This window comes from Lolium perenne, chromosome 6 (assembly GCF_019359855.2).
Source record: "Lolium perenne isolate Kyuss_39 chromosome 6, Kyuss_2.0, whole genome shotgun sequence".
NCBI classification, from domain to species: Eukaryota; Viridiplantae; Streptophyta; class Magnoliopsida; order Poales; family Poaceae; genus Lolium; species Lolium perenne.
Window position 1 is genome coordinate 273,656,182 of NC_067249.2, and position 72,089 is coordinate 273,728,270.

A 72,089-nucleotide genomic window follows, 5' to 3' on the forward strand; every position below is an offset into this window, starting at 1 on the left:
GTGTATGGAGCCAGTTCAATTGCCCACTTGGCGATTCTACCACTGGCATCTTTGTTGCCGATGATCTCCGAGACTGGAGCTTCACACACCACTTTCATTGGATGTTCCTCAAAGTAATGCTTGAGCTTCTTGGCGGCCATGTACACGCCATATGTCATCTTCTGGTAGTGTGGATAATTTTGTTTCGAGGTTGAGAGCACCTCACTCAAATAGTATATCGGTCTCTGCACCGATTTGCCTTCTTCTTCTCTTTCCACCACCACAACTGCACTTACAACCCGGTTTGTGGCTGCAATATAGAGCAACATCGGCTCCTTGGGCATCGGTGATGCCAATACCAGTGCAGTGGCTAACATCTTTTTTAGCTCACGAAAAGCCAAATCAGCTTGTGGGGTCTAGACAAACTTGACAGCTTTCTTCATCAGCTGGTACAGGGGCAGAGCTTTGTCTCCCAACCGGCTTACAAACCGGCATAGCGATGCCAAGCACCCGGTAAACTCTTGCACATCATTAAAAGTTTGTGGTGCCTCCATTTTTTCTATGGCCCGTATTTTTACCGGGTTAGCCTCTATGCCGCAGCTGGAAACCAGGAATCCGAGTAACTTCCCTGCCGGCACAACGAATGTAAATTTTGCCGGATTAAGTTTCATCCAGAATTTTCTCAAGTTTTCAAATGTTTCTCTTAAGTCATCAAGCAATGTATGTTTCTCTTTGGTTTTTATGATGACATCGTCGACATACACTTGCACATTTTTACCGATTTGAGTGTGTAAGCATTTTTGCATATAACGTTGGTACGTTGCACCGGCATTTCTCAGACCAAAGGGCATGGTGACATAGCAATAAGCCCCGTACGGGATGATAAATGATGTCTTTATTTGATCCTCCTTATTCAGGGGTATTTGGTGGATGCTAGAATATGAAGGGTTCGTTGCATGGAAAACAAAAATTTTCCTACCGCAAAGACGAATAAATCCAAGATCTAATCTATGGAAAAGCCAAGATCTAATCTACAAGATCGGAGCAACGAGATGGAGATGAGACTAACCCTCGAAGATTCCAAAGCCTACGAGATTAATCTCGTTGTTGGTGTAGATGATCGTCCCGGTGCTGCAATCCGGCAGCACTTCCGTACTCGGTCGCACGTACGGTGTCGATGAAGCCCGTCCTCTCCCCGTTCCAGCGGGCAGCGGAGGTGTGGTAGATCTCCTCCAAGTTCCAACAGCACGACGGCGTGGTGGTGGTGGTGGAGGAAGAAAAGCTGCACGGCTTCGCCTAAGCCGGAGCAACGTATGGTGGAGGAGAGAGGCGGCCAGAGGAGGGGACAATGGATGGGGGGCTGGCCGGCCACCCCCTCCCCTCTTTATATAGGGGGCCAGGTCGGTGGGGTACCCCCCTTTCCCATCTAGGGTTAGGGGGGGCGGCGGCCAAGGGGGGGAAGAGGGATTTCTTCCCCCCCAAGTTGATCCCCCCTAGGGAAACCCTAGGGGTTGGCCAGCTGGGCCTTGAGGGGCATGTGCCCCTGGCCCATTAGGCTAGGGAGCACCCCCTCGGCCCATGCTAGGCCTCCTAGGGTCGTGGGCCCACTGGTGGGACCCCCGGAACCTTCTAGAACCTTCCCGGTCATCCACCGGAAAAATCCCGAACTTTTCCGAAACCTAGAAATCAACTTCCCTTATATGAATCTTATTCTCCGGACTATTCCGGACCTCCTCGTGACGTCCTGGATCCCATCCGAGACTCCGAACAAACTTCGTCTCCATACCATATTCAAATCTACTTATGCGACATTGAACCTTAAGCGCGTCACCCTACGGTTCGCGAACTATGCAGACATGGTCGAGACTCCTCTCCGAGCAATAACCAATAGCGGGATCTGGAGATCCATAATGGCTCCCACATATTCAACGATGACTTAATGATCGATTGAACCATTTACATACGATACCGATTCCCTTTGTCACGAGATACTTTACTTGTCCGAGGTTCGATCATAGGTATCTCCATACCTTGTTCAACCTCGTTACCGACAAGTACTCTTTACTCGTACCGTGGTATGTCATCTCTTGTGATCTTAATCACATGCTTGCAAGCTATTCAGACGACGTGCCACCGAGAGGGCCCAGAGTGTATCTATCCGTCATCAGGATGGACAAATCCCACTATTGATCCATATGCCTCAACTCACACTTTCCGAATACTTAATCCCATCTTTATAACCACCCATTTACGCAGTGGTGTTTGATGTAATCAAAGCACCCTTCCGGTGTAAGTGATTTATATGATCTCATGGTCGAAGGACTAGGTAACTATGTATCGAAAGCTTATAGCAAACTGAACTTAATGACTTGATCTTATGCTACGCTCATTTGGGTGTGTGTCCATTATATCATTCAACTAATGACATAACCTTGTTATTAATAACATCCAATGTTCATGATCACGAAACCATAATCATCTATTAATCAACAAGCTAGTTATACAAGAGGCTTACTAGGGACTCCTTGTTGTTTACATAACACACATGTATCAATGTTTCGGTTAATACAATTATAGCATGATATGCAAACATTTATCATAAACACAAAGATATATAATAACCACTTTATTATTGCCTCTTGGGCATATCTCCAACAGTCTCCCACTTGCACTAGAGTCAATAATCTAGATTACATTGTAAGGTACCTAACACCCATGGCATTCTGGTGTTGGTCATGCTTTGCCCTAGGGAGAGCTTTAGTCAACGGATCTGCCACATTCAGATCTGTGTGTACTTTGCAAATCTTTACTTCACCATCTTCGATGTACTCGCGAATCGAATGAAAACGCAGCTTGATATGCTTTAGCTTCTTGTGTGACCTTGGTTCTTGTGCATTGGCGATGGCACCCATGTTGTCACAATAGATGACTAATGGGTCCAATGCACTAGGAACCACACCAAGCTCAACAATGAACCTCTTCATCCATACCGCTTCCGATGAAGCCTCCGAAGCCGCGATGTATTCAGATTCAGTTGAAGACTTCGCCACCGTGCATTGCTTGGAACTCATCCAGCTTACTGCAGCACCATTCAATATAAACACGTACCCAGACTGAGACTTAGAGTCATCAGGATCAGTGTTCCAACTTGCATCGGTGTAACTGGTTACAACGAGCTCTTGGTCACCGCCATAACAAAGAAACATATCCTTAGTCCTTTTCAAGTACTTCAGGATATTCTTGACCGCTGTCCAGTGTTCCATTCCTGGATCACTTTGATATCTGCTGGTCAAACTAACAGCATGTGCGATATCCGGTCTAGTACACAGCATGGCATACATGATAGAGCCTCACCGAGGCATAGGGGATCTTGTTCATCCTCTCTCTTTCTTCTGCCGTAGCCGGACCTTGAGTTTTACTCAAGACCTTACCTGGCAACATAGGCAAGAACCCTTTCTTGCTTTCATCCATTCTAAACTTCTTTAGAATCTTGTCCAGGTATGTACTCTGTGAAAGCCCTATTAGGCGTCTTGATCTATCTCTATAAATCTTGATGCCTAAAATGTACGCTGCTTCACCAAGGTCTTTCATTGAAAAACACTTATTCAAATAACCTTTAACGCTGCTCAATAGTTCTATATCATTTCCAATCAATAATATGTCATCTACATATAATATCAGGAACGCTACAGAGCTCCCACTCACTTTCTTGTAAATACAGGCCTCACCATGAGTCTGTATAAACCCGAAGTCTTTGATCACCTTATCAAAGCGTCGGTTCCAACTCCGGGATGCTTGCTTCAGTCCATAAATGGAACGCTGAAGTTTGCATACCTTGTTAGCATTTTTAGGATCGACAAAACCTTTGGGTTGTATCATATACAACTCTTCCTCAATGTCACCATTAAGGAACGCTGTTTTGACATCCATCTGCCAAATCTCATAATCGAAAAATGCAGCTATTGCTAACAAAATCCTCACAGACTTTAGCTTCGCTACAGGTGAGAAAGTCTCATCGTAGTCAACTCCTTGAATTTGTCGGAACCCCTTTGCGACAAGTCGAGCTTTATAGACAGTAATATTACCATCAGCATCTGTTTTCCTCTTGAAGATCCATTTATTCTCGACAGCCTTGCGGCTATCAGGTAAGTCTACCAAAGTCCATACTTGGTTATCATACATGGATCCCATTTCGGATTTCATGGCTTCTTGCCATTTGTTGGAATCTGGGCTCATCATTGCTTCTTCATACGTCGCAGGGTCTTCATCATTGTTATCCACAATCATGACATTTAGACAGGGATCATACCAATCAGGAGTGGTACGCTCCCTCGTCGATCTGCGAGGTTCAGTAGTTTCCTCGTTCGAAGTTTCATGATCATCATCATTTGCTTCCTCTCCTATCAGTGCAGGCTGTACAGGAACATCTTCCGGCACTGCGCTACTCTGATCTATGAGAGAAGGTTCAGTAACCTCGTCGAGTTCTACTTTCCTTCCAGTCACTTCTTTAGTTAGAAACTCCTTCTCAAAAAAGGACCCGTTCTTGGCAACAAAGATTTTGCCTTCGGATCTGTGATAGAAAGTGTACCCAATTGTTTCTTTAGGGTATCCTATGAAGACGCACTTCTCCGCTTTGGGTTCTAGCTTGTCAGGTTGTAACTTCTTTACATAAGCTTCGCAACCCCAAACTTTAAGGAACGACAGCTTAGGTTTCTTTCCAAACCATAATTCATACGGTGTCGTTTCAACGGATTTAGATGGTGCCCTATTTAAAGTGAATGCGGCTGTCTCTAATGCATAACCCCAAAACGATAATGCCAAATCGGTAAGAGACATCATAGAACGAACCATATCTAAGAGAGTTCGATTACGACGTTCGGACACACCATTGCGCTGTGGTGTTCCCGGCGGTGTCAACTGTGAAAGTATTCCGCATTTCTTTAAATGCATGCCAAACTCATAACTCAGATATTCGCCTCATGATCGTAACACGTAAACTTAATCTTCTTGTTACGTTGATTTTCTACTTCACTTTGGAATTCCTTAAACTTCTCGAAAGTTTCGGACTTATGTTTCATAAAGTAAATATACCCATATCTACTCAGATCATCCGTGAAGGTTAGAACATAACGATAACCACCGCGCGATGCCACACTCATTGGTCCGCACACATCGGTATGTATGATTTCCAACAAGTCTGTAGCTCGCTCCATTGTACCAGAAAATGGAGTCTTAGTCATTTTTCCCATTAGACATGCTTCGCATCTATCAAGTGACTCAAAGTCAAGTGACTCAAGAAGTCCATCGGAATGGAGTTTCTTCATGCGCTTCACTCCAATATGACCAAGACGACAGTGCCACATATAAGTAGAATTATCATTCAATTTAATTCGCTTAGCATCAACGTTATGAACATGTGTATCACTACTATCGAGATTTAACAAGAATAAACCATTCATCTCAGGTGCATGGCCATAAAAGACATTACTCATATAAATCGAACAACCATTATTCTCTGACTTAAACGAATAACCGTCTTGCATTAAACAAGATCCAGATATAATGTTCATGCTCAACGCAGGTACCAAATAACAATTATTGAGGTTTAAAACTAATCCCGAAGGTAGATGTAGAGGGAGCGTGCCGACGGCGATCACATCGACCTTGGATCCATTTCCAACGCGCATCGTCACCTCGTCCCTCGCCAGGCTTCGTTTATTCCGTAGTTCCTGTTTCGAGTTACAAATGTGAGCAACCGAACCAGTATCAAATACCCAGGCACTACTACGAGAACCAGTAAGATAGACATCAATAACATGTATATCAAATATACCTTTCTTCTTGATAAGGCCGCTCTTCAGATCAGCCAAGTATTTGGAGCAATTACGCTTCCAGTGCCCCTTCTCCTTGCAGTAATAGCACACAGTATCAGGCTTAGGGCCAGCCTTCGGCTTCTCAGGAGGCGCGACAGCTTTCTTGCCGCCCTTCTTGAAGTTGCCCTTGTTGTTAGGCTTGCCCTGTTTCTTGAAACTGGTGGTCTTGTTGACCATCAACACTTGGTGCTCTTTCTGTATCTCAATCTCAGCAGATTTCAGCATGGAGAAGAGTTCAGGTAACTCTTTGTTCATGTTCTGCATATTGTAGTTCATCACAAAGTTCTTGTAACTAGGTGGCAGTGATTGGAGGACACGATTAATCCCCAGCTTGTTAGGAATCACTATCCCCAAGTCACTGAGTTTCTTCGCATGCCCGGACATAGCGAGCATGTGCTCACCAACGGAGCTGCCCTCTTCCATCATGCAACTAAAGAAGTGTTTCGAGGCTTCATAGCATTCCACGGCCGCATGAGTTTCAAAGATAGTTCTCAACTCATTGATCAGCTCATAAGGATCGTGGTGCTCAAAACGTTTTTGAAGCTCTGCTTCCAGGCTGCATAGGATGGCACACTGAACTTGAGAGTACTGAGTAACCCGAGACTCATAAACATTTCTTATGTCCTCGGATACCACAGGTAGAGGTGGGGGACCGAGCGGTGCTTCGAGCACAAATTGCAGATTTCCACCATTGAGGAAGATCCTCACATGACGGAACCAATCAGTGAAGTTGCTACCATTGCTTTTACGCTTTTCTTTCTCTAGGAACTGGTTAAAACTGATGGAGGTGGGCGCCATGATCTACAACATATTTGCAAAGAGTTTAGACTAAGTTTATGATAAATTGAGTTCAAATTTTAATTCTTAAATTAACTAGGTGAACTCCCACTCAAAACAACATCCCTCGCATTGTCTTAGTGATCACACGAACCAAATCCACTACACCAAGTCCGATCTTCACGAGAAAAGATGTAGCTTCAAAGGCGAACACTCAAAGTGTTCATCATATCATTCATATGACTCATGCTCTACCTTTCGGTATCCTGTGTTCCGAGACCATGTCTGCACATGCTAGGCTCGTCAAGGCAACCTTAGTATCCGCGTGTGCAAATCTGGCTTGCACCCGTTGTATGCACATGTAGAGTCTATCACACCCGATCATCACGAGATGCTTCGAAACGACAAGTCTTAGCAACGGTGCATACTAAGGATGAACACTTAATTATCTTGATATTTAGTGAGAGGGATCATCTTATAATGCTACCGTCGCGATCTAAGCAACATAAGATGCATGAAAAGGATTAACATCACATGCAATTCATAATGCGTGATATGATATGGCCTTTCTTCTTGTGCTTTTGATCTCCATCTCCAAAGCACGGACATGATCTCCATCATCACCAGCATGGCGTCAAGGTCAGTGGCGCCGCTTCATGGTTGTCCATCACTTATAGCTACTATAATAACTACTTGAAATAAAGCTATTACATGATGAATAGACACGCAGGTCTTTAACAAAAATTAAAGACAACCATTAGGCTCCTGCCGGTTGCCATAATACAATAATGAACATCTCATACATCAAATATAATCATCATCACATTATGGCCATATCACATCACCAAACCCTGCAAAAACAAGTTAGACGTCTCTAATTTGGTTTGCATATTTTACGTGGTTTAGGGTTTTCGAGTAAGATCCAATCTACCTACGAACATGAACCACAACAGTGTTGCTAGTGATGCTAATTGAAAGAGCAAATTGCATCTAAACTATGGAGGGAGAGACAGACACCCGCAAAGCCACTTATGCAATACAAGTTGCATGTCAAGCGTGGAGCAAATCTCATGAACGCGGTCATGTAAAGTTAGCCCGGGCAGCTTCATCCCACCATCCCGCAAGATGCAAAGTACACATATCAAAAAGCAACAAAAGCAACACCGCCCACAAAACCATTGTGTTCTACTCGTGCAACAGATCTATGCATAGACACGGCTCTGATACCACTGAAGGGTTCGTTGCATGGAAAACAAAAATTTTCCTACCGCAAAGACGAATAAATCCAAGATCTAATCTATGGAAAAGCCAAGATCTAATCTACAAGATCGGAGCAACGAGATGGAGATGAGACTAACCCTCGAAGATTCCAAAGCCTACGAGATTAATCTCGTTGTTGGTGTAGATGATCGTCCCGGTGCTGCAATCCGGCAGCACTTCCGTACTCGGTCGCACGTACGGTGTCGATGAAGCCCGTCCTCTCCCCGTTCCAGCGGGCAGCGGAGGTGTGGTAGATCTCCTCCAAGTTCCAACAGCACGACGGCGTGGTGGTGGTGGTGGAGGAAGAAAAGCTGCAGGGCTTCGCCTAAGCCGGAGCAGCGTATGGTGGAGGAGAGAGGCGGCCAGAGGAGGGGACAATGGATGGGGGGCTGGCCGGCCACCCCCTCCCCTCTTTATATAGGGGGCCAGGTCGGTGGGGTGGCCCCCTTTCCCATCTAGGGTTAGGGAGGGGGGCGGCGGCCAAGGGGGGGAAGAGGGATTTCTTCCCCCCCAAGTTGATCCCCCCTAGGGAAACCCTAGGGGTTGGCCGGCTGGGCCTTGAGGGGCATGTGCCCCTGGCCCATTAGGCTAGGGAGCACCCCCTCGGCCCATGCTAGGCCTCCTAGGGTCGTGGGCCCACTGGTGGGACCCCCGGAACCTTCTAGAACCTTCCCGGTCATCCACCGGAAAAATCCCGAACTTTTCCGAAACCTAGAAATCAACTTCCCTTATATGAATCTTATTCTCCGGACTATTCCGGACCTCCTCGTGACGTCCTGGATCCCATCCGAGACTCCGAACAAACTTCGTCTCCATACCATATTCAAATCTACTTATGCGACATTGAACCTTAAGCGCGTCACCCTACGGTTCGCGAACTATGCAGACATGGTCGAGACTCCTCTCCGAGCAATAACCAATAGCGGGATCTGGAGATCCATAATGGCTCCCACATATTCAACGATGACTTAATGATCGATTGAACCATTTACATACGATACCGATTCCCTTTGTCACGCGATACTTTACTTGTCCGAGGTTCGATCATAGGTATCTCCATACCTTGTTCAACCTCGTTACCGACAAGTACTCTTTACTCGTACCGTGGTATGTCATCTCTTGTGATCTTAATCACATGCTTGCAAGCTATTCAGACGACGTGCCACCGAGAGGGCCCAGAGTGTATCTATCCGTCATCAGGATGGACAAATCCCACTATTGATCCATATGCCTCAACTCACACTTTCCGAATACTTAATCCCATCTTTATAACCACCCATTTACGCAGTGGTGTTTGATGTAATCAAAGCACCCTTCCGGTGTAAGTGATTTATATGATCTCATGGTCGAAGGACTAGGTAACTATGTATCGAAAGCTTATAGCAAACTGAACTTAATGACTTGATCTTATGCTACGCTCATTTGGGTGTGTGTCCATTATATCATTCAACTAATGACATAACCTTGTTATTAATAACATCCAATGTTCATGATCACGAAACCATAATCATCTATTAATCAACAAGCTAGTTATACAAGAGGCTTACTAGGGACTCCTTGTTGTTTACATAACACACATGTATCAATGTTTCGGTTAATACAATTATAGCATGATATGCAAACATTTATCATAAACACAAAGATATATAATAACCACTTTATTATTGCCTCTTGGGCATATCTCCAACAGAATATGCATCAAGGAAAGACAACAATTCACAGCCGGCAGTAGAATCGATCACTTGATCAATCCTAGGTAAAGGAAATGGATCCTTAGGACACGCTTTGTTCAGATGCGTGTAATCGATGCACATACGCCAAACTTTAGCAATGTTTGGGTTCTCTTCTTTTTTCTTCTCCACCAGGACCGGGTTTGCCAACCAGTCCGGGTGCAACACTTCCATGATGAAGCCGGCAGCCATCAGCTTGGCTACCTCTTCACCAATGATCTTCCTTCTATCTTCAGCAAAGCGGCGCAAGGGCTGCTTCACCGGCTTAGCGTCTTTCCGAACATGAAGTGAGTGCTCAGCCAACTCCCTCGGCACACCTGGTAGGTCTTGAGCAGACAATGCAAAGATGTTCCGATTCTCACGGAGGAAGTCGACGAGCACGCTTTCCTGTTTGTCGCTCAGCCCGACACCGATGAGGATGGTGCGCTCTGGGTATTCCAGACCAAGCACGATCGATTTTGTTTCATTTGACGGCTTGAAAGCCGTCCCACCAAGCGGTTACTCATTCCCGGCATGCCGAGATGGGCTGACTATGCCTGCGCAACAGCAGTTTGCATTCTTTTCTTCTCCTCAGCAATGACAAGAGATTCGGCCAAGGGGGATCCGGCAGAGGCACTGTCCATGGAGGTCATGTAGTTGCCTGTCACGGTGATGACCCCATTTGGGCCCGGCATCTTCATCTTCAGATATGCAATATGAGTGGAGGCCATGAACTTGGCTAATGCCGGCCTTCCCAACAATGCATGGTATGGGCTGGCGAGGTCGACCACCTCAAACAAAATGTTTTCAACCCGGCAGTTATCCCGGGCGCCGAACAGCACGTCAACCCGGACTTTGCCCATTGGGGCACATGAGAGCCCCGGCACAATGCCATGAAAAGTCGTCCGGCTTGGGTCCAGCATATTCTCGGTGACGCCGAGTTTGTGCATTGTGTCCCGGTACATGATGTTGATGCTGCTGCCGTTGTGAATCAAGACCTTGCTGAACTTTACCTTAATATTTGGCCCGAAGAGAATCGGGTCCAAAACCAAAGCATAGCCGCCCGGATTCGGCATCACTTTTGGGTGGTTCCTCTGAGACCAACCGAGGTCCTGTTCTGACCAGGGCATGAACCGGGGTACTGCCGGCATAACAGCATTTACTTCCATGGACCGCCGTTATTGACTTTGCCGGTCGGTTGGTTCGGTCACAAAGACCACATACATTTGATCCGGATCTTCATAATGATTATGGCCTATGCCGGCATGGGCATTGTTGTTGTTGTTGTTGTTGTTGTTGTTGTAGACTTGATTGACTGCTTCTGGCTGACCCCGGTTAACGGGATAAGCCGGCTGAGCTGGCAAGCTCTGGGTGTTCGCTCCAGTGAGCGGAGGTGGAGGAGGTAACTTGGTAACATCTTCTTTGCCGACCCGCGACATCCACAAGCACTGCCGGGTTGTGTGGTTCGCCGGCTTGCTCGGGTTCGGAGTGTGAAAACTGCAGGGCTGATCGAGCATCATATCGAAAGTGTACTTTGGCATGTCCTGCCACTGCTTCTTGCCTCCCCACTGCTTCTTCGAGCCATTCCACTGTTGGCCACCAGTTTTCTGTCGCTGGCTGCTGCCGGCTTTAGGCTGGTCTTGAGTTACTGCAGCCACATGCTGCGGGCCATATCTTCTATCCGGGAAATCTTCCATTCTCTTGTTGTTGTTGTTGTTGTTGTTCCGGAATTCTTGACGAGGGGGATATCTTGGCATTGGATCGGTCATGAATGCCGGCTGAGTGGGATCACCCAGTGCATAGCTATCTGCCACCCGGATCATATCCGCCAGAGTGAGCGGCATGTTCCTTTGCAGCCTGCGCCATAACGTGGATCCACGTCGGTAGCCATTGCAAAACTAACTGATGGCCTAGGCTTCTATCACTCCTACGCAGGAGTTCCTCGTTGCACTCCACCGGGTTAAGTACTCCCAGTCAGTTTCATTCTCCCGCTGCTGGCACATGGCAAGCTGCTACCAGAGATTCGTGTCCACGAAGGAACACGGGTATCGCCGAACCCGAGAGGTTCGAACACTGGGGACTCAGGATCACGTCGACGCCTTCCCGATGATGGCACTACAGATTGTGACATAGCAGTTACCCAGGTTCAGGGCCCTCGAAGAGGTAAAACCCCTACTTCCTGCTTTGGTGGTTGTATTGCCGATCTTTGTGGAGAAGATGACCGTACAGAGGTTCTAGGGTTTTAGATCCCTCAGATCGTCCCCCTCTACGCTAGCAAGGCTAGTCCTTATATAGGGGAGCTGGTCCTCTTCCCCTGAAATATCTTGAGGGGGAAGGGTTTCCACATCTGCAAACTGAGGGCAGGAAATGCCCCCTCCCTTTAAAGGATAGACCTAGTCCATGGTCGATTAAAGTGTCGGTCCATGGCAGGTGCTGAGGTTGGCGGTGACGCCTTCTATGGCAACTTGTGCCATCCATCCCGTCTTTACAGCAAAGTGGCAAAGACATGGCCTTGGTGGCTTGGTCCTCGACGAGCCGGTCGTTGCACCAAAGTGGTAAGGGAGGACCATCTCCTCGGGACGGAGCTTTGGGCTCAGCCTCGGCGTCAACAGCATCCGGCCGGTTTGTCCCATAGCTTCAGCAGCACGTTCTCCTCGTCCTTGCGGGCGGGGCCTGCGAGGGAGGCATCCGATGCTCCCTTGGTTGAAATTATTGTCTCCGAAGGGGATCTCCGATGTGGAGAGGCTGGTGGCTCGGGGACCTCCGCGAGGGAGTTCCTCCCCGAGCCTGTCTTCCGCTCCTGCCGTACGTCTCCATGAGGGTTTTACACCTCGTGGAGCCTCACTCGGGAGTAGCCTCCTCGAGTGATTGTTTCTGAGTAGCCGCTATGGGCCCAGCAACTGTAGGTTCATGGCACCCTAGTTGCCAGGGATCCCACAGTAGCCCCCGAGCACTTGTCCCGTACGTGGCCGTTGATGGCCATGAAGGGGCAAGTGGCCAACAGTTGCTGGCACAAGTCTCTTCGCGTGGGTCCGCCGGTCAGAGCAGTGGATTGCATCTGATCCGTGCGCTCCAAACGGCAGAAGATCTCCCGCCACTGGTTTGAAAACCGTAGCGTGACAAGACGCGACCTTGTGGTAGCGCGCAGAGTTATTGGGGCGCGTAGCGCCTCCCGGTGATTAATGCATAGCGATTGAATAGCCAGCACACCCATCGTCCCAGGTATAAGGAGGGGAGAAGGTTCATCGCCTTCCCCACTCCCCACTCTTCTTCTTCCACTCCCTACCACCAGATGCCGCCAAGGAGGTCTTCAATCTCAGTGAAGGGCAAGGCTCCCACCGCGCCGGAAGGCGCGGATCCTGTGGTGAAGAGGCCTCGAGGCCGCCCTCCCGGGAGCGGGAAGCGTGGCGGTCGAGGCGCAGGCATAGGCGGCCGTGGCGGCCGTGTTGGAGAAGCGTCGTTGTCGGCGCTAGCGGGGGATGGCGAATCTCTGCCAGCGAAGCGGCCGCACGGCCGTCCTTGCGGGAGCCGAGACAAGACACCTCGCCGCCGGCGTGCCGCTCCGGCACCAAGTCCGGATTTGGCTCCAGATCTGGCTCCGTCTTGCTCGAGGAAGGAGAAGCCTGAGATGGTCGGGTCTCGAAGCAGTTGGGACCTCCGCGTCAGGCTTGATGCTCCTGATTGGGACAGGAGGCTCCGTCTGCCCGAGCGTTTTGCACTTGAGTCTCTTCGCGAGATGCCGTGCGGTGCGAGGCTGCACCATCCCGTAGGTCGGCGCCATTGGCACGTCACCGCCGAGGGTCCCGCGAAGGGGGTCTTGCTCCTGGCGCTGGGATGGAGGAGCTTTGTCTAGTAGAACGGACTTTGCCGCGGGTATAGCCTGAGGCTCTGTTACCTCGGTGAAGGAGATTTCTCCGTGAGCGTCTGGGACAGCTCCGGTCTCCGCGTCGCCATTCATTCCTTCCTGTTGGACCGGTGAGTTCCCACCAAAGATCCACCCGGCGGGTGGTTGCTCTTGCTCATGGAGGGGCTGGACCCTGCCATAGGAGGAAAGGGTGTACTCCTTCTAGTGAAGGGGGTGTAATTAGCTGTAAGATATTGTAGACCTTTGCCCGAGGGGCGTGATCTGTAATATGCATATGCTTTTGAATGAAATCATTTCCTGTTAGTGTGCTCTCCCAACCCTCGTGGAGGTTCTGTACGTCATTGTGTCGAGCCACATATCGTCTCGGAGGCTATCCTCCGGTCAAAGCAACATAGCAATTAGTCTAATCACGACCAATCACTTGCCACTTTCCAGGCAAGGTAGCTGATGTAACTCGCGAGGGTGTGCCTCGGAGTCCCCCGATAGTATGCTTAGAAGGGACAAGAGCGCATAAGAACCACGCAAAACGTTTGCGAGAGTAGGAGGCAGAGGAAACTTATCTTTGAAGCGAGGTGCCCCCGCAAAGGAACTTATCCCAGATCCTCTACGAGGGACGTCTTGTAATGGTAGCACTGTCAGTTCCTCGAGCAGGTAACTTAAGCGTCCATGGTTCCCGCGATGGAGCACTATCGGTTCCTCATAGAGGATGCCCTAGTGTCCATTTTCCACCTTGCAATGGAGCACTATCGGTTCCTCATAGAGGATGCCCTAGTGTCCATTTTCCACCTTGATGGAGCACTATCGGTTCCCCATGGAGGATGCCCCAGTGTCCATTTTCACATGCACTCTATATTCTTTGGTTCCCGTGCGTGTGGTGCTCGAGATATCCAGCGCCCAAGTACCTTGGTGAGGTGGCCGTGATGGGTAGCGACCCCGAAACCAGAGCTCAGTAATCCAGGCTTGAGGCCTTAGGGGCTGATCCCGGATAGGACACCGTGCCCAGCCCCCGCTCGAGTGGTGCACGTCAGAGGGGTACTCTAGAATGTAAGAGGGTTTTCTCAAAGAGATTTGTTTGGCTATGGCGAGAGTACATTAGATGTGGTGGCACATAGTACATTTTTGAAAAGGTTTTATGCTTTCGAATATGGTAAGAGCACATTAGATGTGGTGGCACGTAATACATCCGCCGCGATAGGTGCACGGGGTCTGAGGAGGCCTCAAAAAAGCAAAAAACCAGCCACCGCGTCAAGTGCACGGGGCTCCCTCGGGGAGGGCAGAAAACTCACACGGACACGGGGTGTCAACGCTTACTGTGAGGTCTAGTTGGCGAAGGGCGCGCACAGCACCATCGTGGCTCGGGGAGCTCGTAAAGATGGGCTGACCCAGTTCGTACCGTGACTGGTGTCACGGATAGAACTTTCGAAGATGCTCGATGTTCCAGGCGTTTGGTAACGCATCTCCGTCTTCATTCTCAAGGCGCACTACCACTAGTGGAAAACAGGCCTAATGTCGCGGGTGGTAAGGGCCTTTTGTCGCGACCGTCTATTTGGAGGTAGAGCATCCATTTGGACTAAACAAGCCTTTGTTGTTTAATACTTGTCTAACCAAAAGTCCCGCCAGTTCCTCGGCGATTCCTATTAGGTGTTCCTTTGGTTGGAGTATGTCCCGCATGTAGTCGACCTATATACGAAAATGAGATGAGTATGACTATATCAATTTTGATAACGAAATATTGACGATAATAAATAAAGTTGTGAATGTTATTGCTCACGTCGAATTTATTATTGTTCTGCTTCTCAGTGGTTAACATGCGAATGGACTCGCAAACGTAGTATCCACATAGATTCGTCCCTTGTGGCTGCTGGGGGCACGGTACAGGAGTAAATGTTAGCTTCTCTGCCAAGGTAATGTCCTTATGATGTTTCTTCAAAGCTCTCCAACACCTGCCAGGCAAAAGAATGATTGAATGAGTGGATAATTAATTGATATCTCACGAAAGATATAGCGCGGCAATGATTGAAATTACGTCTGGAGAATCTTCTGCAAGTCGCGGAACCCGTCCAGGCCTCTACTCAGTGGGTCTCTTACTTCAACTATTCCCTTATCAACTTGAATATTTAGCAGAATCCAGTGGAAACTGCACATGTTTATATATATATACGTCATGAATTACACATAACATCGAGTAAGAAAAATTGAATGTGCACAACAGATCAGTAAGACTCTCACCTGTAGTTGTAAGGAAACAGTATTGAATCACAGAAGCTTTGCTCCCCTATAAACCTTAGTAGGTTTACCCCCGTTTCTTCGGCATTATTCTTTACCGTGTCATGATGTACTTTATCTGGGTCAACAAACCCAACATTGAACATCTTATTACTTCTGCATTCAAAGATCTTCTACCGCATAAGAGAACACATAAGATATAATGAGTATATGCAATGAACAGGAACAACTGAATGAACATGAACTTATATGTAGTTAACAACTTACAAGCAGTAGCAACTCATGAGAGATTTGTCGAGGGAGTCTAAATTGAATAACTGCCAGAGTTCATTCATCTCAATATGGATCTCCTCCTTTCGGAAGTAATAATCTTCTGGGATATCCGCCACGATGTAACTTGTGTTCTCCTTGCACGCATCAAGGTACCACTGATGCAAATTCCGCATATGCGTTGGCAGTTTATGCAGCCGCTCTTTGCTGACCAAGTCGGCCCCGTAGACAAATTTAGGAGCTATATCAGCAATGGGTAGTACTGCATCACGGGCACTCAGCAATTCCTCCACGGTACAGCCAACTTGAGCCGCTAGCGCCGCAGCTGCTTCCATATCGAAATCACCATGTTCCTGGTACACCGAGGGAACATCTAACACTTTGAGTGGTGGGATCGATTGTTTGGCCTGTTCTCCGAGCTGGGGAACTTCCTGTCTGTTTGTGCCCGTGGTCGCTGCTTGCTTGGCCTTGAGGGGTGCACTTGTTGAACTTGATTTCTTCCCGGCTACACTTCTAGCTGATGATTTGCTCGTGCTAGCACTATCCTTCTTCTTAGCAGTGCCCTTGTCCTCAATTACCCTCGCAAGTGTGCGTGTGTAGTCATCCTTCTTCTCGTGTAAGTCATATTGCGATGATGTGTTCAGAAAATCAAGAGCATATGCTTTTTGCTTCTCGGTGTATGGCGCTGGCGCTGGAGGTTTTTCCTTATGAAGCTGTTCATGCACGTGTTTCTTTACAATGGCCTCATTTTCCTCTTTAGTACGATCGTAAGGACGGGGGGAGGAACCTTTGGTACTGTTGGGAGGGGCGACCGCTTGCGGACAGGACTCTTGAAACGCTTCCGGCTGGGTGCATTCCGAGTCTTAGTGGGCGCAGGCGGCGGCGCTGGAGATGGAGATGGACTACGGATGTCGTGGTCGTACCCATGGGGTGATGGTGGCGACATGTGATCGCAGGGACGAGGTGATGGTGGCCTGCGATCACCTGGAGGAGGTGATGGTGACCTCTTTGGGACGACTGGTACTAGGGGCTACCCAGCCTGGCAGCCTGATGTTTTTCTTTTCCCAGAGAATGATTTCTCCCAGCACCTCTCTGAGTGTAAGCCCCCCATCACCTCCAGGGATTTCGAGCACCAATGTCTCCCACGACGGTACAACTGAATCCACCCCGACACGAGCATAGCCAGCTGGAATCTGATTGCCATGCCATGTTGCCGGCTCACCTTCAGGTCCAAATGCCGGTAAGACATAGCCGACCGCCACCTTAACAGACACCTTCCTGAACACCTCATGGAGATCACAAGGTGTTTGCTCCTTGATTCCATCCAAGGGGTCGCCAGGACCGGCATCTATCATCATCCGTGTAGGCGGGGCCTCCGAGTCGGCCACGCTGCTGTCTCGTCGCTGAGATATGCCGGCGGTATTATCTGGCTGGCGATGTCCTTTAAGTTCATCAATCTCCCGCTGCTGCTGCTGAATCTCCCGCTTCTGCTGGTCTAGTTGCCGTTGGAACTCAGCCATCCGGTCATTCTGCACCTCCAGGTCGCGTTGTTTTGCTCTCGCTCGGCTTCTATAAGTCTCCGCGTCATTCGGAAACCCAAGCGCCCACGGAACACTAGGGCCGTAGCCTCTTGTTCGTCCTCCCTTCTCAGGATTACCGAGGACAAGCGTCAGCAAGTCTTTCTCTCTATCGGGAGCAAACTTCAGTTTTCCCGCTTTAATAGCAGCCGTCACTTCAATCCATTTTGCCCTGGGTACCCTAACCTTGCTGTCACTTTCAACAAGGTTCCCTGTCTTCATGTCATACTCACAGCCATGCCCAAGGAACCAATTTCGAGCCCTAGTGTCCCATCCTTCTCGCTCAGGTTCTGGAGTGATCCCATTCAGCTTCATCTCAGCCTCTTGTGCATCCCACTTAGGCATGGCTACTTCGTAGCCCCCTCGGCCCGTATGATGGTGATATTTCTTTTCGCTTGCATTCTTCTTGTTTTTCTTTGACAGGTTCACAGCCTCCTCTGATTCTTTGTACTGCACAAATTCTTCCCAGTTATGCTCCTGCTTCGCTAGATAGTTTTCGAATACTGGAGGCTTCTTCTCGGCCTTATAAGCTGACCATAACCGGTTCTTATACGCCCGGAAAAGTTCCCCCATCTTCTGCAGAGCCCATTTCTTCACTAGCGCCCTCTGCTTGGCATTCTCAGAGTCCGATCCCAAATCTGGCAAAGTGAAATGTGACATGAGGTCGTCAAAAAGTGTGTTCTTGTACCTATCGGCAACCTGATCTTCGGACACATTCTTGGTCTTGTTCCATTCTCTAATAGTGATCGGGAGACGATCTCTAACCAGAACTCCGCACTGATTCTTAAATGTCACTCTGACACTCGCGGGTGCCACCGGTTGGCCTTTCGGTGATATAGCTTCAATGTTGAAGTGGTCTTTTTTGCCCAATTTCTTTGCCGGGCCTCGTTTCTCCAACTTATCTTCGGAGGCCTAAGAGAATAAAAATCAGTTAATTTATATACATATGTACATATAGAATTCCATTAATGCCTCAACTGATCGTATACCTCGCCATGACCGGAGCCGTCGGCTTCTCCATCATCGGAGCCGTCGGCTTCTCCATCACCGGAGCCGTCGGCTTCTCTATCACCGGAGCCGCGGTCTTCTCCATCACCGGAGCCGCGGTCTTCTCGGTCGGCTTCTGGACCATCGCGGATTATGTCCTCGAATAGGTCTTCCTGTTCCAAGTCTCGACGGATTTCGAATGGATCCATTGTTTCTGCAAAAAATTAAATCGATAAGTACATGTTCTAACCCTAACCAAACCCTAAACTTAATCAAACACTAACCCTAACCAAACACTACCCAAACCCTAACCCTAACCACGGATGGGGTAGGCTCAAGGAGAGGATCTCGACAATGCTCACGTGAGGAAGAGGGTATCGACGTCGGTTGGTTGCGAGAGGAAGAGGGTATCGACGTCGGTTGGTTGCGAGAGGGAGAGGGTGTCGGCGACTGGTATTTGCGAGAGGGAGAGGGTGTCGGTTGTTTGCGAGAGGGAGGGAAGTTGCGGCGTCGGGGGTGTTCACGAGAGGGAGAGAAGAGGGGTGTTTGCGAAAGGGAGAGGGCGCGTGAGGGTGTCGGCGACTGGTGTCGGCGAGAGGGAGAGGGAGAGGGAAGTTGCGACGTTTCAGAGGTAGAGGAGAAAAAAGTTGCGGCGTCGGGGGTGTTCGCGAGAGGGAGAGAAGAGGGGTGTTCTCCCTCTCGCGAACACCCCCGACGCCGCAACTTCCCTCGGCGAGAGGGAGAGGAGAGGGAGAGGGCCGGTATCGGCATCCGGTTCAATTACGCTAACTATACTAACTAACTAATTAAATACAAACTAACTAAATACAAACTAACTAATTACACTAACTAGTTTTTTTAGTAAACTATACTAAAAAACTATACTAGCTAACTAAATACAAACTAACTAATTACATAAACTACATTAACTAATTACATAAACTTTACTATACTAAAAAACTATATTAATTATAAACTAACTAACTAACTAATTACATAGTAGCTAAATAAACTAACTAAAAATAACTATTAACTAATTACATAAACTATATACTAAATAATTAACTATTAACTAAAAATAACTAAAAAATTAAAAAAAATGGCCGGCGCCGGCGCCGGTACTGCGCGCCCTTGCTGGTGGCGCTACCTGACGCGCGGCGAGGCGAGCTCGAGGGAGGCGGCCGGCAAGGCGCGGCTGCGGCGGCGCGGCGAGGCGAGCTCGAGCTAGGCGGCGCGGCGGCGCGCGGGCGCGCGGCGGCCCCCGAGCGACGCAGAGAGGAGGCGGCGCGGCGGCCCCCGAGCGCGCGTGGCAGAGGGAGGGAGGCGCGGCGGAGGAGCTCGAGGGAGGCGGCGCCGGAGGAGGAGCTCGAGGGAGGCGCGGCGGCGGCGTGGTGAAATCCGGCAGCCTGGCGGCGTCAAATCGATTAGGGTTGGCCTCCAGTGTCGCGGGTGGACGCTCCGCCCGCGACGCGGAGGTTATATACTCCACCCCCTTTTGTCGCGGGTCGTGGCTCGGCCCGCGACAAAAGGCCCCCCTTTTATCGCGGGTTGTTCCACCACCCGCGACAAAAGGGTGGGTCTTTTGTCGCGGGTTGAGCCTCCACCCGCGACAAAAGGGGTTGGAGCTGATCCGTGGCACAGTGCATCCAACGGCTTCGGCCGTTTGTATCCAACGGCCCGGAGCCGTTGGACGCGGATCAGCCTATTTAAATATTTTAAAAACATAAAAACTATTATTGTAATAACTTTTAAATGGTAGCTCAAATAGAAATGTTTTATACATGAAAATTGATCAGCAAAAACCAATGAACATGAATATGACATCCATATACCAATGGAGTGACACCGACAAAGGTTTCCCCGCTCCGTTTAACTTTGATCCGTTTCTGTTTCTTTTCTACTACGCACCGCCGGCCTGCCACACGTGTCGCTTCCCCGTGCCACGTGTCGCCCCGTCGCTGCCGGCGTGCGACGTGTGTAGCCGTGGCTTACACGTGTCATGCCCCGCGTGCGACGTGTGTAGCCGTAACTTACACGTGCCATGCCCCGCGTGCGACGTGTGTAGCCGTGGCTTACACGTGTCATGCCCCGCGTGCGCTATATAGAGCGCCGCGTGCGCGCGCAGCCACACGTCGCCACCGCCTCCGCTCATTCATCTCTGGGATGCCTCCACGTCGTCGAGGGGCGTCCGGTTTCCGTGGCGTTCGAGTGCGTCCGAGCGGTAGGTTCTACGCCGAGATACGCGCCGGTGGCTTCCGCCTCACCCTCGGCACGTACAACACGCCGGAGCTGGCGGCGCGCGCTTATGACGCGGCGGCGTGGCGTTTTCGGCGGCCACGGCGCGACATGAACTTCCCGGATGTTGAATCGCTAGAGGAGGCGGAGTTCCTCGCGCCACCGCCGTGCCTCGTCGACGACGAGGACCGTCGCCGGCACCGCCAGGTGCAGCGCAGGATCGCCATCGCCGAGCACGACGAGCAGTTGATGCGCCAGTGGAGGGCGCATTTCCCCAACGACGTCGACAACACCGACGCGTTCTTCGCTAACCTTAGGGCACAACGCAGGTCCAACAGGCGCCACCGTCGGGCCATCGCCACCTTCGAGCTCGAGAACCCGAATACAACTTGGACCGAAAATGACCCTCGGTGGGATGACATTTGGACGGAGACAACCTCCGACGACGAGTAGAGACTAGACTAGTAATTTATCTATTTTATTGTACTTTCAATTAAGTCGTTGTCGGTTCTATTAGTTTAATTTTAGTTTATAAAGTCGTTGTCGGTTGTTTTTGTTCAATAAAGTGGTTGACACGAAATTTATTACGATTGAACTGAAATTAAAGTACAGAGCTCAACTGAAAATTAAGATACATGGCCAGATTCGAATGTTGCAGCCATTCAATCATAGTCGTGCCTAGCCCTATAATAGTCGCCACTGTAGTCATCATAGTCGCCGACGTCATCGTCGCTAGCATCGGGGTCGCGGTTGTCGAACCTCGGCGGGTGAGCACGCGTGGGCTGGGATTGAGGGTAGCGCAGGCGGGGGCCACGATAGGCCATGACGCTCTGGAGAGTCCGGCCGCGCCACCACATCCGACGGCCGGCCTCGTTGAAGTTCGAAGGAGGCGGGCCGTCCTCCTCGTACCTGGCAACCGCCCTCTCACGCCGATTGATGAAGAAGTTGTCCCAAGTCGGGCTGTAGTCGGGATGCCACTGGGGATTCCTCCGCTGCTCAGGCGTGAGCTCGAAATAGTAGTGGTTCGTGATGGCCATCTCGCGTGGCACACCTACAGGGATAGGAGGGACCGGTACGCCTCCGACGCTCAGCAACCAGCCGGTCGGGACGCGGTAGCCGGGCGGGCAGGGGTAGTTCGAGGCGCAAAGCGCCTCCGCCTCCCGGGGTGTTAGACATACGGTGGAAGCCATGGGAGAGAGTGATGAGGTTTGCAGATATGAGTCCAAGCCTACATATATATAGTGGAAAAATGGCGGGAATGCGGGAAGAAAATAGGCGGGAACGAAGTGGCGCGCGAAACTTTCATCCCGGGTGGAGGCTCCAACCGGGACAAAAGACTGGGGGAGGCTTATCTAGGAGGGCCTTATCTGGGGGGATGATGTGCGGGTAACCTTTTGTCACGGCTGGTGGGTGCAACCGGGACTAAAGCTGTCGGCAGGATAAGGATGTGTCGGTAACCTTTTGTCACGGTTGGTGGGTGCAACCGGGACTAAAGATGTCGGCAGGATAAGGACGCGTGGGTGGACGCACTGCTCGATGAGATAAAGCATGTAGCGCACGACGCCCTGTCGAAGGAACAATACAAAGTAGAAGCGGTGCCGTGCCTATAAAAGGAGCATCGATACGCCTTGCCAAGCAGATCAACAAGCCAAACACAGTTTCATTCACATGGATGAAGGAAAGGGTTGGGAAATCTCCCGTGGCGCAGCTTCTCGAAGATGTCGTTGGTGCACACGCCCTACGGCATCTTCGGAAGCTGCTCCTCGGAAAAATTTCCCTGCAAGCCCGTGAAAGACTCCGTCTCCTCTAACAGTGTTGGGGAAAGGGTTCTTATTATTACATAAATGTAGAGATTGTCTTGGGAATACATTCTTACATCGCCATCTACTATTGTGATCTTCTACGCCGTAGCCATGGAGAATTTTCATCATTTAGCAAAATGCTTGGGTCAATTTTCACCGTGAAGGGCGGAATTTCTTTAAACTTATTATAATCTTCTGACATGTCTGTCTTGTCATCCACTCCCACTATGTTTCTTTTCCCAGAAAGAACTATGTGGCGCTTTGGCTCCTCCGTTGATGTATTATTTTGTTGATTTCTTTTTCTCGATTTGCTAGACATGTCCTTCACGTAGAAAACTTGAGCCACCTCGTTGGCTAGGACAAATGGCTCGTCCATGTACGCAAGATTGTTGGGATCCACTGTTGTCATACCGTACTTATCGTCTATATGTACACCGCTGAGCTTTACCCATTTGCACCGAAACAAAGGGACCTTAAAAGTGGGTCCATAGTCAAGTTCCCATATCTCCTCTATGTATCCATAATATGTGGTGGTTTGCCCATTCTCGTCTTTTGCATCGAAGCGGACACCACTGTTTTGGTTGGTGCTCTTTTTATCTTGGTCGATCGTGTAAAATGTATTCCCATTTATCTCGTACCCTTGGAATGTACATATGTTTGAAGATGGTAACCTGGCCAACAAGTACAGCTGCTCTACAACAGTGGTGTCCGCTTCGATGGAAAAGATGAGATGTCTTTGCAACCAACTGCCGAAGGTATTCATGTGTTGACGTGTAATCAAGGACTCGGGCTGGCCTGGGTTTATTTCTCGTAAAACATTCTTGTGTTTCTCGATGTACGGAGCCACCAAGCTGGAATTGTATAGAACTGTGTAGTGTGCTTGATTGAAAGAAATCTTGTCCCTGCACACCGTTGCTTTCCTTCCTAGTGTGCCTTTTCCAGTCAGCCTCCCCTCATACCGAGATTCAGGAACACCAATCGGCTTAAGGTCAGGAAGAAAGTCAACACAAAACTCAATGACCTCCTCAGTTCCGTAGCCCTTTGAGATACTTCCTTCCGGCCTAGCTCGGTTATGAACATATTTCTTTAATACTCCCATGAACCTCTCGAAGGGGAACATATTGTGTAGAAATACAGGACCGAGAATTCTAATCTCTTCAACTAGGTGAACGAGGAGGTGCGTCATAATATTGAAGAAGGATGGTGGGAACAACAACTCGAAGCTGACAAGACATTCGACCACATCTTCCTGTAATCCTGACAAAGTTTCTGGATCCATTACCTTCTGAGAAATTGCGTTGAGGAATGCACATATCTTCACAATGGCTAGTCGAACATTTTCTGGTAGAAGTCCCCTCAATGCAACCGGAAGCAATTGTGTCATAAGCACGTGGCAGTCATGGGACTTTAGGTTCTGGAATTTTTTCTCCTTCATATTTACTATTCCCTTTATATTCGACGAGAAACCAGACGGAACCTTGATACTGAATAGGGCTTCAAAAAAGATCTCCTTCTCTTGTTTGGTAAGAGCGTAGCTGCCAGGCCCTTCAAACTTCCCTGGATGATTGCCGTTTCGTCCTTTATGTTGTTTCTGATCCTCCCGTGCTTCTGGTGTATCTTTTGTCTTCCCATACACGCCCAGAAAACCTAGAATATTCACACAAAGATTCTTGGTCAGGTGCATCACGTCGATTGCAGAGCGGACTTCCAAGACTTTCCAATATTCTAGCTCCCAAAAAATAGATTTCTTCTTCCACATGGGCGCGTGTCCGTCAACGTCTTTCGGAACAGGTGCGACCGCTGGACCCTTTCCAAAGATAACATTTAAATCCTTGACCATGTCAAATATATCACCACCACTACGGGGGACAGGTTTCGGACGGTTGTCTGCCTCGCCATCGAAATGCTTGCCTTTTTTCCTTAAGGGATGCTTGCGCGGAAGGAAACGGCGATTGTACGGGTAAACAACTTTTTTGCTTTTTCCCAAATATTTACCTTCAGTCTCATCTAAACAGTGTGTGCATGCGTTGTATCCTTTGTTCGTCTGTCCTGAAATGTTACTAAGAGCAGGCCAATCATTGATGGTTACGAATTGCAACGCTCGTAGGTCAAATTCTTGCTCGGTGTGCTCATCCCACACACGTACACCTGGTTTGGCCCACAACTCCAAAAGTTCATCAACTAATGGCCTTAGGTACACATCAATGTCGTTGCCGGGTTGCTTTGGGCCTTGGATAAGCACTGGCATCATAATGAACTTCCGCTTCATGCACAACCAAGGAGGAAGGTTGTAGATACATAAAGTCACGGGCCAGGTCTTTGTGTTGCAGCTCGCTCCCCAAAAGGATTCATGCCATCCGTACTTAGACCAAAGTATAAGTTCCTTGCCTCACCTGCAAAATCCGGGAACTCTCTCCCGATGTTCCTCCACTGCCGACCATCAGCGGGGTGCCTCAACATCGCGTCTTTCTTACGTTCTTCCATGTGCCATCGCAACAACTTGGCATGCTCTTTGTTTCTGAACAAACGTTTCAACCGTGGTATTATTGGAGCATACCACATCACCTTCGCAGGAACCCTCTTCCTGGGTGGCTCGCCCTCAACATCACCAGGGTCATCTTTTCTGATCTTATACCGCAATGCACCACATATCGGACATTTATTCAAATTCTCGTACTTCTCACCGCGGTAGAGGATACAGTCATTAATGCATGCATGTATCTTCTGCACATCTAATCCTAGAGGGCAGACAAGCTTCTTTGCTTCATATGTCTTGACGGGCAATTCATTATTTCTTGGAAACAGCTTCTTTAATATTATCATCAATTTCTCAAATCCCGAGTCACCACACCGACCTCTCGCCTTCCATTTCAGCAATTCCAATATGCTACCCAGCTTTCTCTGCCCATCTTCACAACCTGGGTACAACAATTTGTGGTGGTCCTCTAACATCTTGTCGAATCGCAACCTCTCCTTATCCGTGCCACAGTCTCTTCTTGCATCAGAAATGGCCCGACGAAGATCATCATCAACAGGATCATCTGATGCCTGTTCTTCACCTCCTTCTTCTTCATTGTCGTCCATTGCGGTATCATCGCATTCAGAGAACATAGATCGGTATTGGTCATCATTATCTTCTTCTTCATCGCCGTCTTCCATCATAACCCCTTCTTCTCCGTGCTTGGTCCAAACATTATAGCTGGACATGAATCCAAACCGAAGCAGGTGGCTCTTAATGTCTCTTGAGCAAGAGTAATCCTTCTCGTTCTTACATTTTAGACATGGACAGCACATAAAACCTTGCTCCGACTTGTTGGCCTCGGCCACAAGCAGGAAAGAATTCACGCCCTCTCTGAAAGCGGGAGCACATCGGTTACCGTACATCCATGGATGACTCATCTGCATCATAAGTACAATTATATATGTATCGGATGCAATCACCTTGCTAAAATTAGTATTGTACGGACTATGCATATATATAGTCGAGAAAATAGTTGCTAACCTTTTAGGATCAAAAAGAGGAGAAATCTTATCAAATAAAATCAAGTGGCATCCCTCTCACAAGCATTCCATCAAACACCTCTTGTGCACATGTAGAAAAAATGAGCTAGCATACACCTCCACCTTCACCACCAAGGAAAAAATGAGGTGGGGGGGGGCTGGCTGCGTGTCTATATATAGGCATGGCCTTTTGTCGCGGGCCGTATTACGACCCGCGACAAAAGGGGTGCCGACCCCTTTTGTCGCGGGTCGTAATACGGCCCGCGACAAAAGGCCGCGACAAAAGCCTCTGCCGGCTTCGGAGCGACGTGGCCACCCCATTTGTCGCGGGTGCAGGCGCGCCCGCGACAAATGGCTCCCACGGAAGCCCTATTTTCCACTAGTGTACTCCCGGCCTTGAGACATGAGCGACCCTGAATGGGCCGTCCCACATCGGCGAGAGCTTGTGGAGGCCTTCTCGAGAGAGTACGCGTCGCAGCACAAGGTCGCCTACCTCGAGCGTGCGGACACGAATGTTGCAGCTGTGGTAGCGACGCAGAGCTTGCTGGTACTGAGCCGCGCGGACGGCGACCCAGTGTCGAACCTCCTCCAGGAGAGTGAGGTCGTCCTGCCGTAGCTCGTCTTGTTGAGTCTCGTTGAAGGCGAGGACTCTTGGAGAGCCGTGCTTGAGCTCGATGGGGATGACCGCTTCTGCGCCGTAGATGAGGAAGAAAGGAGTCTCCCCAGTTGGCTTCGTGGCTATGGTGCGGATTGACCAGAGCACCCCTTCGAGGGCGTCCAGCCATCCTTTGCCACATACCTTCAGCTTCTTCTGGAAGCTCCTTGTCTTGAGCCCCTTCAGGACCTCGGCGTCACTAGTAGGAAAAGCCTTATAGATGAGATCTTATTTCTGTGGCGCACCAGCTACATATGCGCCACAGAAACAGTTTCTGTGGCGCACCTGGCGTGGTGCGCCACAAAAATAGCTTACTTTTGTGGCGCACCGTAGTTCCATGCGCCACAGAAATAAGGTGGGGTCCACACGCTGCCACCCCCAATCATTGGTTTCACTAATTCTGTGGCGCACTGGCCTCGGTGCGCCACAGAAATAACATATTCTGTGGCGCACTGCACTTGGTGCGCCACAAAAATAAGGTATTATGTGGCGCACTGGCAATGGTGCGCCATAGAAATAAGGTATTCTGTGGCGCACTGGCTCCGGTGCGCCACAAAATTAGCGAACCAGATCTACAAAGGTGCCAACCTCCCACCTACCACACTACCCAAGCCATTCTTCTTCCTCCTCCATCTAGCTCGTCCCCCCCTTCTCTCTCATCCCATTTTGGCCATACTTTTCACTTGCTTGGGTACTTATTGCACTTACTTTGGTTGATACATAATAGGTGTTGAGGAGAAGGCTCTCCATACTCTCTCATCCTCTCCAACTCATCGATCGTGGTCTCGTCTCGGTATCGAATCTACAAGGTGAGTAGTTGGAGGAGACATGCATATGCATGTCGATCTTGTGTGGCCGTCGGTGTGTATGGATGCTTGTTGTAGGTGATGCGCTTGTGTGTGTGCCGGTGTGGGTGCATGGATGTTTGCCGAAACGTTGATTCATTTCCGTTTCGGCAAATTTTTGCACTACCCATACGTCCTAACTTTAGGAGAGGTCATGCCGAATTTTTCCGCTCCATGTATACCTTTAGGAGAGGTACGGCCCATGCATGTGTGTGCATGTGTTGCGGTTCTAATTTCCTGTTCTATGTATACCATTGGTAGGCAAGCATGGTCGTCTCGATGAGTTCCGCTCGAATCTCTAGATACAAGATAGACGCGAAGGAGGACATGATTCGGAACAATAGGCGCCAGATAAGATGTCCGTGTCGATCATGCAAACTCGAGCGATGGATCAACCCTGATTCCGGACAACTAGAGGAGCACTTGCTGAGGCGTGGTTTCATGCAAGACAACCAGGCGCAGCCGGCCCCATCAAATGGTGCGCATGAAGACCATGGCGAGCGAGACGATGAAGCACCACATGTCGGCGGAGACTATCATCATGAAGAAGAAGTCGGCGGAGAAGATCATCATGAAGAAGAAGATGCCGGCGGAGAAGATCATCATGATGAAGAAGAAGATTCCGGCGCGACCCCGCTAATTTCGGCCTTGCGGGACTCTCATGTTCAAGATCTGCTCCTCCAGGAGACGAGCAACGACAGAGCTGCAGCCAGAGAGAGAGCCAAGCTGTCGCAAATGGAGAAAGACGGGATGACTCCGATCTTTCCTGGGTGCCATCCGCAGGATACGCGCTTGCATGTAACGCTTGATTATCTGCAGATGAAGATGCAGAACAAGTGGACCGATTCCAGCTTCAGCAAGAACTTGAAATTCTGGCACGATCGTCTCCCGGAGGGGAACACATTGCCAAGTAGTACCGAGGAGGCCAAGAAAGTCGTGTGCCCTCTTGACCTACCGCACGAAAAATACCACGCCTGCATCAATGATTGCGTGATTTATCAGGGCGAGTACAAGGACAGAACCACATGTCTGGTGTGCGGCCACGGACGGTACAAGGTTGGGAACAAGAAGGTACCTCGAAAAGTGGTATGGTACTTTCCTATCACTCCCCGTCTGAAGCGGTATTTCGTGGACCCTAAGGAAGCAAAGCTCATGCAATGGCACGCGGAAAGGGAGAAGCCCGAAGAAGATCCGAAGATGGGCTATATGCTGACACACCCTTCAGACGCTGGCCAGTGGGAAGCATTGGACATCGCCTTCCCTAGGTTCGGGGGCGACGCAAGGAACATCAGGCTGGGTATGAGCACCGATGGACTCAATCCGTTCGGCAACCAGATTAGCACGCATAGCACCTAGCCTGTGTTTGTATGGCCTTACAACCTACCCCCATGGCTGTGCACCAAACAAAGGTACATACACCTGAGTATTCTCATTCAGGGGCCGAAACAACCAGGTGTCGACATGCATTTGTATCTCGGGCTGCTGAAACAGGAGTTAGACACGTTGTGGAAGACGCCACCCCGTACGTGGGATGCCTACACTAGAACTTATTTCGATATGAGAGCCGCGTTGATCACGACGGTCACGGACTATCCTGGTTACGCATATGTATCTGCCCAGGTTGGCCACGGATTCTGCGGCTGTGTGAAGTGCATGGACGAGACCCCGCATCTACAGCTACCAAGGGATCCCGGGTCCTCGAAAACCGTGTACCCAGGTGCTCGAAGGTGGCTTCGCTTGGATCACCCGTGGAGAAAATGCGGTGATCTTTTCAATGGTAAAGATGAGCCCGATGGACCCCCGCGCCCGAGGAGCGGCGCAGAAATCGATGATCTTCTGAAAAATTGGAAGGAGTGCCCAGCGCCGGGAAAGAAGCGACCGAAGCCAGAGCCGCTGCTCGGTGTATGGAAAGCGAGGTCTGTTTTCCCCGACTTGGAGTACTGGAAGGTCCTCCACACGCCCCACAGCCTCGGTGTCATGCACATTACGAAGAACGTTACCGAGAGTCTGCTTGGCACTCTTTGCAACTCAGAAAAGTCCAAGGATGGACCGAAAGCAAGATACGATCTGAAACATTTTGGCATTAGGAAAGATCTTCAAGCCCCCGATACTGATGATGACAACGACGACGATGATGATGATGATCAGACAGAAGGGACTCAATGTCTCCGCAAAAGGGCTAAGAAGAACGTGGTGCTGCTTCCCGCTACCTGCTTCACAACGAGTCCGGAGGAGCTCGAGCAGTTTTTCAGGTGCCTCCTAGGAGTGAAAGTTCCTCACGGTTACTCGGGGAATATAAGCAGATATCTGGACGTAGCGAAGAAGAGGTTCACCGGGATGAAGTCTCACGATTGCCACGTGGTCATGACGCAGATACTTCCCTTTGCGATCCAAGGGATAATGGACGAGCACGTCCGTGATACACTGTTTGGCCTTTGCAACTTTTTTGACGTTATCACCAAGAAGTCGATCGGCGTGAGGCAGCTCAAGATGCTACAGGATGAGATCGCGGTGATACTATGTGAGCTCGAGATTTACTTCCTGTCCGCATTCTATGATATATGCGTCCATCTCCTTCTCCATGTCGTTGATGACATCAGGCAGCTCGGCCCGACGTTCCTCCACAACATGATGGCTTTCGAAAGGCAGAACTGTGTCATGAAAGGATACGTTCGCAACAGGGCCCGTCCAGACGCAAGCATGGAAAAGGGGTTTCTAACCTATGAGTGCATCTCCTTCTGCCAGAATTATCTAAGCACCGAGGACGATGAGGATCATGTTGGTCTACCCCCCAGGACGCACCTCTGCAGGCTCGCTGGAGTTGGTCACCGCGAGGGGTACCGCTCAGTCCATGTCGGCATTGTCAATCGACGCGACGACTTTGAAAGGGCTCATCGGGTCGCGCTACAACACTTAAAATTGATCGAACCTTTGGTGCAAGAGCAGAAAAGCATGATCGAGCAAAATTACATCGATATGGGCCGGCCGAGGAAGATGGAAAACGTAACCAAAGACCACAACTCTAGCTTCACGCGTTGGTTGAAGCAAACTCAAATGCTTCAAACACATAGAAAAAGACCTTCTACCGAAGATGAAAAACTCATATACACCTTATCACAGGGCCCCGGGCATAACGTAAGGACCTATCAGGGGTACGACATCAACGGTTACAGATTCTACACCGAGGAAAAGGACAGAAATAGTGAAAATCAAAACTCAGGAGTAACTATGCTATCATACGCCGATGACGAGACTAATGTCAAGGAAAGATTTTTTGGAAGGATCGAGGAGATATGGGAGCTCAATTACCGTGGAGAGACGGTGCCAATGTTTCGTGTGAGATGGGCCAAGAAGGTCGAAAAAGAAGGCCGATATTTCACCACCATGGTTATACCCGATGCCAAATCGAAGAACGCATCCGCGAAAATTGAGCCATGGGTACTCGGTAGCCAAGTTGACCAATGCTTCTTCATCACCGATCCGTCGAGGCCTAGCCATGTTGTCGTGAGGAGGGGCAAGAGGAGCATCATAGGAATGCAAGGAGACGCCAACGAGGAAGACTTGGACAAGAACAGTGACCCGAAGATCGAGGAGGAATTCGACAAGCACTTCGACATGCCTACTACTAGTAAAGTAAGAAGGAAGACCTCCCTACCCTCTAAAGGTTGTCTGTTCACGCGAAGAAATCTCAATGTGGCCGGCATAAAGCATTCAACCGCCAACAACAGAAAGGGCAAGAAGATTGCGAAGAGACGCTAGAGCTCGGAGTCGGGATGAAGAAGATCTTTTTTTGGTCTATGCACATGTGTGTGCGTGTGTGTGTGACAAGTACATGCATGTGTGTGTGAGAGAGACAAGAACATATGTGTGTGAGACAAATAATTTATAATTGATAATCTCTACTAACTATTAAATGTTGTATTCTTTCTTGAAAATGGAAGAAAAATATTTTAAAAAAATGTTTGGGCAGCCAGGGTTCGAACCTGGGCTACCAAAGACTAACAGTGGGCGCAACCACTGGGCTAATGATGTGTTTCTGACAGAACACAGCATCAGCTCTATTTGTGTATTAAGTCCACAAATTCTGTGGCGCACCAGGTACTGGGTGCGCCATAGAATTAAGAAATTCTGTGGCGCATGACTGAGCTCATGCGCCACAGAATTCCTTAATTCTGTGGCGCAGCTAGTACCTGGTGCGCCACAGAATTTGTGGACTTAGGCTTAGAACGGTTCGGCCCTCCCCTTCTCTTCCATTCTTCCCCGGCCACTGCAGTTAGAACCCTAGCGTCGCGCCGACGATCGACCCTCTCGCAACCACCGCCACCGCCACCGCCTAGCGCCGCCGCCTATCGAGGAGGAGGAAGAGGAGAACGCCCCGCCACCGAGGAGGAAGAAGAGGAGAACGCCCCGCCGCCACCGCTACCGAGGAGGAGGAGGAGGAGAATGTTACCGCCACATCAACTGCTCGAGCCGATGAGGAGGAGGACCACCACCGCCATCCGTGGAGGAGCCCGCGCCCGCCGTCCGCACCCGCGCTCGCCGTGTTCGCTGGTAAGGCCCCTCCCGAACCTCCACTTCTTCTTCTTATCTGGTTCTTCCCCTTTCTTCCCCTGATGCTCCACCTAGCTAGGTTAATTTTGCTCGCCTGTTCTAGATTCAAAGACGAATAACTCGTGGATGATTCCGAGTGTACAGAGATGGTTTACTCAGCTACTGCGCAATAATGATGTGTATTTTACTCTGTATACTGGGGATTCTTGTCAATACATACATTTGTTATAAATTTAGAAGAAATTGTCTGATTATGCTTGTTGCATTTGAACCATGATGTGTATTTTACTCTGTATACTGGGGATTCTTCTCAATACATACATTGTTATACTGGGGATGCTTGTTGTATACTGGGGATTCTTCTCAATACATACATGGTTTACTCAACTGCTAACATTTGAACCATCTTATTGTTTTCTACTTGTATGCTTCCAACATATACCAACATTTAGAAGAAATTGTCTGATTATGCTTGTTGCAAACAAATGGGAACTAAGGTATTTTCCACGGTATACATAGGCAAATAGAGAACAATGATATAATATGCAGTACACAATATGCAGTGGCTAACAATGATATAATATGCAGTGGCTAACAATTTAGTGATATAATCTGCTCTTACTTAAATATCACCTATGCCTCCAAATGCATGGACTATCTTATCCCTGATCACATGCCTGTATGATTTTGCAGTAGTTAAAAAATGGCAAGTTCTAATGTACCAAATATACTAACAGTTGGACACATTCACTGGAAATAAAGACAAGTTCTAATGTACCAAATATGCTAACAGTTGTATGAGCTGTAGCTTTTTTGTTTGCCTTATCCTACTTAACATATCATTCTGTAATCTGCCATGTATTTGAACTACAGGTTTTGATAGTATATGCTCCAGGTTTTGATAATATATGATCCAGGTTTTGACAAACTGCTATAGTGCTAGCAGTATATGGGCAGATGCTCCAGGTTTTGGATTATGAAAGAGGTCATGTTAATTAGTGGCTATTAGTATGATCTAGATTTTGGACTTATGCTCCAGGTTTTGATGTACTAGTAGTATGTTGATTTCATAGTTGCAGAAATATGGTGATGATGAATCTGGATACTATTTTGTATATATGATGATGAATGTGTGTATGAATCTATTTTTGTAGGGATTTCATTGAGTTGCCCATTTCTCCCGAAGCGTTGATTAACTTCCGTTTCGGTTGAGAAATGGGCACTCCTATGTAGAAAAATTAGCAAAGTTCATGCCGAAATTTTGAATTTTTTGGTTTACTTTTGTACTAACTTTTTGCCTCTTTTTAATGAAGTGCAAATAAACATGTCGGGCAGCACTTCTAAGCCTAGGAGCCAGAACGAAGACGCGAGAGAGGCAAACCAGGACTTCTGGGTGGACTACGATGGAGAGCGGCGCCGGAAGACCGCCGCCGAGTCGACCGGCGATGAGGAAGAGGGCCGGGACACCGCCTCCGAGGGAGAGGGCCGGGGGGCCGCCGCCGACACCGGCGATGAGGGAGAGGGCCGGGGGGCCGCCACTGACACCGGCGATGAGGACGAGACCTGGGACGATGCCGCCGAGACCGCTGAAGAGACCGGTGAAGAGACCGGTGAAGAGACCGCGGCCAACCGCACGGAAGGTGATAGCGGCAGCAACCCTCAGGAGGGTAAGAAGAAGAGGACGGCGAGGAGGCCAAGGAGGGATCGGAGACCGCAAGTGCTCGCCAACGTCACCGATGCTGTCACGGTAGTCTCCGAAAGTGGCCTACCCTTGGAGCCTTCGTGGGTTGCCAGAGGGTACAGCATGCAACTAGGGTGCATCGTCCGTGAAACCGTGCCGATCCTAACTAAGGACATCAGAAGCGAGGACAACGCGGCTTTGGCCGAATCCCTCCTCCAGAAGCTTCACCAACGATACACGTTCCCGGAGCCGTTCAATAAGAAGGTGGACTCTTTAGCTCTCACGAAGATGAGCACCGCCTTGAGCAGCTGGAAGAACCGACTGAAGAAAAAGATCGAGGCCGGTGAAAGCTGGGAGAAGATAAGTAGCAAAGACCTATCGCTCTCCATAGAAGACTTTAATGCACTCAAGTCGTACTTAGAGACTGACAATGTTAAAAAATGGACCGCCTGGGGGAAGAAAATGCGGGAATTGAACTTAGGGACCCACCATTGCGGAAGCGGCGGTTACCGAGGAAAACAGCCCACTTGGGACAAGGAGGATGCTGAGATGGTACGTCTGGGGAAAGAAAACCCCTGGCTAAAAATCGAGGATGTACAGGCTAGGAACTTTGTCCGGTCCCGCTACTACTTAGACTGGAAGATGGGGGAATTTATTACAGATTACAAAGACGTGAAGGATTTCGAACAGTACCTGGTAAGGATAATCTATATTATTGCGCTGATCTTATTAGGCAATGAAGCCAAATGGGCTAACCTTAAGTTCCTTTGTCTGAAGGAGGATGAGTTGAAGGCTAGTTGTACGGCTGGCCCGTCGTCCTAGGGGTCGACGAAACCGTGGGACACGCCTTTCAACGGGGCGACGAACAAATACAAGAACAGGGGCCTGGACAAGCCGCCGACGTCGGGTGGCCGTGTGTCCGGCTTTGGCACAAGTATGAATCTATCCAAGTACTACGGATCGGATGCCAAGACGAGAAAGCTGGAGAGGAGGTCATCGGCTAAGGATAAATACGAGGTTCAGGAGCTGAAGAAGAAGGTGGAGTCACTAAAGAAGCTGGTGGCCGAAAAGCCTGTGGAGAACACCGAGCTGATGAACAAGTTATTGGACGAGAAGATCCGGCAGATCATCCCCCCTGGGTTGATGGAGGGGTTAGCTGCTTGGAATGCGGGAGGTCAAGTGGGGCCGATACATGTGCCCAGCATCAGCGGCAGCAACTCAAGCTTCCACGTGTCACCGACGCCACCGCTCCACCCGACGCCGCCGCTCCACCCGACGCCGCCACTCCACCCGACGCCGCAGCTCCAACTGGTCGCATCGACGCCCCCAACCGTGGAAGCTGATAGGGTGGCGGTGCTTGATAATGCACCCGGCACCGACGCCCTTGTATCGATAGTAGCCGAGATCGACGCCATCAAGAAGGTAAACTCATTAGTTAGTCCTCCGCGTCATCTTCTTTAACTATATATGCCTTTCTCGTGACTGCCATCTCATGATGCCCAACATGGCGCCCCTGACTCAGGACGAACCTTGCATACTCCTGCATGCGGTGGAGCCCGGCGGCAAGTTGATGGAAGTTGCTAGCGGCACTGTCATGGCCACCCGCGTTATGCACAATGCTAGAATAGCGGAAGACGTGGTGAAGGTCAAGTTGGCACTGGTAGTGCCGGAGTACAACTACATCATCCCCCCTATCAACCTCCGGGCATATACGAGGGCGACGTTTTGACCCTTGGGGATTGCACCTCATGGATTATGACATGGCCGAAGAACCAGATTCGTCGGGGGGGGGGGGGGTTTCCGAGTGCTAGGAGGAAGAGCACCGGCGCCACCTCCCCTATCATCCGGCCCAAGATCGCCCGCGCCGACGACACCCTTAAGGAAACGGCGGTCGCCACCGCCCCCACTACCCTGAAGGAACCGGCGGTCGCCGCCGCCACCCGGAAGGAACCGGCGACCGCCGCCGCCACCACCACACGCCACCAACAGCTGTTGGGAGCGCTACCGCAACGACCGTCGACCAGACGCAAGGTACGCCAAGTGGCGGCATCGCAACCGCCACCACCTAAGGTCCAGGACATGGCGCCACTTGATGGCAACGATGGAGATGATGATGATGACATAGATGTGTCACACCCCAACTTTTGCAACCTTGTTTAGTTGTCCTGAGTGCAAAAATCAGGGGGAACAAAAACTTTTTCTTCAAGACTAATTAGATGAATTACCTTGATCTTCTGTTAGGATGAATTGCCTGGATTTGTTTGTTGAAATGAATTGCTTTGATATGCTGAATTGTCTTGTTTTGCTTGTTGAGTTTTGTCTTGAGCTACCTCAAAGAACAACACCCCTAGTGGTGAAACAAACAACTCACCTAATAAAACACATGTGTGGCTTAGGAAAAATTGTTTTCCTTCTTACTACACCAAACCTCTCTACTTATGGCAACATGAGTGTGCCATCTTGAAGTTCCTCTTGCTGTTCTAAATCTATCTCAAATCATCCTCGAATCAAAGCTTGGAATCATCTGCATTCTACCCCTGCAACTCTTATATTCACTTGATCTGGTATCCTATCCAATGTTTCAGCACCAGATCACTTCTTCCTCTTTTACCTCTTGTGTTTATTTTAATTCAAGTTTAATCTTCACAAAACCAAGAGTGGGAATGATGGGTATATTTTGTAGCCACCATCTACCCTTGAGAACACTCCTCCCTAAATTAGTTTTCTTTCTCAAAAACCCTATTGTTTTTCCTTCTCTAGTTTTGATCACAAAACTACTTCTAGTTTTATTAAATCTTTTCAGGATAATTCTTCAAAGAAAACAAAGAACTGAAATGGGTTTTGTTTTTCATCCCATTTCTACCTAGTACTGATTTCTAAAACATTACTTTCTATTTTGTTTTCCTTTTCACAAAAGGCTTGTTTATGGTACATATACCATTTCTTGTTTTCTCCTTTTTATTTAAAATTGAGAAAAAACTCTACTTCACTTGAGAAAGTAAGTAGAACATTTTGAACTCCTATGTTCCAACTAGTTTCCTCTCAACATTTTCAAATTCCATTCCACTGGGGTTCATTCCCAATTGTCTCTAGACAATTGAGGTGTGTCCTATACCTTTCAATTGAACTCTATTTCAAATGGCAACTCTTGCACATCTTATGCACATCTCTGATCTACCACATTGTATCCCCTCATCCTCCAATTCTTGATCAAATGGATGATCATTTGATAACTTCCAAATGGACTCCCTTCAACTGAACCCTAGACTCAGGGAGTATTTCAAACCACTCCCAATTGACCTCTTATTTGAAGAACAACTTATATTTCATCATACCTATCTCACTCCTCTATTCTTTTCCATCACCACCTTGACCTCATGAATTGATGATTCATGTCAATATATTCATCCTTGTGAGTATATGGATACTTCACTTACCATCTCTCTTAACCTTGCTCTACCCTTGTCTAAACCACCATCATCACCATCATCTCTTGGCCAAATTGATAATTTGATCAAGTGTTTTATCCCTCAACATTGGCACCAATGTTTATTATCATCTCTCTCTCTTTTCATTTTTACTTCACCAAAACCACACAACCCCATCCAACATTTGATCAACTCCCTTATAGTGGTCAAATCCCAATCCTTTCAACTTTGAATTCAAATGAAAACTTCTAATCCTCAACTATACCTTTGGGTCTATTTTTCATCTTATGTTTGTCACAACCAAAGTGGTAACAATTATCCTTATAGTACTTATCACCTCACACTTCTTTTTATCTATATGTATCTACTCCTAATCTTATCATCATCTAAGTCACTCATCGACATTATCTACCCAACATCATGACTTGGTCTAAACACATTGATGTTGTGCCTATCTCTCACATTGCTCACTTGTGCTTGACAAGAATGGAGCCGGCCATTGTGTTTTCATGACAATTTCGGCCAGCATTCCTCCTCACTTTCTTCTCTTACAAGCCTTGCCTCCCACCTAACCCAATCACTAAATGGGCAGCCTCCCAACCAACCCAATCAATGAGGAGGCAGCCAACCATCCTCCCTCTATAAAAGAGGCTTGGCCGGCCACCTCCTCCCCTTGGCTCTCATTTCTTTTCACTCCCCACTCCTTCCTCCACTCCCTCACACTCTCCTCCTCCCCTACACCACGAGCTGCTGCTCCTCCTAAGCTCCATGGTCAGCCATGGCCATGGAAAGCTCACCATGATGCAGCTCCTTCCTCCCTCAAGCTCATCCTCACCATGAGAGCATCCCTCTCACTCTCTTCTCCCCTAACCCTAGCTGACTCCATCTCTCTTTCTCTTTTCCCCTCTCACAAGATTGGATCTTGATGCAGGTGCATGTTGGTCCAAGCATGGAGAAGCTTCACCCATCCTCAGATCTGAAGTCTTTGACCAAAGTTCGTCCAAAAACATTCAGTAATCTCTGCAATCTTGCTGTTTCAGATTCTGTTCGAACTTGTAAAATCCACCAAAACTCGTGTACATCTCCGAATCGAGTGATTCAAAGTTCCACGGTTAGCTAATGAAAAGATCTACAATTGGACGTTGGTTTCATCCTCAAATTCGTTACAGATTGTCCTGAGTAAATAAATATCTGAAAACATACAGATTCACTGTTTGTTAGATTTAATTTGTTTTACAAAACATTTTTGGGCAAACTCAACTGTGGGTGAAATCCATCTCCGGTAGCTTCATTTTTCCGTTGGTTTCAATTCAAGATCTATCCTAAAATTGAAATGGTAAGCAGATGAAGTTTTGGTCAAATCTGATTTTGTCTGTTTACGCCAGCAGCTTGGAGACGAATTTTAGAGTGAAACTAATTGCATCTGAATCAGGTTTTCAATACCTTTCAGAAGCAACTGACCTCATATTTTTAGGATTTTTCTACGATTTTTGGCATACAGATCCTTGTTTTCTATACAGTCAGATTCAAGCAAATTCCTAAAATTGTAGGATTAACCTTGTTGAGTGATTCCAATTGGGTTAGTCTTGTTTTAGTACTGGCCATCTAGTAAAACTACTGTTAGTCTATGTTCATGCATATTGGTTACTGATAATAACATGTGTGTGCTACATGAATTGTTGAACTAAAACTTTTTGGTTTATTTTAAAACCGTTGACCAACTCTTTTATTAGAAATGGGCAACCTCTGTTTTATGCTTGCAAAACAAAACCTCTGCAACTTAACATTAGTTCTATTGTTTTGCTTAAGATTTTAAAAAGGTGTGGTATCTTGCTTGCTTCCTATTTTTGGGTGTAGTGTTAGTGAGCAAGGTAAATTAGGAAAACTGTTTTCAACTTTTCCAAAAATGGTTGAAAATATAATGTGAATGCTTTTGATGCCAAACTAATGCACTTGTCCTCTTTATGATGTTATGTACCAGGGGATATTTAGTTTATGCCATGGTGGTACCCGGAGAGGCATTTGCTAATTTGTTAGGCTTCCATGTTTTTATTAAGGTAAAATAAATTGGTTTTCTTTTAAAGTTGTTTTGTAGTTACTGTAAGTCCTTAGTATGTTAGCCCTTAGTGGAGTGGTTAGCTATCGTTGTTGATTGTTGTATGTTGTTTTGTTGGTGCAATGTGTTGATTGTGTTCCTTTTATATTTTTCCGGCGATAGATGCGAACAATTCCGGAGAAGAAGAAGAAATGGAATCGGACGAGGATTTTGTTTATATTGTTGCAGTTCTTATTTGACGGAGTTGAAGAAGTCTAGGGACAAATAAGCCAACCAAGGCAAGCCATCTATTGATCTCTGATTATTGTGTCTCATATTGATGTCACCTTCTGGTGACTATTGTCTCTTGATCTTGTGTGTACTAGTCTCTTTATCTTGTCAATGCATGCTTTGTCTTGAGCATGATGATCTTCTTGGTTGTACCATAGGCTTATCTTAGGATTTGTTGGAGTCATGATGATCATGGCTATGCCATCCTACCTTGTTGATTTACATGCTTACCTTAAGCATGTGATCCTTCTTGCCAATTCACCCCTACACCCCTTGTTAGTGTAGTGGTAATACCATCATAATCTTGGTGTGCTCTCATTTTGAGATGAGTATGCCTACCTACCTGAACTTTGTCAAATATGGTTGTTCACCCTTACTTCATTTAGTGTTGGTTGGGTTAGCACCACAAATCTGAAAGTATTTCCCCTCTTATGTTGACAACATGCATGCTTACCCTAAGCATGTATGCCCCCTTGACCACCTATATTATCATCTTCTTGGTGGTATGATGATTAACATCATGATCCTTGTTGAATCATCCTACTTAGGATATCCCTGTGCATGCTTATCCTAAGTATGCATGATCCCCTTGACACCTATTTATCACCTCCTTAGTGGTATGATGGCTAGCATCATGCCATTGTTGCATCTTAGTTCTTACATGAAACTTTAGGTTGGGAAACCCTCAAGGTTTTACCTTGTTGTAAAAGTTTTGATAAAACCTTGGGTAAGTCGAACTTACTCGAGTGGATGTTTATGAAAGGAAAGGATCTTGTTAAAGATGGTGAAAAAGATAAAGTGGTTGTGTTTATGAAAACGTTGGCGCCTAAGTATTCACCCATGCCAATTAACTAGCACAACCACATTACCCCAACATGGGCACGGGGCTTAGCCCTAGTTTGTTGAAGCTGGCATGAGACACCTTCACAACTCTCTAGGAGGGTCACGATGACCTCTGACGCCGGGTTGCGCTCTAAGGAGGCAATACACTGTAGTTGTCTATAGCCGGACGATTACTGAGGGTCTTCTGTCGTGGCGCCGGAGATACGCTCAAAAAGGAGGTATGCTGGTAGGGTGCCGGGAAGGGTTAAGCCCGCAGGGAAGGACTCATGCCAGGGGAGATAAGCGAAAGGTTATGTCCGAGTTTCTATCATGGCATAGTTGATATGCAGGGATGATGCCCACATGATAGACTCGCGGATCTTGTGGGGAAAGTGTGCAAACTCTGCAGAGTCAAATCTATTCGAATAGCCGTATCCGCGGTCATGGACGGTTGAAATGGCTGTTGCTTAGCACTGATGAGTTTTTGTTTATAAATAGGTTTGGCAAAAGAACAGAAAGAACTTGGTTGAAGTACCGGAAGGGTACGGGAAATATTGTGTCGACCATATGGAGATGGTCGAGGAGGAAAAACAAATTGGGTTACCCCCTTCCTAGTGTTTCATGTAGAGGAACTCTTCTTCAATAAAGATATAGAGATGTCGTAGTTTATCTTTTGAAGTATCTTCTTCAACAAAGATATAGAGATGTCATAGGACTCCCGTAGTGTCCCCATCAACTGAGATGTCGGGATGCTATATCCACAAGAGAAACTACTTCTCTTCTTCATGCTATTTCCACAAGAGAAATTAGCTCTTCCCTCTTGTCATCTTAGATTAGCACTTGTTATCCTGCACTCTTGCAAAGTACCTTCGTGATGGTTTGCGAGTACAATTCCAATGTACTCATGACTTTGTCCCTGGCTATTTACTTGGCTAGACTTGGAGGAACACGATGGATGAAGAAGGAGTTGACGGCGTCTATGCGAGCTAGGAACGTCTTCCCAGTCAGTCGCCTGTAGGGTTATGGCAGATGACTTGGGCTCTGCGCTGTTGAAGTGATGATGCTACTCTGATGTTTAGATAGGCCCTTCGAGGCTATGATGTAAGTATTGGTCATGTGACCTTATTGTAATTTTCTTATTCCGCTTTGTAATGGATGGTGTAATTTGATATCAGTTCGGTTATGTGTTCACGGCGCACTGATCATGGGATCGTGAACTGTATACATAACAGGGATTTTGGACAGCTAGTCCGGGGTCCCCACAGAGCTGGTATCAGAGCTATCCTGATTGTAGGAGACCTTAGTTAGCATGGACGTTAGTTAGGAAACAAGTACTTGGGAAAAACTATTTGCGAAACAAATTCTTTCTTTAGTCAGAAGCAAAGCTTCTACTCCTCTTATTTCTTCAAAACTTCTAAATTCTTATCTCTCCGCTTTATAAAAAGGTTTGAAAATTCTTAGTCTATTGTCTCATCCACTTCAAACCTACATATTGGACGTGGTCCCCGACTCAGACCGATGACTCGAACTCAAGGATGGATCAATCTCTCAGGAAGACTCATGTATCTCCAACAGCAGTTATTGCAGATTGTAGGCCGAAGGGATAAAAAGAACATGTCTTTGGTTATCACCAAAGTCTGTCAAGGAGCTGACCTTGTTCCTCCGTGGACTTGCACTTTTGCAGTCGTCTGGGATCAAGTCCTCAGTTCTTGACTAGTAATTTTTAGGCCAGCTACAAGAAGTTGTCGACTTTGGGAGTTCCTAAACAGCTACCCCTCCGAAGACCTCACGTCCCTGGGATGTTGAGACCAGAAGTTCTACGCAGTTTTCGCCTCCACTTCAACATCGACCACTCAACACCAGGCTGCTTCACCACCAACTGCTTCGAGAATCCTTGTTGAAGTCAATATCAACAAGATGGAGACGCCAGCATATGTGACCAGCCCCAAACCTATAGGATGGATAGGACAAACTCAATCGCTTTGATTGAGGTACCCCCACGTATTAGGTATCCCTAGATACTTAGAGTGCCTTGTTTGGTGTGCTGATTGCTTGTAGTTCCCTAGTGTGCTGCCTTGAGTGTCTTTTATTTGTTTGTTGTGTGTATGTTTTTCTAGTCTTTCGGCCTGAAAAATACTCTGTGTGATAACCTAGTGTAGGAAGCCTCCCTAGGATGTTTTCACCCTCACCTACCTCGCCGATGTATTGCTAACTGCTAGTTAATTGGACAAGTTAACGACAAGCTCTAACTCTAACCCCGTTAGCAGTTGTTTTTCAACCGTCGGAAAAACTAACCCAAACCCCCATCTACGCTAACTTCTTTCAAGATCAGCTGAAGCAACTCTACTACGCCAAGAAAGAAGAAGCGCTACCTTCAAGAGTGACTGCACCTCTGCGAGAAGACATACTAACTTGGTCTAACCTTGGAGTATAATCGCGCTAACCCCGAGGATATCTTCTTGAAACTACCCTCTAACTCACCATCTAACAAGCTGAGAGAACAATAGCGTCAAAGCCAAGCTGCATCACATGGTTCATCTGGTCCACATCAAGTGAAGCTCATGAAGATACCTCAAGACCCAAGATTAGGTGTAATCTACCCACTCACTCCTCAACTAATATGAGTCCGTTGAAGATTGTCTTCGACGACCTTTCTTGCTGCTTCAGGTGGATACCAACCAGGCGTTTCATCAACTTATTTACTTACCGCGCGTCCTATGGTTTAGTAAACACTGTGCTTACCTATTAAAGTCGTGGTCTACATGTCTTCCCTTAAGATTCTTCAACTGAATACGGAAGATCGATGACTTCTTCAGAAGCCCCCGACAGAACCACGAGGCAGAAGCTCTGATTTTTTTTCGAAAGCTCGATGGAAATCTTAAGGGTTTGTCTTCCACTAAAAATTGCAGCTAACCCTAAAATTTTCAACCTTTCTAAAACACCGTTGGGAACTTGGGATGCGTTAACTCCCCTAGAGGCTGTGGATTGCACATCGCCCCCTGAAGATGTTTCAACTCAAGACTGGAGTTAGATGACTTTTCAAAAAGCGCCCGACAAGACCCGTGGCCGAAGCTTGGAGTTTTCAAACCCTCCCCCCCCCCGATGAACAATTTTAAGGGTGGAAGACTTCGCCTTCCACTAAAATTTTAACCTAACTCTAAAAAGTTTTCAACCCTGCTAAAGCACAATTGGGGTGCACTAACTCTCCCAGAATCGTGGACTCCTCTATGACCGTCAGGAAGCTACAGATCCAACACCTGCATGGAGTAATCAACCTCTTCACGAAGCTTGCTCTCGGCTAGAATCTACCGTGCCCCTCAGAAGCTGAAGTTGCGACCTCTCTCGACAACTGCACGTCCACCGGAAGCTGGAGTCTAACATAAGTTGACCTATACAACCTCCCTAGCTAGACCTATGCTTTGTAATCTCGGGACGAGATTATTTTAAGGGTGGAAGATCTGTCACACCCCAACTTTTCCAACCTTGTTTAGTTGTCCTGAGTGCAAAAATCAGGGGGAACAAAAACTTTTTCTTAAAGACTAATTAGATGAATTACCTTGATCTTCTGTTAGGATGAATTGCCTGGATTTGTTTGTTGAAATGAATTGCTTTGATATGCTGAATTGTCTTGTTTTGCTTGTTGAGTTTTGTCTTGAGCTACCTCAAAGAACAACACCCCTAGTGGTAAAACAAACAACTCACCTAATAAAACACATGTGTGGCTTAGGAAAAATTGTTTTCCTTCTTACTACACCAAACCTCTCTACTTATGGCAACATGAGTGTGCCATCTTGAAGTTCCTCTTGGTGTTCTAAATCTAGCTCAAATTATCCTCGAATCAAAGCTTGGAATCATCTGCTCCATATCATATCTTTCCCTTGCCATCTAAAGCAATGCACTTGGTCCTAGACCTACCTTATCTTGAGCATTTCTCAACCATGTCCTTGCCTTGAACCAAATCCCTCTATACTCTTTTATCCTTGTCTGTTTTGAGGCTAGGTCAGCAATCTGATTTGGTAGGCTCAAAAGTTCCAAACTTTGGCAGTTGAAATCTAAGCACCCACAACTGTTATTGGTGATCTCAATGCATGGATCTCATCTATGCATCACCATCTGCAACTTCCACGTCATGCATGTCTCATTCTACCCCTGCAACTCTTATATTCACTTGATCTGGTATCCTATCCAATGTTTCAGCACCAGATCACTTCTTCCTCTTTTACCTCTTGTGTTTATTTTAATTCAAGTTTAATCTTCACAAAACCAAGAGTGGGAATGATGGGTACATTTTGTAGCCACCATCTACCCTTGAGAACACTCCTCCCTAAATTAGTTTTCTTTCTCAAAAACCCTATTGTTTTTCCTTCTCTAGTTTTGATCACAAAACTACTTCTAGTTTTATTAAATCTTTTCAGGATAATTCTTCAAAGAAAACAAAGAACTGAAATGGGTTTTGTTTTTCATCCCATTTCTACATAGTACTGATTTCTAAAACATTACTTTCTATTTTGTTTTCCTTTTCACAAAAGGGTTGTTTATGGTACCTATACCATTTCTTGTTTTCTCCTGTTTATTTAAAATTGAGAAAAAACTCTACTTCACTTGAGAAAGTAAGTAGAACATTTTGAACTCCTATGTTCCAACTAGTTTCCTCTCAACATTTTAAAATTCCATTTCACTGGGGTTCATTCCCAATTGTCTCTAGACAATTGAGGTGTGTCCTATACCTTTCAATTGAACTCTATTTTAAATGGCAACTCTTGCACATCTTATGCACATCTCTGATCTACCACATTGTATCCCCTCATCCTCCAATTCTTGATCAAATGGATGATCATTTGATAACTTCCAAATGGACTCCCTTCAACTGAACCCTAGACTCAGGGAGTATTTCAAACCACTCCCAATTGACCTCTTATTTGAAGAACAACTTATATTTCATCATACCTATCTCACTCCTCTATTCTTTTCCATCACCACCTTGACCTGATGAATTGATGATTCATGTCAATATATTCATCCTTGTGAGTATATGGATACTTCACTTACCATCTCTCTTAACCTTGCTCTACCCTTGTCTAAACCACCATCATCACCATCATCTCTTGGCCAAATTGATAATTGGATCAAGTGTTTTATCCCTCAACATTGGCACCAATGTTTATTATCATCTCTCTCTCTTTTCATTTTTACTTCACCAAAACCACACCACCCCATCCAACATTTGATCAACTCCCTTATAGTGGTCAAATCCCAATCCTTTCAACTTTGAATTCAAATGAAAACTTCTAATCCTCAACTATACCTTTGGGTCTATTTTTCATCTTATGTTTGTCACAACCAAAGTGGTAACAATTATCCTTACAGTACTTATCACCTCACTTCTTTTTATCTATATGTATCTACTCCTAATCTTATCATCATCTAAGTCACTCATCGACATTATCTACCCAACATCATGCCTTGGTCTAAACACATTGTTGTTGTGCCTATCTCTCACATTGCTCACTTGTGCTTGACAAGAATGGAGCCGGCCATTGTGTTTTCATGACAATTTCGGCCAGCATTCCTCCTCACTTTCTTCTCTTACAAGCCTTGCCTCCCACCTAACCCAATCACTAAATGGGAAGCCTCCCAACCAACCCAATCAATGAGGAGGCAGCCAACCATCCTCCCTCTATAAAAGAGGCTTGGACGGCCACCTCCTCCCCTTGGCTCTCATTTCTTTTCACTCCCCACTCCTTCCTCCACTCCCTCACACTCTCCTCCTCCCCTACACCACGAGCTGCTGCTCCTCCTAAGCTCCATGGCCGGCCATGGCCATGGAAAGCTCACCATGATGCAGCTCCTTCCTCCCTCAAGCTCCTCCTCACCATGAGAGCATCCCTCTCACTCTCTTCTCCCCTAACCCTAGCTGACTCCATCTCTCTTTCTCTTTTCCCCTCTCACAAGATTGGATCTTGATGCAGGTGCATGTTGGTCCAAGCATGGAGAAGCTTCACCCATCCTCAGATCTGAAGTATTTGACCAAAGTTCGTCCAAAAACATTCAGTAATCTCTGCAATCTTGCTGTTTCAGATTCTGTTCGAACTTGTAAAATCCACCAAAACTCGTGTACATCTCCTAATCGAGTGATTCAAAGTTCCACGGTTAGCTAATGAAAAGATCTACAACTTGGCGTTGATTTCATCCTCAAATTCGTTACAGATTTTCCTGAGTAAATAAAGTTATCAAAACATACAGATTCACTGTTTGTTAGATTAAATTTATTTTACAAAACATTTTTGGGCAAACTCAACTGTGCGTGAAATCCCTCTCCAGTAGCTTCATTTTGCGGTTGGTTTCACTTCAAGATCTATCCTAAAATTGAAATGGTAAGCAGATGAAATTTTGGTCAGATCTGACTTTGTCTGTTTACACCAGGATCTTGGAGATGAATTTTAGAGTGAAACCAATTGTACCTGAATCATGTTTTCAATACCTTTCAGATGCAACTGACGTCATATTTTTAGGATTTTTCTACGATTTTTGGCTTATAGATCTTGTTTTCTGTATAGTCAGATTCAAGCAAATTCCTAAAATTGTAGAATTAACCTTTTTGAGTGATTCCAATTGGGTTAGTCTTGTTTTAGTACTGGTCATCTATTAAAAATACTGTTACTCTCTGTTCATGCATATTGGTTACTGATAATAACATGTGTGTGCTACATGAATTATTGAACTAAAACTTTTTGGTTTATTTTAAAACCGTTGACCAACTCTTTTATTAGAAATGGGCAACCTCTGTTTTATGCTTGCAAAACAAAACCTCTGCAACTTAACATTAGTTATATTGTTTTGCTTAAGATTTTAAAAAGGTGTGGTATCTTGCTTGCTTCCTACTTTTGGGTGTAGTGTTAGTGAGCAAGGTAAATTAGGAAAACTGTTTTCAACTTTTCCAAAAATGGTTGAAAATATAATGTGAATGCTTTTGATGCCAAACTAATGCACTTGTCCTCTTTATGATGTTATGTACCAGGGGATATTTAGTTTATGCCATGGTGGTACCCGGAGAGGCATTTGCTAATTTGTTAGGCTTTCATGTTTTTATTAAGGTAAAATAAATTGGTATTCTTTTAAAGTTGTTTTGTAGTTACTGTAAGTCCTTAGTATGTTAGCCCTTAGTGGAGTGGTTAGCTATCGTTGTTGATTGTTGTATGTTGTTTTGTTGGTGCAATGTGTTGATTGTGTTCCTTTTATATTTTTCCGGCGATAGATGCGAACAATTCCGGAGAAGAAGAAGAAGAAATGGAATCGGACGAGGATTTTGTTTATATTGTTGGAGTTCTTATTTGACGGAGTTGAAGAAGTCCAGGGACAAATAAGCCAACCAAGGCAAGCCATCTATTGATCTCTGATTATTGTGTCTCATATTGATGTCACCTTCTGGTGACTATTGTCTCTTGATCTTGTGTGTACTAGTCTCTTTATCTTGTCAATGCATGCTTTGTCTTGAGCATGATGATCTTCTTGGTTGTACCATAGGCTTATCTTAGGATTTGTTGGAGTCATGATGATCATGGCTATGCCATCCTACCTTGTTGATTTACATGCTTACCTTAAGCATGTGACCCTTCTTGCCAATTCACCCCTACACCCCTTGTTAGTGTAGTGGTAATACCATCATAATCTTGGTGTGCTCTCATTTTGAGATGAGTATGCCTACCTACCTGAACTTTGTCAAATATGGTTGTTCACCCTTACTTCATTTAGTGTTGGTTGGGTTAGCACCACAAATCTGAAAGTATTTCCCCTCTTATGTTGACAACATGCATGCTTACCCTAAGCATGTATGCCCCCTTGACCACCTATATTATCATCTTCTTGGTGGTATGATGATTAACATCATGATCCTTGTTGAATCATCCTACTTAGGATATCCCTGTGCATGCTTATCCTAAGTATGCATGATCCCCTTGACACCTATTTATCACCTCCTTAGTGGTATGATGGCTAGCATCATGCCATTGTTGCATCTTAGTTCTTACATGAAACTTTAGGTTGGGAAACCCTCAAGGTTTTACCTTGTTGTAAAAGTTTTGATAAAACCTTGGGTAAGTCGAACTTACTCGAGTGGATGTTTATGAAAGGAAAGGATCTTGTTAAAGATGGTGAAAAAGAGAAAGTGGTTGTGTTTATGAAAACGTTGGCGCCTAAGTATCCACCCATGCCAATTAACTAGCGCAACCACATTACCCCAACATGGGCATGGGGCTTAGCCCTAGTTTGTTGAAGCTGGCATGAGACACCTTCACAACTCTCTAGGAGGGTCACGATGACCTCTGACGCCGGGTTGCGCTCTGAGGAGGCAATACACTGTAGTTGTCTATAGCCGGACGATTACTGAGGGTCTTCTGTCGTGGCGCCGGAGATACGCTCAAAAAGGAGGTATGCTGCCGGGGTGCCGGGAAGGGTTAAGCCCGTAGGGAAGGACTCATGCCAGGGGAGATAAGCGAAAGGTTATGTCCGAGTTTCTGTCATGGCATAGTTGATATGCAGGGATGATGCCCACATGATAGACTCGCGGATCTTGAGGGGAAAGTGTGCAAACTCTGCAGAGTCAAATCTATTCGAATAGCCGTGTCCGCGGTCATGGACGGTTGAAATGGCTGTTGCTTAGCACTGATGAGTTTTTGTTTATAAATAGGTTTGGCAAAAGAAAAGAAAGAACTTGGTTGAAGTACCGGAAGGGTACGGGAAATATTGTGTCGACCATATGGAGATGGTCGAGGAGGAAAAACAAATTGGGTTACCCCCTTCCTAGTGTTTCATGTAGAGGAACTCTTCTTCAATAAAGATATAGAGATGTCGTAGTTTATCTTTTGAAGTATCTTCTTCAACAAAGATATAGAGATGTCATAGGACTCCCGTAGTGTCCCCATCAACTGAGATGTCGGGATGCTATATCCACAAGAGAAACTACTTCTCTTCTTCATGCTATTTCCACAAGAGAAATTAGCTCTTCCCTCTTGTCATCTTAGATTAGCACTTGTTATCCTGCACTCTTGCAAAGTACCTTCGTGATGGTTTGCGAGTACAATTCCAATGTACTCACGGCTTTGTCCCTGGCTATTTACTTGGCCAGACTTGGAGGAACACGATGGATGAAGAAGGAGTTGACGACGTCTATGCGAGCTAGGAACGTCTTCCCAGTCAGTCGCCTGTAGGGTTATGGCAGATGACTTGGGCTCTGCGCTGTTGAAGTGATGATGCTACTCTAATGTTTAGATAGGCCCTTCGAGGCTATGATGTAAGTATTGGTCATGTGACCTTATTGTAATTTTCTTATTCCGCTTTGTAATGGATGGTGTAATTTGATATCAGTTCGGTTATGTGTTCACGACACACTAATCATGGGATCGTGAACTGTATACATAACAGGGATTTTTGACAGCTAGTCCGGGGTCCCCACACGATGCCTACATCAACACTGGCTCCTGCAGCCAAGATATGTACATGCCTCTTATGGATGAAGAAGCCTTCCGCACTCATCACGGCGATCAACTTGGTCGTCCCACTACAGTCACGAAGTAGCTCCTGACCTTCACGGGGTTTTCTCTGCAAGACACTCCTCCGGGGGCAGGCAATCCAGCTCAAGTCAAGCCTGCTACCGTTTTCAGCCCTAACATGCTGCGTAAGACGATCGTCGGGGAGCCACCCAAATCAACCCCAGCAGCACCCCAAGAAACCCTAGAAGCACCACCAGCACCGACCCCAACAGCACCACCATCAGCACCACCAGCACCCCCAGCAGGTCAGGTGAAGAAGGCAAGGAATAGAGGAGCCAAGAAGGGCGCATCTGCGAGCCAGCCTGCTCCTAAGAGGATCTGGGCCGACGACATGGTACCACCGACACCGGATGGCTTGCCCCGGTGTCATGAAGCTGGTAAACCGATACTGCCTAAGGACATGGAACACCTCTCAAGTGGACCAATGCTCCCTTTGCAGCACACTATTAATTATCTAGAGAGCGTCCTTCTTAAAGACAGGGATCCAAATTACCCGGTGTTCTCGGTCAAGGTGCCAGAAGACCCGAACTTCGTCCATGAAGACCCCGTGGATATCTTCTTCACAGCGTTCGAGGACGTCTTCAATCTATTTCACTGGAAACGGATCGACTATAACTTGGTCCGCCTATACGCGATCAATCTTCAGATGAAGATCAACAGAGAGAGACCCCCCCCCACATCGCGGTAGCGGATCCCTACTACATGCGCGATAGCCAGCTCCAGGACGGCTCAAGGACACGGACCAAAGCGGTGCGGTACCTCCAGAGCTTCATGCTCATGAACAAAGAGAAGAACACCATTCTTCTGCCTGTCTTTCCTGAGTAAGTACACATCCGCTCACGGGCGTCGTAACTTATGCTTTCTTATATATTTCTTCCATTGCTGATCCTTTCCAACATTCCATTTCAATTGCATGTGTTGAGCAGGGACAAATACTGCGCACTCGTCATCCTTTGCCCGAAGTGGTCACTAGCCCAGTATTTCGACTCGTCGAATACGACGACGAAGAAAGACTACACGAGAATAAGGGATGTTCTCGATGATGCTATCCTTGGCTACTCCAAAAATGGAGGCACCTTCGACAAGAAGGGGCAATATATCAGGCCGGACACTAAAAAGCTCGGGTTCAAGCACGTGATCGACTTCCCTTGCATCAAGCAGCCAGCTGATAGCATTAAGGAGGCCTTCTATGTCCTCCATCACCTTAAAGGGTTTGTCGAGGATGCAGAGATGATGTGTCTGCCACCTAGTCAGTGAGACCCCATTAAAATGTCGGGGGAGATCAACAATGATGATCTTAGAGAAGACTTCCATCGCATCCAAGTAAAGCTCTCGGAAATTATCGTACAAGATGTATCCAACGGATCGGGGCTCTTACACCAACTCAGAGGGTTGTGTAAGAGGGATATCGAAGAACGCCTACATAGGCAGGGTGATGGAAGGACGTGGACGACGAAGGACTTGTACAAGCCGTTCCCGGAGCCGCTCAAGAAGACGTCGCGTTGACCGAGGCTAGTGTGCCTAGCATTACTTTGAATCGATGGACAATTTGTACTGTGTTGTAAACTAAACTTGCTTAATTTGCTCGAAACGGTCATCGTTGTTGGACTTCAATTACTATTGTAGTCGTTGTCGTTGAACTTGATTACTTATGTGATACCGATGCTATATGTCTTTTAGGTTTATTATTATTTCCTTGCTTTAATTCTTGTGAATATGTATGCATGTGAACCCTCTAACTCTTTCCATTGCATTATATACTAATATGCCTTGTGTCCATAGAGATGACGTACTACGTCGTGTTCGAGGGGCAGGTTCCAAGAGTGTACGAGGAGTGGGAGGACTGCAAGAAACAGGTGCACAAGTTCAGCGGCAACTGCTACAAAGGTTACCCGACTAGACACGAGGCGGTTGCCAAGTGGAGGAAGCACCAGTCGAACAAGAGCAAGATGAAGATGAAGACCTTCGTTGTGCTCTCGCTCTTGCTCACCATCGTCGCGGCGGTACTCTATTTCATCCTAGTGTAGGCGGCGGCCGGTGTCACTTCATTTGTATCTAGAGATGATGAACTTAACTAATTTGCATGGATTATGAGTTGTATGGAGCTATATGTATAACTCGATCGGGCTCGTAATGTGATGATGATGTATAATGTTGCTATATTATATATGTCCATATTATATCTGTATATAACCTGTATACTATGTATAAAACACGTATAAAACCTATATAATACACCAGGCAGTACAAAATCGAGTATACCTGTACATTATTTTGTGGCGCAGGGAAACAAAATTCAGTGGCGCATGAGCAGGTGCGCCCCAGAAACCTTAATTTTGTGGCGCACTATCCCCGCTGCGCCACAGAAAACCTTAATTCTGTGGCGAATGGGCCGGTGCGCCACAGAAACCTTATTTTTGTGGTGAAGTTTCTGTGGCGCACCGCTCATGCGCCACAGAATGTGGTTTTTGGTGCGCCACTAATGAGCCTTTTCCTACTAGTGCGTTGGCGTGCTCAGCTTGGTTGTTACTTCGGGGGTGGGCGACGGAGGCGTAGCAGATCTTGGTGCCGATGTCAGCGCAGCGGACCGAAGAGCCCACTGGTGAATTGGCTGCCGTTGTCCACGATGATGCGGTTCGGGATGCCGAAGGGGCAGACCAAGCCCTTGATGAACTTCACCGCGGACCTGGCAGGAATGGTCCGCATAGCTTCCACCTCCACCCACTTGGTGAACTTGTCGACGGCGACGAAGAGGAACCGGTAGCCCCCGAGCGCGCGTGGGAACGGCCCGAGGATGTCCAGCCCCCAGACCGCGAACGGCCATGAGAGTGGAATGGTTTGAAGTCCTTGCGCCAGTTGATGAATCTGCTTGGAGTGGAACTGGCACGCTTCGCAGGACTTGACGATCTCGATAGCGTCGTCGAGGGCCGTGGGCCAGTAGAAGCCGATGTGGAATGCCTTCCCAGCAAGAGTTCGCATGGAGGAGTGGTGGCTGCACTCTCCAGCGTGAATGTCGTCGATGAGCTTCTTGCCCTCCTCGAGGGGGATGCAGCGCAGGGCGACCCCGTTGGGGCGCCTGCAGTAAAGCTCCCCGTCGATAAGGCAGTAGTTCTTGGCGCGCCGTACCAGGCTTTCTGCCGCCGCGTCATCGTTCTCTGGAGGGAGGCCTCCCTTGAGGTAGTCCAGGATCTCGTCGATCCACCCTGTCTCCTGGGGAGCGATGGCCACGACAAGACGGTTTCCTGAGGGCGGGCCGCAGTCAGGAGCCCCAGTGGTAGGCGAAGGTGGGAGATCCTCGGGGAGGTCCTTCTGAGACGCGGACGGAGGCCTCGTGGAGGGTTGAAACAACCTCTCCGTGAAGACACCGGGGCGCTGAGCTTCTCCGCGAGACGCCCGCTTGGCTATCTCATCGGCTTCCTTGTTGTCGCCGTGGTGAGCGAAGGTTAGCCCTAACCCGAGGAAGTGCTTTTCCATGCGTCGCACCTCCTCGAGGTAGGCTATCATATGGTCATCCTTCGGCTTGTAGACCTTGTTGGTGAAGATAGATGGCAGCGTCGCGACGGAGAAGAACATCCAGCTGGGCCTGGCGATGCTGCTCGAGAGGTGCAAGCGTCAAGGCGAGGTCAAGCCTTCTCCAGAGCCTTCCCCCGAGTCTTCAAATACAGCCACCGACGAAGAGGGCGAGACCGAGGGTGGTGACTCGGCGGAGGATACGAGCTCACCCGGAGAAGCTCCTCGAGATGATACCACCTCTCCTCCGCACGCCTAGCTGCTCCGCTGCCTGTCGGGAGGCCCTTATCTGTAATGTCCTTGTTTTTAAGCCCTATTTGTAAGACTTTGAACCCAGACCAGGTGGTCTATTTAGCTCGTACTTTGCCTGCAGGGCAGGTGTAGAACTTTAATTTGGTTCCTGTGAATGTTTTCTGTGCCTTCTTGTTGGTTCTTCGTGTAAGACACCGTAAGCTTGACACATAGGCATTCGTCTTGTGCGCGTATTCTTGTTGACCCCTCGGGGAGGCGGCCGTAAGACTTGACGCGCAGGGTTCCACATGAGTGGCACATGTTGGGGGCGTCCTGTATGCATGTTCTTGTTGGTTCCTCGAGGAGGTAACTGTAAGACTTTACATGTAGGCTCTGACGTGACATCTTGTAGGTTCCTCGTGGAGGTAACCGTAAGATTTGCACGTGGGGCCATCATGTATGCATGTTCTTGTTGGTTCCTCGAGGAGGTAATCGTAAGACTTTACATGTAGGCTCTGACGTGACTCCTTGTTGGTCCCTCGGGGAGGTGACCGTAAGGTTCGCACGTGGGGGGTGTCATGTATGCCTGTTCCTGTTGGTTCCTCAGGGAGGTAACCGTAAGACTTTACATGTAGGCTCTGACGTGACTCCTTGTTGGTCCCTCGGGGAGGTGTCCGTAAGGTTCGCACGTAGGGGGTGTCCTGTATGCATTCTCTTGATGGCGCCTCGAGGAGGTAACCATAAGATTCACATGTAGGCTCTGATGTGTCTCTTATAAGTCCCCTCGGGGAGGCGACCGTAAGGTTTGCACATGTATAAGAGTTATCCTGTCAGCGGATTCTGTTGGTTCCTTGAGGAGGTAACCGCAGACCTGCGCCTTAGGCTTTACCGCGACTCCTTGTTGGTTCCTCGGGGAGGTAACCGTAAGGTTCTGCGCGTTGTTTTGCTCGTGCGATGTGTTTCTCGGATGTGTTGTCGTGTGAGGAGATCAGACACCAAGTGACTTGGTGAGGTGGCTTAGTGCGGGTAGCGACCCCGCTGCCAGAGCTCAGTACCCAAGTGTAGGACTGATGGGTTACCCCGACTAAGGCACAATGCGCAGCCCCCGCTCGCATGGCGCACACAATCGAGAACTCAGGGAATGCCTTGAGGCAATTTAGTGATCCTCAAGAAGACCAATCCGAGAGACCAGTCCATGAACCCCAGCAAGACCAATCTGAGAATAATAGGCGCATGGCGCATTCTTGAAGGGTTTGACAATTGTTTTGATTACAATACTGCCTGCAAAAGATCCCTCCAAAAAGAGACACGCCTTGAGGGTCACGCGTCAGATAGACCTCTGAGTGGCAGCTTGACGCACCCCTATTTGCCTCCTGCAGAATAACTGCCGCTTCAGATTCCTCCAGAAGAGATATGGCACGAGGGACTCGCGTCAGGTGCGCCTTGTGGAGGCAACCCGACGCGTCCCTATTTATTACCCGTAGAACACTCGGTGTTGTCCAGATAGGGGGCCTGATAACCTGCAGATGGGCAAGAGAGGGTCGCGTACTGATGGCGCAAGCCCCCAGCCTCCGAGCCTTGCCTATTCCTGGCGTGCCGGGGAATCCTCCTCTGATGTGACCGGAACCCGTGTACGTTGGGGTGCCAGAGAGGAGACTTTGACTTGAAGCGGCAGAGAGACCTTCCTTGCGGAGGGGGCTCTGCTGAACTACCCTCGCCCAGCTCCCCGTTGGCGTGTTCATATGCCATCTGAAAGAGCCGGACGGTGACAAGCCCTGGAGAGAGAATCAGATCTTCCACCATCTGTTGGTTGGTGGTGCCTGCCTCGAAGGCGTTGGGAGTTGGAGGTAGAGGTCGGCGAAGCGCTGCGTGAAGGAACGCAGTGGCTCCCCTGGGCGCTGCTTCAGAAGCTGGAGATCCCGCAGCGCAGACGGGTGTGAGGTGTGCTCTAGTTGCTCCATTGAGGTGGAGACTTTCTTCCTTTTGCTGCCCGAGCGCTTGGTGCGTCCGATGCATCCGGGCCTCACCTTGACTCGCCCTCGGGCAAGGGGCAAGAAGGTCTACCTGGCAGACAGAGCGCCTCTCGGCATATCATTTTTTGAGCCCCCAGCGACTGGCACAACCTCGGCCATCATGTGAGCGAGCCCGCAGATGCTGGATGCCCACTGGTCGGAGCTCGTCCCTTCCGGGCGGAGCCGGAGCACCTCCTGCGTCAGCCTCATGGCGGTTTCGACAACCGGCTCCCGGTGACGGTCAGCCAGCGCCGTGGATTCCGCCAGGTTGGCCATGAAGATGTGGCCGAAGGCTATCGGAGAAGAACAACGATGGACTGAGTCCCCTACCTGGCGCGCCAAATGCCGGAGATTCGTGTCCGTGAAGGGACACGGGTATCGTCGAACCCGAGAGGTTTGAACACTGGGGACTTAGGATCACGTCGACGCCTTCCCGACGATGGCACTACAGATTGTGACACAGCAGTTACCCAGGTTCAGGGCCCTCGGAGAGGTAAAACCCCTACTTCCTGCTTTGGTGGTTGTATTGCCGATCTCTGTGGAGAAGATGACCGTACAAAGGTTCTAGGGTTTTAGATCCCTCAGATCGTCCCCCTCTACGCTAGCAAGGCTAGTCCTTATATAGGGGAGCTGGTCCTCTTCCCCTAAAATATCTTGAGGGGGAAGGGTTTCCACATCTCCAAACTGAGGGTGGGAAATGCCCCCGCCCTTTACAGGATAGACCTAGTCCATGGTCAATTAAAGTGTCGGTCCATGGCAGGTGCTGAGGTTGGCAGTGATGCCTTCTATGGCAGCTTGTGTTGTCCATCCCGTCTTTACACAAAAGTGGCAAAGATAGGGCCTTGGTGGCTTGGTCCTCAACGAGCCGATCGTTGCACCAAAGTGGTAAGGGCGGACCATCTCCTCGGGATGGAGCTTTGGGCTCAGCCTCGGCGTCATCAGCGTCCGGTCGGTTTGTCCCGTAGCTTCAACAGCACGTTCTCCTCATCCTTGCGGGCGGGCCCCGCGAGGGAAGCATCCGATGCTCCCTTGGTTGATCTTATCGTCTCTGAAGGGGATCTCCGACGAGGAGAGGCTGGTGGCTCGGCGACCTCCGTGATGGAGTTCCTCCCCGAGCCTGTCTTCCGCTCCTAACGTACGTCTCCATGAGGGTTTTACACCTCGTGGAGCCTCACTCGGGAGTAGCCTCCTCGAGTGATTGTTTCTGAGTAGCCGCTATGGGCCCAGCAACCGTAGGTTCATGGCACCCTAGTTGCCGGGGATCCCACAGCTGCTGAGGTCGGTTTGGCCTCTTGTAGGTGCTGCTGAAATTACTGACAAAGGCTTCTTCAAAGTCAAGCCAACCATCAATACTTCCGGCTAGCAAGTTATTCAACCAGATCTAGGCTGGACCAGTCAGTACTGAGGGCACATATCTCACTACCCAACGGCGGTTTTCCCCAGCGACATACACCGCTGTGGCATAATCTACCAGCCAGTCCTTCGGCTTAGTATTGCCATCATAGGTTCTTGTGTCTCGGGGGAACTGGAAGTTGCGCACTGGTGGTTCTTCTCTCATGATCCGGGACCCACAGCATGCCGGACCAGGTGGACCTTCAGCTTCAAGTATCTCGGATAGGTTAATCCGGTCGAGGCAATGACGGACATCTTGAGCTGGCAGGTGCCTTTCCCCCACTCGGTTGCCGAGAGGGTTCTTGTGATAACCGGCTTTCTCCATCGCCGTGTCACCATCATCATATCTGCTCCGAGCTTGGCCACTGGCCTGAGGATAGCGAGGAGGTTGACCTCCACCAACTGAGTTTGCCCCTTTCTTGGGCGGATAGTTTTGTCCATCACAGCCTTGTCTGGCATCGCAGTGTCCGGCATTGCCATGGCCAACACCTTGGCTTTTTCTGCCGGTATTGTTATTACCGGCATTGCCCTGACCGGCATTGCCTTGCCCGGCCTTCTGTTTTCCAGCTAAAACCGGATCATATACTGTTAGTTGCTTGGAGTTGATACTCCCTTCTCTTCTTTTCTCGACATGGGGGGACGATGCCTGCCCAGCCGACTTTCCTGCAGCGCCCCCGACCGAATGAACGATCTGGGAAGCACCAGCACCTGGGTTTGCCTTGGCTATTTCTGCATTTTGCTGAGTAGCTACAGCAAGTAATTCTCTAACTTGGGCATGTTGCTTCTGCAAAGCATCACCCGACAGATGTTGTAATTCCTCAGCAGTTGCTTGTGCAGCCCTAAGGTTCTTAGCCGGAGTGATGTACTTCGGCCTTTCTGCCGACACAAAGGATGTCGACATAGATATGTCGGATCTACCATCTCAGCGCAACTCCCTATTCAAGTTTCCTCCTCTATGCCGAACATTGCCTACTTTGCTAGGTTCATTATTGATAGGGGTAAAGCCATTGGCGATGTTATACTCATGAAAAGTGATGTCCATCTCTTGCCGAACACGAGCTATCTCGGTGGCCTCCTGGAGGATGTTCTGACGCTGTGACTCCAACTCGGCCTGCGTCGTGGCCAAGTCGGCATTGGCCACAACCGGCGTTGCCAGCTTGTCGATGTGGGGGGCGCGTTTGACGTGCCAGGATTGCCGTTGTTGTTCTGCTGCCGCTCGTAAGCCGGCTTGGCCGTGCGCTCGGACTTTGCCGCAGCATCTTTGTCGCCAGCCACACCTTTGCCAGCTCCATCCGCACCGGCCATCATTACCTCTGTGCAGCTAGCGGAGCGATCGATACGCTAGCCGCGAGCCGCGCAGACAGCAGGAGGATCCGCTCCCACCTGCACCACACTTGGGTACCTGCATGCCGGTGCTGTGCCGACGTCGACGCGGTGCTCGCCGAAGCTGATGAAGCTGCCGTTCCTGGGGAAGGAGCCGTTGCGGAAGCTACCGGTGTTGTCGCTGACGAAGTCCAGTGAGCCGAGTCTCTAGACATAGCCAGAAACCAAACGCTCACCGGAGGCGAGGATGGACCCCGTCCGGATGAACACTCCAGCCGGCGCAGCTGCTGGCCCCACGGTAGGCGCCAACTGTCGTCGTGGTGAACAAACAGATGCCATGGGTAGGCTTAACTTGGGGCCGATGTGCACCGGTGGATATGGAGGAGGGGAGATGAGAAGATGAACACACACTAACACCACGATGTACCCAGGTTCAGGGCACTTATGAGGAGGTAAAACCCCTACTCCTGCTTGTCTGATCTGTATATATGTATCGAGGTGGAAACCCCACAACAATGGCTCTCCTTGAGCTATTCACTAGAGGTAGAAGATGAACTCTGTAGAGAGAATGAGAGAGAGATTGGTCGTCCCGCGCAAGGGAGCCCTGCCTCCCCTTATATAGTGGGGGGAGGTTACAAGGGAAATCCTAGCATGGGCCAAAGCCCCAATCTAAGGAGAGAAAGTCTACACCTACTCCTGCCAGGGAGATTCAATCTTGTCTCAAGTACGCTATGGAAGTGACTTGGCCTTCTTCCACCACGCTGCTGACCACTGTACCTCTCGTCAGCAGCATGGTCAGTGTCGTGGTATCGTCACGGCATAAGCCATGGGGTGGCTAAGATGAGTGGTTCCGACCTTGGTCCACGGCGGTTTCCGGATGCGGGTATGGGCACGAGCGACACAAGCGACGTACCCAGGTTCGGGGCCCTCGTATGGAGGTAACACCCCTACTCCTGCTCTAGAGTGTATATGATGTGTGAGATAGTACAATGGTGCTCCTTGAGCTATATCCGGCTGGGAAGAGGGCTCGAGGTAGACGAAGGCCTCTCTCTCGAGCAATGCTAAGCGTAAAGTGAGAATGAATCCATCCTCCCCGTGCAAGGGGTGGTAGCCCGGCTTATATAGTGCCTGGAACATTACAAAGAGGTCCCAATAGCCTATGGTGCCGGTCCCGCCGGCTCCGGCTCTGTCGCGCCTGGCGGGGATAGGACGGGCCGAGGGCGGCGTGACGTAGGCGAGTCCAGCCTACAGTCGCAGCCTGTAGCTGGTAGCTCCGCCGCCCATAGCCTGTGGCGCCCGCGGAGGTCGGGCCATGACGGCCTGTCCAGAGGCGGGTCACTGTTGCTCTATAGTGCCCCCCGATCTGTGGGATATGATGTCCTTTGGTGGACTTTTCGGACCCGGATGACCTTTCCGGAACCTTCTCCTGCAAGGCTTACCAGCTCTGAGCCGGTCAGGGGAAAGTGCAACCAAGCCGGACATGGCATGTAGGAGCCGGCCTTGGCCATGGTTCTGCTGACCACGACCAAGCCGGCGTAGACCTGGTTCCAGTCGGCCCACAAGGCAGCCGGCCACGGCTCCGACCGGCTGCTCCTCACCCGGTCTATGCCGCGGGCCAGCCGGCCCTGAGCCAACTGTTCCCAGTCTTTTGCCATACCCAGGGTCTTCCCCCCGACATTAGCCCCTAAAGCTGGCGAGGCCCTGCGTAGAGAAGGGCCTGGGCAGGTTGTTCCTGGCCGTGATTTATTGATCTCGTGGATCTTGCTGAAAAGCAGTTGAAGGGGCCGGCTAGGAGTTTCCTCCGACCGGCTGCACCCTTTCTGGCTCGCGTCGCCCGGCTGCATTCGAGCTGGATGCCGGTTTGTCCTCGCAAGTTTTTCTTCCACAAGTTGTCGATATTTCCAGCTTGATGGAGTAGGCGCCGACTAACGTTGCGATGACATGGCCAGCTCGGGCCTGGACGCTCCGAATTCACCGCCGCCTCGGGGCACGGGCCATGACTTGACCGGCTCTAACGAGATGCTATGGGCCTAGCCCAGTGAGTGGTCACGTCCTTGTCGGCCCGGGATCTTCTGTGGCCAGGGCTGACGAGGCCCCCGGAAAATCTGCCGGCTTTGAACAGTCACTGGTAACCCCAGGCGTTAGTGGGGATCGTGGGCACAGTTAATCCCATGTCGCCGCCCACGTCCCCCACTCGCCGGCCAATATAAATAGGGGCGCGAGGAGGCACCGAGGCGCCATGTGCTCGTTCGCACTTCTTCTTCCTCGCGCGCTGCTCTCTCTTCTTCTTCCTTCGCTCCACCGCACCGCACATCGTTCCACCGGTGAGCTCCGACGAAACTTCGCACTCGAACGCGGCGGAGCTGCTTCTTCGACACGCCGCCGCCGCGCAGCCGTTCCGGCGCCACGGGAGGCCGTCCGTCCACGGCGCGCGCTTCTCCGCCGCCATCTCCGTTTTCTTCTTCGTCATCTTCTTCCTCCTCCACCACGGCGGCCATGGCGCAGCCGAGCGGCTCTTGGGAGGGCTCGACCACCACGATGGAGGAACTCCAGCATCTCTGTCGAACGCACCGCATTCCGCCAGGAGTGGAGGTGCGTGTGCCCGGCGAGGAGATCGTGCCAGACGCGCAGCCGAGCGAACGTGTGGTCTTCCTCGTGCATTTCGAGCGTGGGTTCGGGCTGCCGGCAAGCCCGTTCTTCCACGCCTTTCTGGAGTTCTTCGGGCTCCAGCCGCACCACTTGCCGGCCAACGCCTTCGTCACGCTCTCCTGCTTTGTCGCCTTCTGCGAGGACTATGCCGGCTTGTGGCCGGACATTGACTTCTGGAGCCGGTTGTTCTTCATTAAGGCCCAGACCACCGAAGGCCAGCTGCGCGCCTGCGGGGTCACCTCGCTCTACCCTCGCCCGGGGTCGCCCTTCCCGAAGATTCCCACGGTGGACTCAGTGAAGAAGTGGCAGACCACGTTCTTCTACGTGAAGAACGAGAAGCCAAATTCCGACCGCCTCAACCTGCCGCCCTTCTCCCTGGCGGTGCCCACCAAGCAGAACTGGGGGTTCTGCCACCGGCCGACTGAGCCGAAGGCGGAGGTCACCCTGCTGCTGGACTTCGTGCGGTCCAGCGTCACGAACGATGGGCTGACGGCCGCGGATCTACTCTGCGCCTTCACCAGCCGGCGGGTGTTGCCGCTGCAGTGGCGGGCCCACAAGATCTGCCACATGAGCGGCCGGTTCGATCCGACCCGGATGTCGAAGGTGGAGCTCTCCAAGGAGGGCGTGGCCAGCCGGGTGAACTACATCTCCAACTCTCGGCTGTCCGTCGACTGGGAGTGGGAGATGGAGCCCTTCCACCGGCTCGACCTGCCGGTGCTGGTAAGTTTCTTTTGACGATTTGGCCGGCTCGCACTTTTCTGCTTTGCCCGGCTTGATCTTTCAGCTGTTGAAGCTTTATTTTTCTCTGCCGGCTTTAGAACTTTCCTCGGCAGACCGTCGAGGACGGCGACCTGGCGGACAAGGTGTGGGAGAGCGACCACGCTGACCCGGCGGACCTCCAAGCCGGTGATGACCAGAACCCGGAGCCCGCCACCCACCAAGCCGTCGAGGACCAGGGGGAGCCTTCCTCGCCCCCACAGCCGGTGGAGGGGGAGGTTCCAGCCGCTGAGCCGATCCGCGCGGTTCCTTTGCCCGCGGTGCCGCCTGCGGCCGGCGCCGGCCAGCCGAGCAAGGCGCGCAAGAGGACCACCACGCAGCTGGAGGCGGCACTGAAGAAGCAGCGCCGGCTGCAGAAGTCGGTGCCAGAGGCGGCTGGGTGAGTTTTTCTATTTTAACTTGTTTGATTCCTTTTCTTTACCTTCATTTTCACATCTTTGTGAGTTTTCTTATTTGTCTCTCTGTTGTTTCCTAGCGTAGGACCGCCATCAAGTTCTCCAAGGGCGCGGGCGCCGGCTCCGCCTCCAGCGCTGTCTCGCCGCCGCCGATGCTGCCACGGGGGAGGAGGGAGCCAACCCCGCAGCCTCCAGCCAAGGACCACGCGCGCACGCCTCCTGTCATCCCGCCGCCGTCTGCGGGAGCGGGGACTTCTTCCTCCGCGCCGCCCATGGCAAGCTCCGGCTCTGGCTCTCGCACCAGCCAGCCGACGATTGGCGACTTGCTGCAGCGCCGTCGGCCCGAGGCTCCACCGACCGGAGCGGGCAGGACCGCGCCTGGAGCTAGGGCTGGCTCGGGCCCAAGGGTGACGCCGCCGCCACCGGAACCTCTGGTTGCCTCTGATCCGGCAGGCCAGGCCGTGCTGTCTCCGTCTTCGGGGCCGGTTAGGGAGGAGCCGGCGCGCTCGTCCAGTGCCGATGCCAGGGCGCTGGTAAAGGCCAAGGGCCTGGCGGTGAAGGAGTCCCCGCAGCCGTTGGTGAGCCTGCACGTGGCTCGGGGCGCCGCATTGGCGCATGTGGTCTCCGCCTCCGACTCCAGCTTGGGCTCTGTGGGCACCATGGAGAAGGAGTGGCGTGATGCCGACAGCCACGAGGTGACGAGCCGGGAGGGCCAGCCAGGGGTTGCCTCGATGGAGATGTTCTTCTCCGACATGCGCGCCTACATCACCGGTTCCGCCTCTGAAGCCGACAGTCGCCTCCGCCGGGTCGAGAAGGTTAACAAGGTGAGCTGTTAGCTCGTTTTTGCAATTTTGGTGTTATACTGGTAGCCCTCCGAGGCATGGGCCGGCTGCTCTGGAGCCGGCCTGGGCTTCGTTTTTCTGACTTTTATTCTTCTTCAGACGGTCACCGACAAGCGGGCTGAATTGTACAACCGGCTCATGGCCAGCTACCACAAGGCCAAGACCGACCGCGCCGGGATGGCCCAAGAGCTGGAGTCTGCCAAGGGTAATCTTTTCTCTTTTGTTGTACTTTTTTTGCACCAGGCGACTGACGCCTTGAATTTTTCCGGCTTGCAGCTGCCGCCGCCCAGGTCCCACAGCTGCAGGAGGAGCTCCGGCTCGCGCGCGAGGCGGCCCAAGCGACTGAGGGGGAGCTGGGGCGCCTGCGCCGTTTGGAGACCAACCACGTCGCCGAGCTCGATTCCGTAAGGAAGATTGAGCAGGAGAAGGTGGACAGCCTGAACCGCCGCCTTGGCGAGGTTGACGAGCAGTGCCGAAAGCTACGCAGTGAGATGACTGCCCAGTCCAAGGTGCTCACCGAGACCTCCAAGCGCTGGGCCGCGGAGATCAGCGCGCTGGATCGTGGCATGGTAGGTAATCGTTTACTTCTGCGTGTTCTTACTTCCTTTGCCGGCTTCCGGCTGGCGGCTGGGGACAGAAGTTATGTTGCCGGCTGGCGGTTGGAAAAGACTTCGAATATCCCCGGCTTCCGGCTGGAAGCAGGCAGCCTTTGTTTGCTGGCTGGTACCATGCTGATTTTCTTTTTTTGATTATCTCCATCTTCTGGCTGGTGGCAGGCGGCACTTGCTTGCCGGCTGCCGCCAGGCTGGTTTTGACTTCGAATATCTCCATCTTCTGGCTGGTGGCAGGCGGCACTTGCTTGCCGGCTGGCGCCAGGCTGGTTTTGACTTTGAATTTTTTTACTTTTTTCTGTCCTTCCACCGGCTTCCGGCTGAGACTGGTGGCAGGGCTCTGTCAGCTGCTTTCAGTCGGACATTTAGACTTATGCTTTTTCTTCTTTGTTGCAGCCGCCTTCCCCGAAACTCAGGCGGGTGCGCTGGCGGCGGTAGGCGTGGCGCGGGATGCTCGGCGGGCAGCCGGCGAGGAGAGCTCGGACCACTTCAGCATGGAGGATCACCTAGTGGCTATGCACGCCAGGATCACTCCGATGACCATGTTGTGGCATGAGCTGTGGCAGGCGGCTGAGGACTTGTTCCAGATGTTGTGGCCGACCGAGACGCTGCCCGGCGATCTTGCCATCTTGGTGAAGCGGCTCCAGGAGGGACCTGACCGCCTGCTGGACTGGAAGGACTCCGCCGCCCACGCTGGTGCTGACATAGCCCTCTCCTTCGTCCTCTCCTGGTACGAGGAGGTCGACCTAGACCAGCTGGAGACTCGTCGCGCCGATGTGGAGGGCAACCTCAGCGAGGAGGCCAAAGCCTGCCGGCTAGCGAGAGCCAGTGCCATCGCCGACTTCGCCGACAAGAGCGTCTTCATCGTGGACCCCGATGCTCCCGAAGAGGTGCAGGGGGAGGACGAGGAGATGGCCGACACAGAGGAGGCGGATCCGGCTGCTGACTCCCAGGCTCCCCCGGCTGGTCCTGCTCCAGCCGGCGTTTGACTTTACTTGTGCTCCCCTTTTGGCTCAACCAGACAATTTATTAAGTCCCTGGTATGTCGGGTGTAGCTGTAAGACAATATTTATCTTTTTATTATGCCGCACTTTTAGTGGGTTTGTTTATCATATTGTGTCCGGCTTGTTTTTCCTTCGCGCGTTTGCTTTTTCTCACCCACCCCACCCTTTGGCGTTGCCCTTGCCAGCCGGACAGCCGGGTTGCGGTCTGTAGCTGGTTCAAGGGGCGGGCCGCTAAGTGAGGCCGACAATATTTCAGCCAAACGAATGAAGTTGAACAAACCGGCGCTTTTATGAAGGGTTTGAGAGGCGACTCGCTTTTGCTCTTTCTCTCAGTCGTTTTTCGCGTGCCAGCTCCATAGCTTTTGCTCCCGCCAGCCGGACAGCCGGGTTGCGGTCTGTAGCTGGTTCGGGAGTGGGCTATTAGAAACCGAATCACGGTACTAAGCCGGCTGCGTGAGAGGGTTCAAGCCAGTCGGCGAAGCAGTAAATAACTTTGAAAAAGTCGCTGATGCGGGGCGCACACGGGCGCAAGCTTTTTTCATTAGCATAGATCACAAAAGAGGGTACAGGGATACATACTTTCCACCTCTCAAGTGTAAAATGGGCGGAGCAGGCTGACGTTCCAGGGACATTTAGTTTCCTCGTCAGCCCTGTCCGGCTTGTTCTTCTTGGCCTCTTGGGCATCTATAAGGTAGTAGGCATCATTGCCCAAGGCTTTTCTCACGATGAAGGGACCTTCCCATGGGGAGGATAGCTTGTTCTGTCCGGCTGTCCGCTGGATCAGCCGGAGCACTAGGTCACCTTCTCGGAATGCTAGCGGTTGAACCTTCCGGTTGTGATAGTGTCAGAGGCTTTGCTGGTATATAGCAGATCTGGACACGGCCAGCAGCCAGGCCTCTTCGACCAGATCGACTCCGTCTTCGCGGGCCTCTTTGGCTTCCGCCTCAGTGTATAGCTTGATCCTTGGCGCGTCGTGCTCGATGTCAGTCGGCAGGACGGCTTCGGCCCCGTAGACGAGGAAGAATGGTGTGAAGCCGACAGACCGATTTGGCGTGGTGCGCAGGCTCCATAGTACGGAGGGCAGCTCTTCTATCCAGCAGCCGGCCGCTCGCTCGAGTGATTCCACTAGCCGGGGCCGGATGCCGGCTAGAATCAAGCCGTTGGCTTTTTCCACCTGTCCGTTGGACTCTGGGTGTGCCACTGAGGCTAGATCCAGCTGGATCCCTTTTTCCCCGCAGAAGCGGGAGAAGATGCCTTGGGCGAAGTTTGTGCCGTTGTCAGTGATGATGCTGTGGGGATAGCCGTATCGCACGATGATGTCCTTGAGGAAGGACACGGCTGTGGAGCCATCAAGCTTCTTTATCGGCTTGGCTTCAATCCACTTTGTGAACTTATCGATCATCACCAATAGGTGTGTCATGCCGCCTCGGGCAGTTCTGAATGGACCGACCATGTCGAGGCCCCATACGGCAAATGGCCAGGTGATGGGGATGGTTTTTAAGGTGGAAGTCGGCGCATGCCTTTTCTTGGCGAAGCGCTGGCAGCCGTTGCATGTTTTTACCATCTCTTCCGCATCTTTTAAGGCAGTCGGCCAATAGAAGCCGTGCCGGAAGGCTTTGCCAACGATGGCTCTGGAGGAGGCGTGATGTCCGCACTCTCCTTGATGGATCTCCCTGAGGAGTGCTATCCCTTCAGCCGGCTCGACGCACCGCTGGAACACCCCACTTACGCTGCATTTGTACAGCTGGTGGTTGATGATTGTATAGGCCTTGGCCCTTCTCTCAATCTGCCTGGCATGGACCCGATTTTCGGGCAATTTGCCATCTGCCAGGTAGGAGAGGAATTCTTGTGCCCATGACGGTACGCATCTTATCTCGAATGCGCTCACCATTAAGGCCTCCTGTGTGGGAGCTTCCGGGTTCAACTGTGGATTCGCCGGGTTCGGCTGAGAAGCCCCCGAGTTTGGCTGAGAAGCCCCCTGGTTGGACTGAAAAGCCCCCGGGTTCGGCTGTGGAGCCGGCGTGTTCGGCTGAGAAGCCCCCGAGTCAGCCGGCACGAATATGGAATCTGAGCCCGGTGATGGTATGATGGACGGCTTGCGCAGATGCTGCAGGGCCACGTCTGGTGGAATCGCCTACCGGGTTGAGCCTATCTTGGATAGAGTGTCAGCCGCCTCATTGTTTGCGTGGGGCACATGGTGGAACTCGTAGCCGTCGAAGAAGCCGGCCAGCTGCTGGACGTGGAAACGGTATGATGCCATATTGGCGTCCTTCGCGTCCCATTCGCCCGATGCTTGCTGGATGACCAAGTCGGAGTCGCCAAAGCATAGAATGCAACGAACGCCGATCTCTTTGGCCAGCTTGAGCCCATGGATGAGCGCCTCGTACTCCGCCACATTGTAGGATGCGGCGAAGTGGATTTGCAGGACATATTCCAGTCGGTCCCCTTTTGGAGAGGTGACAACGATGCCGGCTCCCAAGCCAGAGCGCATCTTGGAGCCGTCGAAATGCAGCCTCTAGTGCGTGGAGTTAGGCACAAGCGGCAGATACTGCATCTCGGCCCAATCGACGAAGAAGTCGGCCAGGATCTGTGACTTGATGGCAGTTCTAGGCTCGTACAGGATGGAATGGGCAGCCAGCTCCAGGGCCCACTTGGCAACCCGGCCATTGGCGTCCTTGCTGCCGATGATTTCCGCTAGGGGAGCGGTGCACACCACCTTGATGGGATGCTCTTGGAAGTAGTGTTTGAGCTTCTTGGCCGCCATGTATACACCATAGGTGAGCTTCTGGTAGTGCGGGTAGTTTTGCTTGGACTGGGAGAGCACCTCGCTAAGATAGTAGACTGGGCGCTGGACCGCCTGCTCTTTGCCCTTTTCCTTGCGTTCCACCACCAGGACAACGCTGACCACTCGGTTGGTGGCTGCGATGTACATTAGCATGGGCTCTTTCGAAGCCGGCGATGCCAGAATTGGGGCAGTTGCCAGTACGTGCTTCAGGTCGCGGAAGGCTTCATCCGCCTGCGGCGACCAGACAAACTTGTCTGACTTCTTGAGCAGTTGATACAGGGGCAGTGCCTTCTCCCTCAGCCGGCTGACGAAGCGGCTCAAGGAGGCCAGGCAACCAGTGAATTTCTGGACGTCCTTGAGGCACTGCGGCAGTTCCATCTTTTCTATGGCACTGATCTTCTCCGGGTTGGCTTCGATTCCTCGCTGAGAGACGAGGTAGCCAAGGAGTTGGCCGGCTGGCACGTCGAAAGTGCACTTAGCCGGGTTGAGCTTCATCCGGAATCTTCGCAGATTGGTGAAGGTCTCTCTCAGATCATCAAGGAGGGTATGCTTCTCCTTGGTCTTTACGACGACATCATCCACATATGCGTGAACGTTTCTGCCGATTTGCTCTTGTAAGCACCTTTGCATGCACCTTTGGTAGGTGGTGCCTGCATTTCTTAAGCCGAATGGCATAGTCGTGTAGTAATAAGCCCCGTAAGGGGTAATGAACGAAGTCTTTATTTGATCAGCCGGATTCAACAGAATCTGGTGATAGCCTGAATAGGCATCTAGAAAAGACAACAGTTCACAGCCGGCTGTAGAGTCTATGACTTGATCTATGCGCGGCAGGGGGAAGGGGTCCTTCGGGCACGCCTTGTTTAGGCTGGTGTAGTCGATACACATGCGCTAGGAGCCGTTCTTCTTCAGAACCAGGACTGGGTTTGCCAACCAGTCCGGGTGCAGCACTTCCATGATGAAGCCGGCTGCGAGGAGCCGGGCGATCTCTTCACCGATGGCCTTCCTTCTGTCTTCGGTGAAGCGGCGAAGGGGTTGCTTCACCGGCTTGGCCTCTGGCCTGACGTGGAGGTGGTGCTCAGCCAACTCCCTCGGAACACCCGGCATGTCTCGGGGAGACCATGCGAAGATGTCCCGATTCTCACGGAGGAAGCTGGTGAGCTCGCTTTCCTATTTGCTGCTCAAGTCGGCACCGATGGTGACGAACTTGTCCGGCTGCACCGGGTCTAGCAGGATCCTCTTTGTGTCGTTCGCCGGTTGGAAGTGAGTCATCCCAACCGGGTTGCCTAGAGCCGGCATATCCGTCTACGCGGCCTTGGCCATGGCGACGGCATCGTGGATGAGCTGCTTCTCAGTAGCAATGACCAGCGTCTGGGCCATCTTGGAGCTTTGCGTGGCGCACTCCATGATGACCTCTTTTGGGCCCGGTAGCTTCATCTTCAGGTACCCATAATGGGGCACCGCCATGAACTTGGTCAGAGCCGGCCGGCCCAGGAGCGCGTGGTAGGGACTGACCAAGTCCACCACCTCGAACTCGACCATCTCGGTGCGGAAGTGGTCCGGCTTGACGAACATGACTTCCAGCGTGATCCGGCCAATAGGCTGGCAGGAGTGTCTGGGCACGATGCCGTGGAAGACTGTAGGGGTAGGGCGCAGCTCGCGCTCCGAAATGCCCAGCTTGCGGGCTGTGTCGCGGTAGAGGATGTTGATGCTACTGCCGCCATCGATGAGCACGCGCGAAAAGCGCACGCTCCGCCGGCTAGTGTCGATGGTAGGGTCGAGGACCATGGCGTAGCTTCTGGGCCTGGGCAAGACAGTCGGCGTGTCTCGGTGATCAAAGGTGATGGCCTGCTCCGACCAGTTGAGGTACTGGGGGTCCGGCGGCATGACCGCGTTCACCTCGAGGGAGCGGCGCTGCTGGCTCGTCTTATCCTCCGGCTCGGTGGTGAAGATGATGTACGTGGCGTCCTCGGCCAAGTACCGCCCCTGGTGAACTTGGTTCACCTCGTGCTGCTAGGGGTTGGCATTCTCTACGCCGGCTTGGCCACCCGGCCCGCCGGCTGGTGGGGGCGGGGGTGGAGGCGGCAGCGGCTCGCCGCTGTTCAACCACTTGGTGAAGTTGTAGTTGCGAGTGGTGTGGTTGGACGGCCTCGCGCCGCTGTGGTACTTGCAGGGTGAGTCCAGCATCTGCTCGAAGGTAAACTTCGGCTTCCAAGGCCGGTCTTGTTTCTGACGGCGGCTTCCGCCAGCCGCCGCATGATTGGAGACAGCTGCCACGTGCGCGGTGCCGTATCGGCGATCCGGCTGGTCACTGTTCCTCTTGCCGCGGTAGTTGTCGCGGCGGCTCCCGTGGGAGGCTCCTTCTGCTGGCTTGTTCTCAGCCGGCTCTTGGTGGTCGCGCTTGGGCGCAGCCGGCGAAGCGTCAGCCAGCATCTTGCCGGCTTCCTCGGCCAGCGCGTATTTGTCCGCGATGGACATCAAGGCGGCCATGGTCTTAGGCTCGCTGCGGCGCAGATTGTGCCACAACATGGTGTTGCGCCGGCAGCCGGACATGAAGAAGCTGATGGCTTGGATCTCGTGCATGCCCTCGCAGGAATTTCGCATCTCACACCAACGCTTCAGGTACGCGCGATCCGTCTTGTCCGGGACCTGCTTGCACATCTCCAGCTGCTGGGGGCGACCCGGCCGGCGGTATGTGCCGGTGAAGTTGCTGACGAAGGCGTCTTCGAAGTCCAACCAGCCGTTGATGCTGCCGGCTGGCAGGTTGTTGAGCCAGGTGCGGGCCGAGCCGACTAGCATGAGCGGCGAGTAGCGCATGGCCCAACGCTTGTTGCCGCGGGCGATGCCGACTGCGGTGGTGTAGTCCAGCAGCCAGTCCTCCGGCTTGGCCGTGCCGTCGTACTTGGGAGTGTCCCTTGGGAGCTGGAAGCCGTCGATGACCGGCTCGTCCAGGATGTGGGGCCCGAAGCACTTGGGGCCGGCGGGACCCTCTTCTTCCGCAATGCGGGATTCTACGAGCCGGTCGATGCGGTCTCGGGCATCAACTGGCCCGACACGCGGGCCCAGCCGGGAATGATCCGGCTGGCGTGGGCCGCTGGCGGCCAGAGCCGGCCTGTGCGGGCGTCGGCGATCCGGCTCGTCGATGGAGTGTTCCGGCTGCTCCCTGCTGGGTGGCTGCCGGCTTCGGCTGGTCCTGCCGCTTGAGGTAGGGGACTCTGGGCGCTGGCTTCGATGGCTTGTGCCGGCATGGGGTCCTCCGAGGGAACCGCCGTGCCGGCTCGGGCGTGGCGAGGACGACTCCGCCGTGTCCCGGGGACCTTCTCTGCTGCGGCCGGCTACATCAGGAGCCAGAGAGCTACTAGGGGCATTGCCGGCGTACCTTGGGTTTTTCTGCTGCTCGGCAGCGACGTGGAGCAGCTCGGTGATCCGCCTGGTCTGGCGGCGCAGCTCTTCGCCTTCAATGCTGCTCAGCTCCTCCGCGACGGCCTCTGCCGCGCGCGTGTTCTTCTCGGGGGTGTTGTAGACTGGCAGCTCCATGGAAGCGGCCGGCGACTCTGCGCCGTCGCTATCGATCTCCGCGCCCAGGCCGCCTCCTCTGCAGGGGATCATGCCGGCTCGGCTGGGGTTGTTGCCGGCTGGCGTGAAGCCGTGAGCGCAGTCGTACTCGCGCCGGGTGATCTCCAGCTGGCGCTTGGCGGCGGCTACTTCGTCCGCCTGCTTCAGGAGGAGTAGGCGGTGGGCCTCCAAGTCCGCCTCGACGCTGGTGGGATATGTGCCGGCTGTGAGCGGGGTGCTTAGTTTCGCCCTAGCCTCGTCTAGCCGAGACGGTGGTGGCAGGGGCTTTGGCCTAGAGGCCGATGCGCCGTCGTCGATGTTGGCGTCGCGTTCTAGCGGCGGGCGACGGCCCGCGCCGCGCGCGTTCTTGGTGATGTTCTCCTCGCCGGTGGCCATGACCTCCTGCATGACGCAGGGTCCGGTGAGGCTGCTGCAGGCGCCAGCTCCGGGAGGAGGGCTGGCGCAGCGCTGCACCTGCCGCGGGTAGCGCGGCGGCGCGACGGTGGCGACGTAGATGTCGTGCGCACCGAAGGTGACGATGCTGCCGCTGTCAAGGAAGGGCCTGTCGGCAAAGCAGCCAGCGTTGTCGCTGACGCAGTCAAGGGAGCCGAATCTCCAGACAAGGCCTAAAGCGACCCGCTCGCCGGTGGTGATGATGATGCCCGTCCGGAAGAAGACACCGGCCGCAGACGCTGAAGGCCCCACGGTGGGCGCCAAATGTCATGGTATCGTCATGGCATAAGCTATGGGGTGGCTAAGATGAGTGGTTCCGACCTTGCTCCATGGCGGTTTCCGGATGCGGGTATGGGCACGAGCGACACAAACGACGTACCCAGGTTCGGGGCCCTCGTATGGAGGTAACACCCCTACTCCTGCTCTAGAGTGTATATGATGTGTGAGATAGTACAATGGTGCTCCTTGAGCTGTATCCGGCTGGGAAGAGGGCTCGAGGTAGACGAAGGCCTCTCTCCCGAGCGATGCTAAGCGTAAAGTGAGAATGAATCCATCCTCCCCGTGCAAGGGGTGGTAGCCCGGCTTATATAGTGCCTGGAACATTACAAAGAGGTCCCTATAGCCTATGGTGCCGGT

General features: G+C 50.5%; 1 protein-coding gene and 1 pseudogene across 1 annotated transcript; both read right to left on the bottom strand.

Annotated features, from left to right (window-relative positions):
* Positions 1-15,005: 15,005 nt before the first annotated feature.
* Positions 15,006-19,029, bottom strand: LOC139832765 (uncharacterized). The gene is made up of 6 exons (XM_071822606.1): positions 18,526-19,029; positions 16,994-18,448; positions 15,693-15,862; positions 15,490-15,600; positions 15,235-15,406; positions 15,006-15,143 (listed from the first exon to the last, which is right to left on the bottom strand). Exons 1-6 carry the CDS (start codon positions 18,730-18,732, stop codon positions 15,006-15,008), a joined length of 2,253 nt encoding a protein of 750 aa, XP_071678707.1. The 5' UTR covers positions 18,733-19,029.
* Positions 19,030-26,440: 7,411 nt separating this feature from the next.
* Positions 26,441-55,946, bottom strand: LOC139832766 (uncharacterized; annotated as a pseudogene).
* Positions 55,947-72,089: the final 16,143 nt, after the last annotated feature.

Coding starts and splice junctions, on each gene's coding strand:
- LOC139832765 (XM_071822606.1), bottom strand. CDS start 18,732: ATGGATCCATTCGAAATCCGTCGAGACTTGGAACAGGAAGACCTATTC. Junction 15,863..16,993: donor ACATCAGGCTGCCAGGCTGG/GTAGCCCCTAGT, acceptor CTTATGCGGTAG/AAGATCTTTGAATGCAGAAG. Junction 15,601..15,692: donor CTGTTTCCTTACAACTACAG/GTGAGAGTCTTA, acceptor AAACATGTGCAG/TTTCCACTGGATTCTGCTAA.